Genomic DNA, 59,978 nt, shown 5'->3' with positions numbered 1-59,978 from the left:
TACAAGAAAGTTATAACCAAGATTTTAAACATAGTAAAATCCATATGCACCCATTTCTAACAAAATGGCCATGCTTGCATATTTATTATTAATAAGGCTTTTTGTATCATTGTATAAAATGTTAACATTTATTCATTATAATTAATGGATTTAGAATAACATTTACATATATCATATATATAACAAAGGACGTTAAACACATTGTTAAAGGTTTACTTGAAATCAGTTTTCAAGCATACAGCTTACAGATTTGGACATTCTACTGTCTATTCCATGATATTGTTTATGCCTTATAAAAAGGTTATCATCAACATTTTCGCAGTGTTTGCAGCTAATTTCAAATCTAGTTTCTAAAGATATATTTCTGAAATATTTGCATGACATAAACATTTTAACCTGCTTCCGAGATGCTACCTCAATACATTCTTTCAAATACTTATTCAAGTGATAGGTTTCTGCCTCAATGATGTATTCAACCAACTGCCTTGTTGTTAAAGCATTCCCTTTGGTGCATACTGAGTTTGCGAGAAAGTTTTCAATATCCCCTAAAAACTTCTTTGTCTGATATTCGTCTGTTAGTTTTAAAAGATTATGAACGTGCTCTTCTGAAATGAAAATTGACTGATATTTTAAAAGACCTTGTTTGCTGATAATGTATGAACAGTGTTTTTGTGTAAAATATATACTGTTTTTTATAGAACATGTGAAATTAATGTCGATGTTTTAAAAAAGTAAACATTCAATTTTAAAAACAGATCACTAAAATGCTATTGAATAAATATGTTGTCAATCCTCATAGAAAATTATGGTCTAAAACAAAAACAACAACGATGTACCTTCTATCTATTGATAAACCAAACAAAATGACAATGAAATTGTTTTGACATTACAATACATTAACACGCACTTCTTACCATTCAGATCATCATTGAATCCTGAGTTAATGTGCCTTAAAAATCGGATAAATATTCCTGGGCTTTTGTTAGGTAGCGGACTCGATTCTTTTCATTCAGCAGTAAACATTGCTTTAAAAACTGGAGATGTATTTGTGAGATGTCGCTTTTGTGTGTAGATCTTTAACTTTCCAAACTTGAATATGACATCGTGTTCTTTAAACGGAACCAGTAATTCTTCTTCGCTTGAAGTCAATGTGAAATGTTCTTCGCTTGAAGACAATATCAAACCTTTTTCGGACTTTTCATCAGACCCAAAATTTGAAATCAACACCGAATCAAAATTGGTTATCATGATGAAGAAATTAAAACTGGAAGAGAAAGGCAAATGTTGATTATAATTTTTGGTTAGTTAAAGGTTTTAAAGGGGGCAATCTAAGATAGTTATCATACAAAATTAATAGTACGTGATTCATATAAAAATGAAACAACGACAAAACAAAACAAAACAAACAAATAATCACACATACATCAAAGCAAACCATATTTTTATTTCTAATGAAAGTTAGTTGAGTCATCTTATGGTTAATGACCTTTCATAGATACCTCATAGGCCATGATTTATACATATGCACTATCTTCCTTTAAAAGAACAATTTAGTTCGTTTCATTTCTTTGACTCCAGCAGATTTAACAGTAATTTGTTGTGTAAATGTCAATGCTCTAAAACATTTGAACAATCTATGAAAAAAAACATGTGATTTATAGATCCACGAATTACCTAAACAATTTTGTAGATAAACAGCTACCTAAAATGGTCTAAAGTCACTGTCGCACATCCTGTTGTCGTCAGATTAACTTTAATTTTTAATGGAAGCAAGGATATTTACTCCACATTTCCTTTTGTTTCTTTGTGCGTGTTATTTTTTTGGCACAAGTATTTTAATGTGTGTCGTTTCTTGTCTAGTTGATATCCTTGGATTGTTTCCTTGTTAATTATTATTATAATCCATCGTATTTTGTTCTCTTGGTTTACCTTTTGATTTAAAGACCATGCAAATGTGAAAAATGACATCTTGAAATTCCTTAAATTATTAACATATAAACTTTCATGTTCCTAGATTTTGACTTTTTAATCTAAATATCAAAGCATCTTACCAATACAAGAACCTGGAGCGAATATTGAAGTTGATAGCGCTTCAAAATGTAATAAATTAAAACAAATATAAGATATTTACCTGAACAAGGTACAAAATATAAAATATTTTACAAACTACTCTGAATTCAGTTTGTTGAAAAAGGAAATGAATGTTGAAATGAGATCTCTGACCCCTCCCGAATCGATTGCAACTATTGCCAACTCTGTACGACCTAAAATGGCGAATAAGGAAATTAATGTTGAAAAAGGAAATGAATGTTGAAATGGCCCTTGGTCCCTCCCGAGCCCCCTCTTACAATCGCTCCTTAAAATATGCTTGATGGTTTGTTAGAATATAAAAATAAATCATTTGAGAAAAACACCTTTGATAATTTACAATTTTGTATTGGAACGTTGAAAAAGGAACAAGGAGACAACTTGAGCTCCGTTATATGTGTTATATTTTTCACATTTGTGAAGATGCCATTTCTCCCTTGATATTGATGTTCACGTACATCTAATATCCAAAAGGTAGTGCACAGTGTAACTCATCGTATTGTGTGGTAATTTTTGTTGAAAGGCATGAGAAATAAGGGAAACAGCCACTTCTATCGGCATCAGTGGATTTGAATAAATATTTACATCTCAACAATTCGGTCATTTTAGGCAGGTTTTTTTTTTTTTTTTTTTTTTGCATTTATAGTTGATATAAAATTAGTAATCATTTTTCAGCAGTAAAAAGGGTCACGTGCTTTAATTTGAGTATTGCAGTTTGCACACCTGGTTAATTTTTTTTAGCAGCATGTCTGTCAACAAGGGACGTTTCAGCCAGTAACACAATAATTCGTACATATTATTATTACATTTAAGACTATAATATATTTCCTTACCAAAAAAAGGAAGTTAAAAAAATATTCAGGTGTCATCAATCCTACCCCAACCTCAATAAAAATAGTCAAGCTATTGAAAAATAAGTTTTTCAATTATTACTGTGATTTGATAATTGTTATATCTACGAACTTTTAACCAGGGTTATGATACGTTTATTCACGAATTTCATGTCAAAACCTCTCACAAAAAGAAAATATAGCAGTCGTTCCAGTTACATTGATGGACAATTTATTATTTTCGTATATATGTAAGCACAATACTATTTTTGCAGTATCATATTTTGCGACATTTGAGTTAGTTGTTATATTCAATTATGCAGTGGTTCGAATATTCTATACTTCTTTACACGGGCACATGGTCAATTCAAGAAATCGTCTCAAACTGAAATGAATTTCTGTGTCTTCATCAGTTACATATAAGCACACAAGAGGAAATGTGGCATTATAAATAACGTTTTACTGAAAGATTAGTATAAGATGAGTACATATTGAAAATTTGTTACCTTTTGTATTTTTTCGTTGTGATATTATACTTACGATAATCATCTGCACTCAAACCAAATAAACATTGATAGTTTGATTTAAATTTGTAGAAGTTTCTCAAACGAACTTAAGTCAAAATGATAAAATTAACATGACACATCAACAAACAGATCAGGAAAATGGCAAGTATTGATTTCATGCTTAATTTGAACTTCAATTAGTTTTTTGGTACAAGGTCTTTTTTTCTTCTGTTAAGTTGAAAAAGGGTGATGCGATATGTTTACGTTCTTTAATGGTAGAAAAAAAAAAGCATTGGTTTGAATTAAGTGGCAAAAAAAGCATTGGTTAAAATTAAGTGGCAAAAAAAGCATTGGTTTGAATTAAGTGGCATGATAAAGGTCAAAAGGGAATTAAAGAGTGCCAAGATCTGAAACTGTACCATTTTCCCTTTGTCCAATGTTGAAATACAATAAAATTATATTTTAAATAGGAGCTTATGTTTTTGACTCAATCTTGCTCTGTATTGCATTTTACGGCTTAGTTTATTTAGAAGTAACATCAAATTACCTTCATGAAATAGGTTGTTCACATCAACTGTCATTAAACATTAATAACTGTTAATATATTTTGACTGGTATAATAGTCGACGCCAAGGAGGAGAGTTTTATCGACGCCAAGGAGGAGAGTTTTAAGAGTAAAAAACATGGACAGGCACTAGTCATTTATTAGTTCAATAATGTGGTTTAAAGGAAATCAAGGATATTCGTATTAGAACGTAAGATAAAAAAACACAATCAAGGGACAAAAATTGATACTACAAACAAAACAACACACACATAGAAAACATGAACAACTGACAAAAATTGATACTACAAACAAAACAACACACACATAGAAAACATGAACAACTCTGACTACACTAAAAACATGTGCACCGGTAAGGTCACCATCTTCTAGGTAGTTTATGACATGTTTTAAACAAATCATATTCACTTTTAGTTGCATATTTATTCTTATCACCATCTAACCATAATATTTTGAAAGTAATTCAAACCAAACTTCTCATTTATATATCATATTCTTTCCATTCATGTCATTTATTAATTATACTCAAAGTCCAACCTTGTATAATTGTAGCAATTTAAAGTGAGAAATTCGCAAATTTGTAATTTTTATAATTTGCAGAAATTACGAGTTTGCAAACGGGTCAATACTCATTCTTAGAAGATAAATAAGTTAAAGAACACGTGGTCTTTAAAATACACGTTGAAATTGAAGTGCTACACAAGATAAAACAAAACAAGATAAATTATCATACATATGAAGAAAGAATATCCGTATGTTTATGACTATTAAGAAAATATACAAATACAAATGGCTGTATTATAGTCATTGTTCATTGAAACAATTTCTTTGAAGATCAAGACTATTCTGACAAGTGACTTAAAGAACTTCATTGTCCTCTAGATGTGAACAAATTATTATACGGTTTGTCAAAAGTGCATAAGAAAATATAAATTGCGAAAACGGGTTTATACAAGTACAACGATAAATTGTTTGCTGACAGATCAAGGTTTAAGTAGCATCATTACTATCTATATGGAACATATCGAATTCAAAAGGGTATTTCTCTTTTGGTGATGACGTTGAATTTTGTTCCTTGAAAATCTTAAGGATTTTTATTTTAACTATCTTTAAGAATTTTTTTATTTGCTTTTCTTGATGCTAATTGCATTGGTATATGTGTTGTAATAGTAAAAGTTATGTGACAAAATGATTAATTCATGTTATTTAACGGTCATCTATATACTGCTTTTTTTCTCAGGTTTCTTATAATATATTGTAGTCTTGAAATATTACAATACAGCATGTTCTTATATGCAGAAAATACTAAGAGTTTTTTTATTATTCTTCGTGGTGTTTAGGTTGCAAACCGATTGAACACTGTGTTACCCAGAAAAATAACCAACGGAAGTCCGGCATTAAATCAGGAACGTGGTTTGTGTCCTTTAACAATCAGCAAAATAGTACGGAAGACCAGAGGTGGTTAATTACAGATATTTTGCTACCATTATTGATGCGTTATATTGTTTGCGTTATTTTTATTTATTTTTTTTTATTTTGTTGTCTTCATATTTTTTTCTTATATCGTTTATATAGACACTTTAAAGACAGCTGTTAATATTAGCAATAGTTACAACATATAAACGTTATTTTCACAATTCTTGTAACCTATCTTTAGCCTAGTATCTTCCGAAACGTCCTCAAATCTTGCACAAGATGTCAACTTTTGTAAATGTTTCCTTGATGCCACCTCAATGCATCCCATTAAGTAGTTGGGGAGATTGTAATTCTCTGCTTCTATAATGTCGTCAACCAATTCTAGGGCAGATAATGAGTTGCCTGTTTTCAGAATAACGTTCCATAAGAAGTGGTCAATTTTCTTTAATAAGTCGCTAGTTTGGTATTCATGCGCCAAGGGTAGTACATCATGAACGGTTTCTTCTACAATGGTAAAATGCATTTTGTCATACAACACTTATTATTTGCATGCATTCAGTAATCCAACTTACATAGACTTTAAGTTTATAACTGTCGTTTAAACCATGTACATGTTTCTTAATTGTTCTAATGCAGAGATTTGAAATGAACAAAAATCAAATTTACAAAAGATTTTAGATATAGACTTGTCGTTTAATACATGTTTCTGTATTTTCTATATTATTCTAATGCATTGTTTTCAATTGAAAAAAAAGTCACTTACATAAAATTTTAGATATAGACCTGTCTTTTAATACATGTACATGTTTCTATATTTTCTATATTTTTCTAATAAAGAGATTTTAATTGAAAAAAATATGACTTACATAAAATTTTAGATATAGACCTGTCGTATATATGTTTCTATATTTTCTAATGCAGAGACTAAGTGTAATGGTTTCAGTTAAGTTGACTTTGTATGAGAGCTTCTTCGTCGTTCCTTTAAGACCAATGGCCTTGGGCTGACATTTTCATCCCGATGGGTTGTTGTCTCTGACATGTACACTATACCTATTCTCATTATTATTTGGTTCGTGTATATTCAAGTATGTAGAATATCAACAGTCTTAATTGGAAGCATTAAACACATTGAGACAATTATAAATTATGGCAAGTTTTAAAATTGGCACAAGGCTGAAAGTAAAATACCAATATCTTTGTCGAAAAATATTTTAACTAAGTTCAGTTCTTACAAAAAAGAACTTTAACTGTCTGCTTGAGTAATACCTGACAGTTCATCGTTAAAGCCTGGACATACGAGCCTTAGAAACCGGACAAATACTCCAGCTTTCTTTCCGGGTAGCTCGATTTCACTTGAGTTTGCCTCTTGAAATGAAGACGTGAACATTGCTTGAAATACTGGCGAAGCATCCATGAGCCACTGTTTACGTGTATTAATTTTCACTTTGTCGAAAACGAAACTAATATCACTCTCCAGAAATGGGGTTGCTAGTTTCTTTTCTTCTCCAAGAAGATCATTAATGCTGTTTCCTTGTTCTTCAACATTACTTGATACAAATATAGAACTTTTCAACCTGTCGCAATATGTTTCTTCCTTGTGCATGATAATTTTAATCCTGTTTCATGTAAATCCTGTTTTATATCCTTATCTATATTGACTATATTTCTTATAATCTCATTTTGAAATTCACAGTGTATAACTTATAAAATTCATGCTAGTGGAAATTGATACACTGCTAAAAAGATTGACTAGAACCAAAATTGGCATTAAACAGAATAATATATAAACAAAGACAATCGTTATGGTCAATTAGTTAGTCCTTTTAAATAAATTTTAGTTTTTAAATATGTTTTATTGCCTTAACACAATGACAACATATATACATGACAGTGGCTTAGTCATAACTTCGTACAACTTTATTATTTTATTTGGATATAGACACATATAGTCCATGCATATTGTTAGCACCTCAAAATATTATTTGATGTTAAAAGTTGCTGTTGTAGATTATTGATACTGTATATACAAACAATGAGCCTAGACATTAAGTCTATCTTTTTCTTTTCATAAGTAAAGGGCTTCTGGGGCTTAGGCTACGTCCTCTTACTCCTCCCACCCATAATATAAAAACAACACTGTCATTAAATGTTCAGTGAGCGTCTCCTTCCTTTGACTTGATTCGATTACATGTACTATCTGTTCTTTTTTATTTTTTTAAATGATAGATAATAGATAAAAGAAAGAAAATTGAGAATTGAACTTAATGAAGTTTCTGTCTCATACTGTTAATTATATGTATTTATGTCCTTTGCTGAGCAGTTTTTGATTATTTGCCTTAATATATGATGTAAGGAATGATGTTCAGACTTTGCTACATTGATTAAAATTTTAAATTGAGTTGTGCCCTGATATCCCTTTTTAACGTTACATTCATTCGAACAGGGATTCAATCCACGGCCAGCAAGCCTACACCCGTATTAATCGTTGCTTTTGCGACAGTAATACACGAAATCAACACATTTTCAATCGATTAAATATGCTTCTAGTAATAATTAAAAGCTATGACTTAAATTGTGTTACTTTAGATAGTGTCCGACTTCAATGGGGGGAAATACACAAATAATTAAGAATATCTCTGTTTTCACAGTTCAAGGTTCAAAATATTTTTTTAAAGATGATAGGGATCGAAAATTATTATTAGATTCACAGATCGGATCATATATTTGTTCTATTATTTTCAAATTAAGTGCATACTAATCAAGAAATAGAGTTATCTTTCTTATAACAATATTTGGAACGAGAACAACTACGTATAATGTCTCAAATATATCTTATGTTAAAATTGGATTAATACTCCTGACATATATCGTTGAATACACAGTACTTTTGTAAAGGCTGCCTACACAAGTTTTGTTCATTAACAAAAGTGTATTCATAACCAAATAAGGACACGGCATGTTGATAATGTCAACGGAATATCCAACCGCTTGCACAGTGTTGTCAGCAACAAAACCAAACTATGCAACTGTCAAGCGGAGACCGCGGTCATCGAAGTGTACACAGGGTGCGCATATATAAACAGTTGATATATAGTAAGGCAGTTTCTTTATTTATCCTCATGTATCTAGTAATGGATAATGTGCATGTCGAATTTTTAAAAACTTTGTTGACAGTCGTCGCTCTGCGTCCCCTTTAACTGCGCTGGATTATACGGCATTACGTTTTTTTTCAAATTAAATTTCAAAACGCTGTAAGACGTCTCTGCAGTAGCAATTGTGTTATTTTATATATATCTTTAACTGTATACTTGGGGTAGAAAAAAAATATATCACGAAAAGTTTGGCGAATAAAGAAAAACAGCCAAATTTCTCAGAAAAAAATACATAGCGCCCTGAAATAAAAGTTAATTGATATGCGAGAAAAAAAACTCTACAACACGCTGTCCAGCAGTCTCCTTCTCCCCTAAATTCATCCAACGAGATGAGAAACAAATAATAGACACAGTTCTGATAATGTCAAAAGACGTTTGGAATAATCGATTCTACCAATGTAGAGCTTCGTCAGCTTATTCAGTGCATAAAATTTTGACAAGTCTTGTGCTCTCGGTGACGACTTTTAAACGGTCGCATTCATAAAAAATAAAGAGCTGTGAACTGTTCTATTATACATACACTGTTGAGTCTGAATTGTTCAGACGTGTAGTATTTTAGTTAATGTGTGTTATTTATGATGGTTTTATCTCTATTTTCTTGGTGAACATCCTGTTCCTCAGTCTAATGATAAGCTTCATTTTACTCACAGGGGCTTGCTCTGCTATATACTAGCCGGGCTGCATATTTCAAAGTGGAAGCAAGCCCCAGTGTTATACTTGTGATACTTTCATCTTATACTCTTCTTAAAGTAATGTAAAAAATATTCACAGTTCCCTAAAAATACAGTGATCAAACTTATGAATATTCTTTAAGCTTAGAAAATATAATTATAAAGAATATAGACAGTCATTAATTCAACAAGTAGACCCCTTACATGAACAAGAAAATTCTATGCAATTTATTGGAATATCAATTGTTAATGAGCTTCAAGGGAGAAAAGTGATAGTTGTGCTGTGCCCGATCAACCTTAATATCACACTTTGAAAATTTATCTAACTTGAAGATGCACTGCTCAGTGAAAAATTATAAGACCTGGAAAAATGTAAGTTATTCAACAAACTAGATTTGGATATTACAGAAGTATCTTAAACTATCTCAAGTCTTAAATGTAACAAATCTACTGGTCTGGATAATGTCAGAAAGGACAAGTTAAAACATGGTCAAACTTTTTCAGAAAATATTTAATCTTTGTCTCTCCCCAGGAAGATGGATTCAAAACAACTATCCGTGAAGACATTGACCAAAACAATTACAGGTGAATAACCATAACAAGTGTAACAGGTAAAAGTATTTAATAGAATTTTGAGTCTAATTAAGATTACATTTATATCTTCAGGAAAACAATATTATACACGAATCCCAAATACAAGAAAAGTTGGAACAGCAGATCATATGTTAATAATTAACTGTCTTATACACAAATATTGTAGCTCTACAGAAAGCAGACTATATGCATACTTTGTCGACTTAAAGCATTTGATACTGATAGACATAGAGGACTCAAAATTAAATTACATAAAATGGGGCTTTGATCATTATTTTACAACAAACATATATATGATATTAGCAAATCTTGTGTAAGAATTCAGAATCAGGTTAGTGATGCACATGTAGGGGCTAAACATGGAGATAATTGAAATCCTAATCTATTTAAGATTTTTATAAATGATTTGCCACACTACTTGTCTGACACACCAGACTCAGTTACAGTTAATGGGGAGGGTTTACATGCTGAGATATCGTATTATTGTTAATATCAGCTAAAGGCTTCCAAAATAAATTTGATAAAATTGATTTGTATTGCAAGGTGTCTCAATGTAAACACACTAAGACAAAACAAAAATGCTATATTTAACGAAGCCGGTAGACTCATTAAACATGTTTTTTTTAAATATCGAAATGAGAATCTGAAATGTGTATCCATGCACATGTAACTAACTTGGAATATACTTTAGTTCTTCAGGGTCTTATTTCTTCCTACACTCAAAGTGAATCAAATAAAAATCCTTTCAAATTAAAGAAAGACGTTTTTTTTTTCCCTCAACTCAAATATTAAAACTGTATCCATGTTTTTGACTATACAGTGATAGACCCATACTGTTGTATAGAAGTGATATTTGGGGCATATATAATCCATTTAGCACTCGATATTAAATGTAGAATCCTTCGATCTCTTGACAAAATTTTCCCTGGATTATTTTGTGAAAAACTTCATTTGAAATTTTGCTACTTTATTCTTGATTTACATAAAAAAAAAAAAAGAAACCAATATTACCGTTTTATCAGGAATGTTATTTTAATTGATATCGTTTAATTAAAAAACTTTGAAACTAACTTTCCTCTGCTTAAAGATGCATAAAATGAATAAAAAAGTTATTACATCTTTAAAAAAAAAAACGTCATGGTTTGGATCAACATAGTTTTTGTTTAAAAAATTCTAACTCTTACTGGGAAAATATCTGTTTTCATTTTAATGAAGCAATGTCCAAATATTAAAACATGCAGTATAAATTCTGTCTAAAACCATTGTATACTGTAGAATGGCATAAACAAGTAAGTCTGATGGACATGTCAGAGAACATGCATAATAACTCAAATATGGAAACAAAATGATTTAATGATATTTTTGAGAAAAAAATCCTGATTCTAAGTGCCTGAGGAAGCCCTAATAGACCGTTTACAAATGTTGAAGAGGAACTTCCCACATCCGAGTCAAATGGCATATCAGAAATCTTTATCGAGTATCCACGCTTCATTTAACCTTCAATAGACCATCCGTCAGTACATTGAGAGAAACAATGCCGTCATTGTGGTTTCATCAGACAATACGAAAGCTTTTGACACGGTTTGGCACGACGCACTATTATATAAACTTTACATATTGTTGGTAAAATGTGGCTTCTTATAGACGAAATGTATAGGAACATGTACAGTTGTATATTATTCAACAACTAACTCTCCTGATTGTTTAGTGTACAATGTGGTGTGCGATAATGTGGTATCCTATCTGCCTTGTTTTACTTAGTCTACATTAATGATCTCCTGTGCGCGATTGACAGTTCTAAACTTGGATGAGTTCTCATGGACATTCGTGTTAGAAGCTCCGTACAAGAAGATAACATTGCTTTTATGTCAATGTCCAAAAAAGCAATGCAATCAATGATAAACATTTGTCAAACATACAGTAAAACATGGGCTTTTCGCTCTTCACCACTCAAAAGTAATGTCCTCGTTTACTCCAAGACACGGACTTCACTATTTTCTCTCTGACTTTATCCAACGATCCTATACCAATTGTGAAATCTGCAATGCATGTCGGAGTTCTACTCGACTCTAGGTTCAGATCAATGGACCAAACAGCAACAGCATGTAGACTACTACGTTCAACCGCTATATCTGAATTCTGGATGCCATCCATCTATGTTTAATCCGTTGACATGTTCTGCTATCAAACTTCATATGTGTTGCAGTAAAGCCCTTTACGGATGTAAACTTTGGAATATACTGTCTCAAACCGAACTATTAATGCTAGAAAGATATCACCGTTTTATCTGTAAAATTCTACAAGGTCTCCCCCCCCCCCACGTACTCGTTCAGACAAATGTACTTGTCTTTTAGGGTGGTATACCTTGGAAAGTATATGGAAAAGTGCAAACTTTTATTATTTGGTATAATTTGTAAACTTCAACCTACCGAAGCGAATCATGATTACTAGACTTATGGAATACAAACATATTTGTGTGTCTGAACAACTTGGATTCATCCCTGACTTCTACCGAATCGCCCTGAAATACGGGTTAGTAACCTATGTAGTAGACTTTGCAACTCTGGCACTTTCTGATGTCATGTGATTACGTCAGCAGGGAAAGTGACGGTTTATTGAGGGACATCATCGATATCAAAAATATCCATTTTAGTATATTCTTAGGTAATCTTTCTTCGCTTGATTTGCATGCACAATACTTTCATGCAACACCTCATTTAAACTCGAAAGTAATGAACTGGGGTCCTGATAATATATATGACCTATATATATATAACGAGCCCCCGTGTTTCATCGGAAACTGGGTAATATTACATAAATTCAATGCTAACCGATCATTTCATTTTTTGATGTAAACTCCCCGTTTTCAGAAAAGCAAAAAAAAAAAAAAAACGCACACACATAAACATGTGTATGATATATATATTTTTTTAAAAGAGTTTCATTGTAGCGATCTTTAGGTCGCTTATGATATTGACCTGGGAACCAGATGAAACAACTGGCAATAAATATTCATTGATATGGGGCCCTGCTAATGTATATGACCTATATAGTCTTGTAACGAGCCCCTGTACCTGAATCGGAAACTGGGTAATATTACATAAATTAAATTTTAACCGATTATTTCATATCAACTTCCCGTTCTCATACAAGCAAGAAACAAACGTAGAACACACGTGTGTGATATTTAAGAGGTACATTTTTATCTCTTATGAATCTATAACTATTGTTATGTATTAGTTTTTGCAATTTTAGAAAGTACTGTTATCAGTATTATTAAGTCAAATTAATTTCACAAACCAGACTAACTTTATTTTTGGACTTAGTATTGTTGCTGCAAAAAGGATGACGGAGACAAAACATATCATACCGTACAAAAAATTAAACCTACATTACTTTACACTATTACTACATGTATGACGCTCTAGCGGTAAACACGACACAGATCTGCAGCATTACGTGAAGTATATATAAATATATAATTATGCAAATCATATGTGAATATAAAATACTGAAATTACGAGTGCAAGAAGTCACTATTATTAGCGACTTAATAAGATCAGATCAGAAAAAATAATTTATTTTAAAAAAAAGAGCTATTTGGTGGAGTATAGAATTGACATTATCAATAAAGACTTATGGATACAATGTGATAGATGCAGAGACCTAGACCTATATTGAAAGAGATGAGAAACTTGTTAATTATCCGTCCGTGCGAGACTCGTGAGAGTAGTCAAGGCTATTAAAAAAAACCTTTGCTATCTTGTTAAATAGCCAGTTTATCAATAAAATTATCACGCGGCGGAGAACGAGATTCCCTGACTTTTCCACTTATTTATTTAACTACTTTTTCTCTCTTTTGATGAAATGGTCTGAAATAAATTTTAGTAGATGCCCAGAAGACGTGAAAATGGGAAACTGGAGATAATTTTTACTAAATTGTCTTTAAAAACAAACACAAAAAAACTGTGATAGGTTAATGTGCAAATATGAATTTAATTTTGAATTATTTTCATCTTCGTAAAAATCAGGCGGTACTTGTTTGTTTGTTTTTGGTAGAAAGAAAAAAGTGGGATATGAACTGAAGCTATATAAGGTTCACATGCTAAGGTTTCGTCGAATGGAGCTGAATAACATGTCTTATGATATATGTAGATGTTAAATAATTACGTTTATGGGGTGGGAGAGAGCCAGTGTATTATTACATATTATATTGCTTATATACTAGAGAAAATATGGAATAGCCTATCTAATAGTTGTTTTTGACCATTCTTCTTTTACAATACATATGATTATTTCTGTTAAGATAAATCATTTCACGTGAAATGTGGTATGACTTTACTAAAAATTTATTTTTGGCCTTTGTGCATATCCTTCAATCAATGAAAATATCACGTGACAGCCCAGACTTCCTGAAGAAAATAGCTGAAATTCTCGGAAGAAAAATGTGATTTTTTAGAAATAATTATCGTCCAGGAGGCAGAATGTCTTCAAGTGATGACACTCCGATACTTATTGAATCTGACAGTATGTATTAACTCTGAATTTATGTCTGTTATATTGGTATATTTGGGATCGAGAAGGTCGACCTATGTATGTCATGATTCTCATTATTTTGGTAAATACATAGCTGATAGGGGTGAGTGCGCAGAAAGTTTTTTGGCAACCTATCTTGTGTATCCCCCAAATTTGTTTGATTCTGAGATGCTTTAGTCAACATTTGACAAATTTGGTTTATTATTTTATCTCCTTTCTCAAAATAATTATCGAAATTTGATACCTTCAAGCAGACAGCGAGCCATGTTATGACCACTTGAGTGATTTTCACTTTACATGGGGCTTGTGTATCGAATAAAAAGAAACTTATTACTTATTTGTTTGTGAAAATATGTGCAAATAAGTGAAAGAGTTGTCCAGATCTCTAAAATAGCCATTCCATTTCAATTACAAAATTATATAACATATAAACTGCTAAGTGTGTAAGGAGTTGTATTACTGTCTATTGTGCTTTTTTAAGGGAATGCTTAGCTCTTCCATGATAAAGTTTGTAGTACATGTACATATATGTACCTGTTAAGTATTGATACAATGTGTATAAACAAAATCAAACATTGTGTTACTAAACAGTCTTCTTGATTGTCATTTGTTTCCAACTGGATAAAGATCTTTACAGAAGGTTCCAATTTTTAAGTGTATATATATGTGTACTTCTTGATGATTGTTTTACATAAACTTCTTTGGTAGTCCCTAGGGACTGCTTGCATTAGAATATTGATAAGGTTTTTTTTAATACTTCAATCTTGACATTTGGCAAGGCTCTGTATGGCACTTTTAACATCAAACCAGGGATACTTACTTTTTCCGACACAGTCGGTATAGTTTCACTTTTTACTGTTTGACCTTAAAGATGCTCTTCCATGGAAACGCAAGTCACCTGATCAAAATTCTGTTTCCAGATTTGCCAAACACTGATAACTTGGTGGGGTTCAAAAAAGGAAATTGAAATTGCGTGCCATGCATTATTTCCTGATGAAAATTATAAGTAAAAAGAGCAAATTTTACTGAGTCAGCTATCTTTTATCAAAGATAGTATTTGTTTTCACGTGTGCCTTGGTAGAAATTACATGTACAGTCATTTTACTTAAAATTAAAACTACATCAGAATCATCATTTGTTTAGGAACAAGATTTGTGTCATGTTATGGTCAGTATTATAGAGATAAATGCTTGTCTACTAAATTTGAATACAATGTAAGGCAACACGATATTTAGTATGACTTGTCCAATTGTTCATTAGAAGAAACAAAGAGTCAAGATGTATAAACAAATGAACAGTTTGGCCATTTTGGGAGCAAGTAAATGTATGAAATACTACATGTACAAAAATAGTTTGTACTTGACAATTGTCTGCTGAGCAGCTTTTTTTTCCTGTCTGGAATGATTGTCTTGTAATGAGTTATTGTGATTATTGTTTTCATTGAACACTTCGACAATCCTCTTGCAGATTTAGTGACATTTCAAGCCGACCTTGCGAGTTGTTTTAAAAAATTATAAAAGAAAATACAATGTAATAATTTTCTGACCTGCCAACCCTATTTTATTTAAAGAGGTGGCCAGAGGAACTACACATATATATTTTATTTGGCATTATTAAACATGTTAGATTTTGATAAAACTTAAGTTTATTAGAAAAGCTACATCTGCATGACTTAAAAAGCTTTGATGATTTAAAGTATAATCCTTAACCCCCTCATTTTATTATATTGAACCTTCTTAGGAAGGTAAAGCACCTTTTTGAAGATGTATGATGTGCATCTGTACAAATATTTCTGCGCATCAAGCCAGTCGAGATATTTGTCATTCTTGGGAGGAAAGCTAATCTAACTTCATTCCATTTTATACATGTACATTCACTATTTTTACATAAAGTGCATTTCCTTCCAAAATGCTTACTGGATTTGTTGAAAGTTAAATAAAAAGTGCTCATACATGTACATGTATGTAAGATAATAAAATTGTAAATGTATGTGTGATACCTACAAAGGGAGAAAATACACTTTGAGTGTTTATATACAAAATTTCTCCCAAAACTAAGCACTATATTTTAATGAAACTTGTAAGAAAGAAGTCAATCAGAGATGTTCTTTTTGGTTGCATGCTCATGGTAAATACGAATATATGGTTATACATTAAAGGCAAATAACATACAAGCTCTTCAGTTTAAAACCCATCTGTCCATAGATTCAACCTAAATACATGTATGTGAAAGTAACTCTATACTATTATTTAGGTTTATACAGTAATTTGTGCATTATTTACTCGTGAAACATGTACATGTGAACACATCTTTTCATATACAGATGTACATGGTGTTATCATCATACTAATGAATGGATAATTTTCATAGGAGTGATTTCCTTTCACGAGTAGATTTAAATACATACACTGTGTTCCATTTCTTTCCCTAAGGATTATTTCTCTGGCTCTGTTGTTTAACATTTGAGCATGTGTCTTAGGTTACAATTCAAAGTTTGGTGGCTCTGATACTTATCATCTGAAGGTCTATCTTGACTTACTGACTTAATCCACTTGGTCCACTAGGGACATAGTGTGTCTTTCCACTTTCTTCTATCCATGGCTATTGTTTTTGCCTCTTTCCAGGTCTTGTTTATCTTCTGTAATTCTGCTGTAAGTCCCCTACGCCAAGTGCTTTTGGGTCTTCCTCTCCCCCTATGACCTTGAGGGTTCCAATCAATGCCTGCTTGGTAACGTTTTTGTCACTTTTTCGTAGTGACCTATCCATTTCCATTTACTACTTCTTATTTGGTGTTCTATAGGTTGTTTGTTTGTCCTGTTCCAAAGGTCTTTATTGGATATTTTCTCTGGCCTCCGAATGCCAAGGATGTTTCTGAGACAACGATTAACAAAGGTTTGGATTGTGCTGATTGATGCTACAGTCTCCCTCCAAGTTTCTGAACCATAGTAGTAGGACTGACTTAACATTGGAGTTGGAGGTCTTAATTTTTGTGCTGATTCTCAATGCTGGACTTCTCCAAACAGACCAAAGCATTTGGAAGGTTTGCTGTGCTTTACGTTTTCTGGCAGGAATGTCCTCATCTGTAGTGCTTACTACACTACCCAAGTATATGAAGTTGTTCACATCCTCAATGTTTTTACTGTTGATTATGAACTGTTCAGGCTGGTTGGCATTTATTCTCATTGATTTGGTCTTCTGTGGATTAATATAGAGACCTGTCCTTTTAGCTGTAGTTGCTGCACAGCAGCAAGTTAAGAACAAAGAAACTACAGCTGAAAGGTGTATCTTAGGTTACAATTAAAGGTTTGGTCCCAGGTGGCTGGGCTCTGTTGCTTAACATCTGAAGGTGTGTCTTAGGTTACAATTCAAGGTTTGGTCCCTGGTTGATATTTAACATTTTTTTCGACGCAGTTGGTATTGAGTTTGCTTTGACATCACGTGACATCTATGATGCTTAACCATGGCAACCTAACCGATGTAGCTTACAACCTCGCATTTCATTGGACAACTGTGGTAGCAACCGTGAAATTTAAGGCTCCATTAGGGGCATTGGTATCCAGAATCAGAATATTTTTGATCACTTTTCTATATTGAATAATCTTTCATAAATTGAATACATGTAATTGGAAATAGTTTACTTGTTGGACCAGTAAAGTAATTGAAGTATGAAACATTGTACAATGATCACACAGTTCACCAAATAAAATCTTAATCAAATTTGGGTATTAACAAGGTGAGAATATGTGTCCGCTATCTTTTTTTAAAGATAGTACTTCTTTTGTGATTTTTTTTATGAAGTGCAACATTTTGAATTTGGGACTTCCAACTTTATAACTTGATAGCTATTCTGATCTGTATTTATCAACTTAATATCCATGTACATGTACAAGTATCTTCATAGGAGGGTCTGTTTAGTCAAGTAAACAAAAACTATCAAAGGTAATTTATTAAGAAATTTAGTGGAAGAGGGATTGATTACCTGAATGGTATGTGGAAGAAGTGTTTGAATCCAAACATCCCTGTATAAGTTATATCTGGAAATTTTACAGGTTCATGTGTAATATGAGAATATAAGTTTTCATGTCAAACTAACCTCTCTATCCCTTACTGTGTACAGTAATACATGTACATGTAACTCACCAACTAATTACATTTGTATTATAAACAATATTTTATAATAAGTTAAAAACCAGAAATATAAATTGTGATTGATGGCAGGCCTTCTATTGGGGATCTCCTTCAGACATTTTTTTTTTCTATTTGATCATTCTTGGTTGAAATATATGGAAGTATGACCACAAATTAAGAATACCTCTTGACATGCTGAATAGTTAATCTAACTTAAGTTTTTTGTGACTTAAAATTTTGGAGTGACACAAAAATGTACATAAAGTACATGTAACTGTGTACACATACATGGTATACATGTATATTGATATCAAGGTGATGTCAAATTTAAGTGCAAAGAAAAAGTTGCTACTGATATTGGATGTTAATTGTGGCCCCTTCAATCTGTTTTTAAATTACAAATTAGGCCAGTAATAATCATTTCATCGACATTGAAAATAAATTGAGTAAATTGATAAAAAATAATGTGCAAATGTAAAAACAAATCTTAAAATAGAAAGTGTAGAAAAAAGTTAGTTTATAATAAATGAAATTTCTATGAGATTATAACTTCATTAGCTCACCTGGCCTAAAAGGCCATGTGAACTTTTATCATTACTTGGTGCCTGTCATCGTTGTTGTCCGTCGTTAACTTTTCTTTAAAATTCTTCTTCTCTGAAACAATTGAACAGAATTTGATAAAACTTGGTGACAATCATCTTTGGCATGTCTACTCCCAAAATTTATCCGTTGTAGTCTCTCAACAAAAACTACATGGCTGCTGTTACTCAAAATAGAACATAGAGTATCACCATATATATTGTTTATATCTCAAAAACCATAACAAATAGAAGAAATCTAAGGCTCTTTGGCTTGAAGAGATCTATCTTCTTTAACCATCTCAAGATAATTGAGTGATTAATTTTGTTAATTTTTGGAGTTATTGCCCTTTTTTGCTAATTTTGCCTTTTTGGGAGTTTTTGTCTGTTTTTTTTTTTTTAGAAAATGAAAGCAGATTGATGATTAATGTTAAATGATAAAATGTTCAGTATTTCAAGATCTATTTTGGTACAATTTCCAAAAAAATCTGTTCACCTTCCTTGGAGTTATGGCCTTGAAAGTGTTGTTTTTGACATTTTTATCAGTTTTTGTCCATTAATTAGAAAACAAAAGCAGATTGATGATTAATGTTACATGATAAAATGTTCAGTATTTTAAGATCTATTTTTGATGCAAATTTCAGAAAAATCTGTTCACCCTTCTTGGAGTTATGGCCCTTTAATGCGTCATTTTTTTATGTTTTTATCAGTTTTTGCCTAGGATTTAGAAAACAAAAGCAGATTGATGATAACGAAATGTAAATTGTTAAATGTTCTGTATTTCAATATTTATTTTTGGTACAAATTTCAGAAAAATCTGTTGACACTTCTTGAAATTATGACCCTTGAAATGCTGGACTTCTCCAAACAGGCCAAAACATTTGGAAGGTTTGCTGTGCTTTACGTTTTCTGGCAGGAATGTCCTCATTTGTAGTGCTTACTACACTACCCAAATATATGAAGTTGTTTACATCCTCAATGTTTTTACTGTTGATTATGAACTGTTCAGGCTGGTTGGCATTTATTCTCATTGATTTGGTCTTCTGTGGATTAATATAGAGACCTGTTCTTTTAGCTGTATTTGCTGCACAGCAGCAAGTTAAGAACAAAGAAACTACAGCTGAAAGGTGTATCTTAGGTTACAATTAAAGGTTTGGTCCCAGGTGGCTGGGCTCTGTTGCTTAACATCTGAAGGTGTGTCTTAGGTTACAATTCAAGGTTTGGTCCCTGGTTGATATTTAACATTTTTTTCGACGCAGTTGGTATTGAGTTTGCTTTGACATCACGTGACATCTATGATGCTTAACCATGGCAACTTAACCGATGTAGCTTACAACCTCGCATTTCATTGGACAACTGTGGTAGCAACCGTGAAATTTAAGGCTCCATTAGGGGCATTGGTATCCAGAATCAGAATATTTTTGATCACTTTTCTATATTGAATAATCTTTCATAAATTGAATACATGTAATTGGAAATAGTTTACTTGTTGGACCAGTAAAGTAATTGAAGTATGAAACATTGTACAATGATCACACAGTTCACCAAATAAAATCTTAATCAAATTTGGGTATTAACAAGGTGAGAATATGTGTCCGCTATCTTTTTTTAAAGATAGTACTTCTTTTGTGATTTTTTTTATGAAGTGCAACATTTTGAATTTGGGACTTCCAACTTTATAACTTGATAGCTATTCTGATCTGTATTTATCAACTTAATATCCATATACATGTACAAGTATCTTCATAGGAGGGTCTATTTAGTCAAGTAAACAAAAACTATCAAAGGTAATTTATTAAGAAATTTAGTGGAAGAGGGATTGATTACCTGAATGGTATGTGGAAGAAGTGTTTGAATCCAAACATCCCTGTATAAGTTATATCTGGAAATTTTACAGGTTCATGTGTAATATGAGAATATAAGTTTTCATGTCAAACTAACCTCTCTATCCCTTACTGTGTACAGTAATACATGTACATGTAACTCACCAACTAATTACATTTGTATTATAAACAATATTTTCTAATAAGTTAAAAACCAGAAATATAAATTGTGATTGATGGCAGGCCTTCTATTGGGGATCTCCTTTAGACATTTTTTTTCAATTTGATCATTCTTGGTTGAAATATATGGAAGTATGACCACAAATTAAGAATACCTCTTGACATGCTGAATAGTTAATCTAACTTAAGTTTTTTGTGACTTAAAATTTTGGAGTGACACAAAAATGTACATAAAGTACATGTAACTGTTTACACATACATGGTATACATGTATATTGATATCAAGGTGATGTCAAATTTAAGTGCAAAGAAAAAGTTGCTACTGATATTGGATGTTAATTGTGGCCCCTTCAATCTGTTTTTAAATTACAAATTAGGCCAGTAATAATCATTTCATTGACATTGAAAATAAATTGAGTAAATTGATAAAAAATAATGTGCAAATGTAAAAACAAATCTTAAAATAGAAAGTGTAGAAAAAAAGTTAGTTCATAATAGATGAAATTTCTATGAGATTATAACTTCATTAGCTCACCTGGCCTAAAAGGCCATGTGAACTTTTATCATTACTTGGTGTCTGTCATCGTTGTTGTCCGTCGTTAACTTTTCTTTAAAATTCTTCTTCTCTGAAACAATTGAACAGAATTTGATAAAACTTGGTGACAATCATCTTTGGCATGTCTGCTCCCAAAATTTATCCGTTGTAGTCTCTCAACAAAAACTACATGGCTGCTGTTACTCAAAATAGAACATAGAGTATCACCATATATATTGTTTATATCTCAAAAACCATAACAAATAGAAGAAATCTAAGGCTCTTTGGCTTGAAGAGATCTATCTTCTTTAACCATCTCAAGATAATTGAGTGATTAATTTTGTTAATTTTTAGAGTTATGGCCCTTTTTTGCTAATTTTGCCTTTTTGGGAGTTTTTGTCTGTTTTTTTTTTTTTTTAGAAAATGAAAGCAGATTGATGATAAATGTTAAATGATAAAATGTTCAGTATTTCAAGTTCTATTTTGGTACAATTTCCAAAAAAATCTGTTCACCTTCCTTGGAGTTATGGCCTTGAAAGTGTTGTTTTTGACATTTTTATCAGTTTTTGTCCATTAATTAGAAAACAAAAGCAGATTGATGATTAATGTTACATAATAAAATGTTCAGTATTTTAAGATCTATTTTTGATGCAAATTTCAGAAAAATCTGTTCACCCTTCTTGGAGTTATGGCCCTTTAATGCGTCATTTTTTTATGTTTTTATCAGTTTTTGCCTAGGATTTAGAAAACAAAAGCAGATTGATGATAACGAAATGTAAATTGTTAAATGTTCTGTATTTCAATATTTATTTTTGGTACGAATTACAGAAAAATCTGTTGACACTTCTTGAAATTATGACCCTTGAAAGTGTCATTTTGACATTTTCCTTGTGTTTGCCTATTGTTAACAAAACAATAGCACATTGATGATTAATATAAGATTTATATATAAAAGTATGTCGAGATCTGTATTGTGTATGATGGTGCTAATTTGGAAAAAAAAACTGTTGATTGCATTTTTTAATGATTTTTTGCACTTCTTGCTTAGATTTTTATCAATGGATGTACAAAAGTGTAATTGTATAAGCATGATAAGTTAACAAATTTAGGTGTGTAACCAAAGATTTTTAGAGGTTTTTGCCTATTATTTGCTTATATTCGGCATTACTACATGAAAACAAAAATTTTCCGTCTAAAAGAAGGGTCCTACTCCCAGACCCCCTCTAAATAAGCACTGAAACAGTATTAGTATGACAAAATCCTCACATTTTGCTTTAATTACTGTCTGGCTGTCTTATTGGCATCATCAGTTATTTCAGGAGAAAAATCAGTCATGAAGTCAAATGTAAAATGAAAAAATAAATATAGTAGAAGCAAGTGAAAATGTGTATTGTTTTAACATACCCTGATATTCAAAATAGTTTAATACATGAGCCAATAATTCACAAAGAATTAATATTTCCAATAAAGGACAGTTAAAAGTGAACTACTGCATAAGCACTATTTTTAGTACACTAGGAAGTAATAAAGGTGTACTCAGTAAATACACAATATACATGTAGGATGTACTGTGAAGGGAAAGCTAAACATGAACAGAACTACTGGTAAAGTCTAACATTGTATAAAGCTGATTACTCATCTAATAATTGTCAGAGAGTATAATCTACTCTATACCTTGTACATGTACATGTTCCAACAAAAAGGGAGGGTACATATATATATGTTTTTTTGTGTTTGTTTCACGAAATTTTAATATAGTTAATTGATTGGAAAGAGTGAATAACTCAAATATGGTCATGAGTGCTGAATGCTAAGAACTGTTCTTGGCACTCGCGTTGGCCAAATGATTATCCTATTTTATTTTTGTTTTTTCTCAATAATTTATTGCTTTTGTTAAATAAATTTTAAATATTGTGATTATCATACTGATAAAATTTCAAACCTGCAATGATATCAAATAAAGCTAATGTCACAAGAAAAGGGTGCTGTAAGGTTTTGGCAGTAGAAAGACTGAGAGTGAAATTTCATAATTTATTTCTCACATGTGAATTATTGAAATTTATTACATGTAGGGAACATTTGATAAGTTAGTTCTCTACATGTTCATGTTAGAATTTTATTATCAGTTGTATGATTGCACTCGTAACTTATCTAATTACAGATGACAGTGATGTTGAGATTCTCCATGAAGAAAAGAATGCAGATCTCGACATCATATTTGTGTCGGAAACCATCCACGTCAAAGATGAAGACAAGGATTTGCCAGAGAAGACCAAGACAGACTGTAGCCAGGATGTAGGGTTTAACCGTAGTCTGAGTATATCGTCTAATCTAGACGTATCATTACAGCTGAATGATACCAGCTCACTTCCTGTTGCTGGGTCTTCTGGTTGTACTCCGTGTTGTGACCTACTCCGATCCACAGCGGCACTCGGATCCGCAGCGGCACCTGATAGCCAAGATAATGTTCCTCTAAATCTTTCTACCTCCAATGCTAAATATGATGACATTTCAGATAGTTCTGGGGAGGAAACAACTGATACAGATGAAAGTTCAAGTGACTGTGATTCAGTGTCAACACCTGGTTATACAAGATCACCTGTATTAGCCATGCCAGTGTTATTCCAATGTGACAATCAGTTAGCAGACTCTATAAAGTCTGTAAAACCAATGTCTTTCAGTACCCATGATGTCTCCTTAGTGACAAACAGTCCTCAAGTTCAAAGTGCAACTTGTGTTAGTCCCAAAAATGATGCAGCAATTAAAAACTTACAATCTGTTCAAAACAGAGCTACTTGTAAAAACTCTTGTTTGCAATCTCAGTCTTCCAACAATATGGCTGTTTCCCCATCAGCTGATCAGGGAAGCAGTAGCACAATAGGACAGTTATCAAGTTCACAGTTTATTGATAATAATCAAGGACTTTTGAAACGAGGTACAGTTCAAACTCATCAGCACTTGTCCAATAATACCTCATGTCTTTCAAATCAAAATTCCAACACAGTAGGGACCAGTTCGCAAGTGTTGGCTCTTGATGTTGGGGCCAGCTCTTCATCTGCCAATGTTACCAATGGTCCATCAACATCATCACAGAGCAAATCTTTAGAAGAAGTTTTTGATGAACTTGTTCAGGATCTTGATTTTCTCAGTGGACCTGTCAAACATCAGTCTCTTTCCAAATCATCTTCAGTGTCAGGTGATCAATGTTCAAGTGGTATGAAGGCAACAGGTATCAAACGCACCCTCTCAGATCAAAACTTCAAATCAAAGCATGATGATAAGACATTACCACCTAAGAAACAGACAAGATATTTACATCATCAGGGCAGTGTTGATAGCTCTGAAACTTCTTCGTGGAGGAGTGAAAAATGCAGTCAGTGTATGAGGTTATTATTAGGAGTCAAACTGTCACGGTGTGTACAAGGTCATCCTTCTTGTACAAACTGTTTGGAAGAAAAGGTCAAGATTGTGTTGACAGGTAAAATTAAGGTGAGTTATGTTTATAACTTAATACATGTACATGATTTTTTGTTGATAGGTATTCAACGCAGAAAAAGTTTGTTAATTTGTAAAAATTGGCACATGGAACATATGTATTCAAGTAATTTTTTCCTCATGTTTTATGCTATCTTTGAGCAGGGTAATTTTATATCTCTTGTTCTGTTTTGACAAAGATGATTTGTACTTATACATTTGTACAGTGTACATGTGTATTATTACCTATTTTTGTAATACTGTAAAATTTCACATTTGTTATCATTGTTTTCTATTGACTTATGGATTTCATGCAATAACTTGATTATTAGTACTGGACCTTGATAAAATGTTCCATACAGTTTAGGAGGAAGGTTCTTACCGATTGGGGAAATGGTAGGTCTTATCTGAGATAACAAAGCATTTTATAAAATAAAGCTTAATGTACAATATAAATGAACCCCAATAAATTTGTTTGAATATTATAATATTGTACTACATGTACAAATACAGTGAGCTACATGTACATATATATCACAAAAATAAGACTGGGTGGGATTTTAGAACTGTTTGAGAATTAGGGTCTGAAACTATAAGCATTTACATAATTAGTATAAGTACACGTGTACTGGATATCTCTGACATTGTACCACATGGTTCCATACACTGTACCTGAAAAGGAAAGAAGAGATTGATTTTTTTGGGGTTTACAACCCGAATTGTGATAAAGCTTGTTTAAATGTAACTTTATTACTAATGTGACTGAGCTTCTGAGAAAGTAGTCTACTACATTGTAATTACTTTATAGTGTTGGGAAATGTGGGGAAGAAGTCCTTTTAGTCAATTAGGATAAAATATTTGTGTACACTTCTATCATAAGTATGTGTAAGTGCACATGTACAGGTAGAAAATAAACTGAGGATATAACAATTCAAGTAGCTTAATATGACAAATGAAAGCAATTTAGAAGACTGTGACACTAGAGAAATGCATTTTAATGCACATTCCAAAAATACATAGTGTACAGTTATTTTATATAAGTGTCATGTAATGAATATTATACATGTAATAGAGCTGTAATGAAACCTAAGCAAATCATAATTTTCTTTTTAATTTGAATTTCAATGAGTTGATAGTATTCTGTGTTTTCATAGTATCTTTCCTCTGTCATTGACGTATGCTGAAATTTTTACCAATTATGACAGAGGACACATACATGTACATGTAGTGTGAAAAATACCTGTGTTGTTCATACATGTACTATAAAATACTGACACTTTTATTAGTCTAAGTTCTTTGATTTCAAAATCTCGAAAAATAACAGTTTGGTAGCAGACAGAATCCTTTACAATGTCAAACTACATTGTATATGCTGACATTACACTAACACTTAGTATTTTTTATCTATTTCTGTAGGAATCTCTGCATTGTTTGAAGCTTGGCTGTGATAGTTACTTCCCTTTGAGTAAGTAAAGATAGTAAAATCTAACTAAAATTAACCTTGAACCTGTGTAAACAATCATGTTCTGCAGTCTGAATATACATTACAAGTCCATATCAAGTTAAAATCTTTTTGATATGGAATATAGGAATCACTGTGTCTGTCCATCCGTCGTCTGTCCACATTTCTTGTAAGCACAACTACTCCTAAACCACTCAAAGGATTTTGATGAAATTTAATAAGAAGGTAGAGTATCATACATGTATGTAGATGTGCATGAAAGAATAATCACTGTCAGAGGACTCCAAAGAGAGATAATTCAAATAAAGGATTTTACATGTTAAAATTTTGTAAGCGCAACTCCTCATAAACTGCTCAAGGGATTTTTATGAAATTTATATGAGTGTTTGACACCAAATGTAGATGTACATGAAGAAATATAATTACTGTGAGAGAAATCCAAAGATAGATTACCCGAATAAAGGTTTTAACATGTTGAAACATCTTAAGTGTAACTCCTAATAAACCGCCCAAGGGATTTTGATGTAATTTTATAGGAAGGTTGGGATCATATGTAAATGTGTATTAAGGCATATGATTACTGTCAGAGAACTCCAAAGGGAGAAAATCCAAATTAAGGGTTTTACATCTTAAAACCTTGTGAATCCAACTCCTTCTAGAAAGCAAAATGGATTTTAATGTAATTTTATAGGAAGGTTGGGTATCATACAATGTATGTAGATGTATATAAAGAAATATAATTACAGTTAGAGGATTTCAAAGGGAGATAATCCAAATTAAGGATTTTACATTTAAAACATTGTGAGTGCAACTACTTCTAAACTGTTCAAGGGATTTTTTTTTATGAAATAGAGTTAATGAACATGCTCAGTATACATTGCCATGAGGTAGGGCTTCGATAAGACAAAATAATTTTCCTTTTGGAAGTATTTATTGAGTATGCTCTACACATGTTCATCAGCTATCCCACAGTTAGCACAAAGAGTCTATTTTATAGGAAGGTTGGGTATTTTAACTTAATTTGCAAACAGAAACATGATACTGTCAGATGACTCAAATGGACTTAATCCAATTTTAGGGTTGATCATGTTAAAACCTTGTAAGTGGAAAACCTAGACTGCTCTAGGGATTCTAATGAAATTTTATAGCAAGGTTAGGCATCCTATGTAGATGTGCATGAAGGAATATAATAACTGTTGAAAGACTCCACAGGGAGATAATCCAGCATGTGTTTTACATTTTTAAAAGCTCATCTGAATGGATGGGTATTCTCTTTGTGACCTTGCTCACACTATTTTTTTTTAATTAAAAAGTGACGAAAAAGTCTGAAATAGGTTTATATACATACAGTTATAATCTATTATGATAGGACCCTAGCAACTATCAGTGGGAGTCTAATAGTCATCAGCTTTTCCGTCTTTACAAATTTAATGCTCTGTATTCAGCAATTAAGCTTGCTATGGTTATTTACCACTAAAAGATATGTTGTGCACATGTTGTGAGAAAAAAAGGAAAAGTCAAAAGATAAAAGAAAATTTAGTATAACCTGTGTACCTTGATGTCCAAGAGATCACTTTTTGTGTATTTTGTTATTAAGTGAGGCAACAATGTCATCCTCATTAGTTTTCTTCAAAACCTCAATTTTTTTTTAAATGCAAAAGGTCCTTGTTCAATATGAACAAAGGAAATTGTTTAACTAGTTTTGTCATTCAAATAAACATTTTAACTATCTGATCATATAGGGCCTTTGTCATGTCTTTACTTCGTCTTTTTCCTATTCAAATTACATTGTAAGTTTCAATTTAAAATTTGACTAGAAACAACAATAAATTTAGTTCATTATTTCAGCTTATGCATACATTAAATACTGATTATGTTCCTTAATTGTGTAGATAACATTTCTATGTGTAAATCATTTCAATAATTCACAATGTGAAATAAATTTGGTAATTTCACTCTGGGACTATCTGCTGTCAAAATGTCACAAAATGAAAATCAATCCACTGGTCACAAAACTTTAAATCATGTTGAAAATAACAATAAACTATGGAGAAAATCCATATAATAAATGGAATAATTCATTGCTTATCATGAATAACCAAAATGTGATAATTGGTGCCAAGATCACTTGAAGATTAATTCATGTGTGGAACAAATAGAGTGCACTGATCATTCTTTCCAATTAAGTAACAGTCTTTATAAAAAATAGACAGGAGGTGATTCATACATGTAAAAAACCCACCAAATTTGCTTTCATTTCCTATTCAGAATCAGTTACAGACCACATAATCAATCTTGGTTTTTCATTTGGGTATTGCACTTTTGAGATAAAATTTATATGAACTATACATGAAATTAGCTCTTTGCAAGAGTTATTGTTCTTGATTTGCTTTGATTTTGTTGATTTTAGTATGAGATGAATGTATGATTTTCTCAAAAATGCTGATCTGATTACAGAATGTTTCCTAAAAATATAGCATCAGAAAACCAAAAGAGATCATTTCTTTAGTATACCATAGGCCTTAAAACATTTGTTTGTTTGGTGAGTTTTTCTACACCATGAATCACCTGTACCATAGGCCTTAAAACATTTGTTTGTTTGGTGAGTTTTTCTACACCATGAATCACCTGTACCATAGGCCTTAAAAACATTTGTTTGTTTGGTGAGTTTTTCTACACCATGAATCACCTGTACAATAGGCAGTGTATGAATTTTTAATGGACTTGTACTTACCAGTAATGTAACCTTGCCTACTATTCTGTTTATAATAATCAAAACCAAGGAGTTTTTCAGTGATATGGCTCATTCCAGTACGACGTATTTACATGTTGTTTTTTTTTTTGTTTGCACAACAGTGGATCATTACAAATTATATACCAGGCAATCTAGACTTAGATTTCCTAAAAGTTAGTGGAAATCAAACCAAATGTCCTTGTTAAAGTCTATTCTAAAAGTTTGCAGTTATATGTGACATTTTAAATAGCTTAGAAAAAAAATATCATGCAAGTGTAAATTTACATGTAAAGTTTCAACAGTTTATAAATGTTTAGAATTAACTGTATCTGTGATCACCAAATTATATTTTCTCTAGTCTCATTGATCGGATTTAAGGGAACCATTGACTATATCTATGCTAAAGATGTCCCTGGAAAAACAATTTTTTACAGAGAATGTTAATGATTTGCCCATTGAATTCTGGATATCATTTTACAAGGATTGAATGTTACATTTTTGATGTTTCATTGGGGTGTAAAAGCTTTGATAGTAGCCCATTTTCAAGGAAATGCTTCACATTCTACATGTGTCGACCCTTTTACATGCCCACAAAACATCAAAAATGATACATTCTATTCTTATAATTACATTTCATTTGTTTCTATTATTTTCTATTTATGATATTTTTGATATTAATAGAAAATAGGCAATACATGGTGATTAATAAAAGTAGTCAACTTAATTGCGGGCAAGGCCTATATCAATAGTTATAAGATGTGTTTCATCAACTCATGAAACATCACAATGTAAAGCTGATTATCTAATGAGATTAATGATATACACACTAAGTGTAATTATAAGGAAATGACCAAGATAAAATTTGAATTTCAATCAATGTGTACTAGTTTTGGTTGTGGATATGTTTTCTTGCTCAGTCTATGGATTAATCAAACATTCATGACACTAGACATAGGTTTGTGTTGAATTGTATGGCATTCAAACAAAATAAAGTAATAAGAGTTTGAAGTAACTAATCAAAAACCACTCTTCTTTAGTTTTATTCATCTTCCAAAAGTAAAGTTGAACTTTATAACACTTTGAGATCCTGTTGTAGATTTCAAGAAATGACATAAGGATAAAATTTGTTGTAAGTTTTGACGTCCTAATAGTATATTGTATTGTAATGTCATAACTTTCAATCAATTTTACACTTACAACATTTGTGAATTGACTAAGTCTGGAGCACTATGGTAACATTTAGAATAATAGAATTTTTAATTTGTAGGTGAACTGAACCAATCATTGCCTAAAATGGTTGTTGATATTCTTGAAACCAAGTTAGATGAAGATCATGTAGATTATATCCATAATATGCTGCTTAAGAATGCCTCCTCTGATGCTACTGCTCCTAACATGTCTACAGAAGATGTACCAGTTATCACAGAGAGTAAAGTCACCATTAGAAGGGAGTCTACACAAGAACCACACAGAAATCTTCCAGAAAACTGGACTGAAATGGACAGGAAAAAGGTTTTAGTTCATTTCATTTTTGAAATATATTTTAACATCTCAAACCTTAAAAGTAAATCAAGTTATTTTGTTGTGAAATTTATTTTCAACTTTTATAAAATGGAGATCCTAATTTTAGTAGTTTGATGAAATGGGTTGGTCATCCATAGATAATGGGCTTCTGTTATTCAATGACTTTGACGAACATGTAACTTCACTGAACTCACACATTAATGATAAAAATTCATGAAAAAAAATTTTTGTAGACCATTAGTGTTTCTTATGTACATGTAGATAAAAGCTCTTGCATTACTGTATTAATAACCAATAACATGACTAATCATGGTCCAAAGGTTCAAACCAAAAATCAGGAACAATGTGTCAAGGAAAAGGACTAAATGTCTAGGATCCAAATAAATGAAATGTCAAAGGTTCAATGTCAGACTTATTTGCTTATTTCACATGATAAAAAGTACTTGTACTCTGCCAAATTTATAGTACTAGTAGTTATGGGGACCATTTTAAACATTTCTGAACCATAAAAGATCTCATGGATGTATCTTGTTTGAAACTACTTGATCTTTTTACAGGTCTTTGAATTATATACAGTGGAACCTGGCTCACCAGAGTACATATCAGTGGCAATGAAATTCCATGATTCCATGCAGTTTCCTTCTGTTGATATTGTCAAATTATCAAGGATACAGAATCCAATTCTGTGGCAGTATTTTACTGTGTAAGTTAAGTACTTGAATTAATTATCAATTGATGCCAGGTAGCTGTTACATGTTCAAATAAATTTTTGAAGAAAACTTTTGATGTCAAAACAAAACAATGTGTATCAAACCTTTGAGTGTGTCAGTACTATGTGATTAGTAGAAATGCTGTGTGAAAACTTTACTTCCGTGTTTCTCATAATATTGTGTTCAGTAAGTAGACCTCTACATACAATTGAAAGCTGCCATAAATATAAACCCTCATGTGTAGGTACTCTCATATAGTAATATCAGGAAGATATGAGAATCTGTGATATACTGTGAAAGTACTTTGATTCATGGGTACCAATTTTTCATGGTTATGGGGAAAACGGTCAGTTCATGGATTCTGGAATTCATGGATTTGACAACTCTGTCATACAAACAAATGGAATTTTTTTTTTCGTTAGGAGCCAAAGTTTGTGGTTAACCAAACCCACGAAATCCACAAAAATTAGTACCCCAAGAATAATAGTACTTTCACAGCACTTGTATGTTGCTGCAAATTCAGAAGTTATGTGTTGCCTCAATTATGGACTTTTTGTCATTTAAGTAGCAGTCTTTATAAAATTCAGACACTGCCTATGGTGGTTCATGGTGTAGAAAACAAAATGATGCTTTTTTGCTCTACATATTCAATATTTTCATGTTACAGTCCTTTCTGTGTTCAGAACTGTATTTTTGAGAAAACCATAGGCAACTCCCACTAAAATCAACCAAATCAAGAATGATAATTCTTGCAAAAGTTCCAATTTCGTACACAATCAATTTGTATACATGTATTATTTTTATCTCAGGAGTTCAACAACCGATTGAAATCCTAAGACTGGTTTTGTGATCAGTTAATGTTTCTGAAGGAGAAATAAATGTGAATTCCATGAGTTATTGACGTACAGAATAGCCTCTAATCTGATTTTTATGCAGACTGCTACTTAAGAACAAAATGTAAATTCAATTAGTGCAGTAATAAGAAAAATCTGATTTCATCAAACCAAAATATTAGAAATATTTCTAGTACAATCCTGTTGCATTTTTTAGTTGGTACAACATCCTTTCACAGAAAAAAAGTAATTATATCGTTGTTATGAAATATCGTTTGTGGTCTCCTGTGGGAATTTATAGTTTTTTTCATGTGATACTATTTTTTGGTGTTGCTGTTTTCTGTATATTTATTTTCAATCTTCCCTTTACTGCTGTTTGGTTTGCTGTTGAAAACTTCGTCTGCCAACATTTTTGTGCTCTAGAACGTAAGTATTTTCCTTCCGTTCACTGGAATGTTTGCTAGTGAAATTATCTTTTATATCATAATAATTAACCTACAAAATAAACAAATGTGGCTGTCCTTATGGTTAATTTCACATGGTTAATATTGATTTTTTTCATAGAAAACGGTCTGAAATGATACAGGAAAATGAAGGCATAGATGTTGAAGAGAGGAAACTGTTCCATGGTACTCAGACAACTGTTGTTGAACCTATTTGTAAAAAAGGATTTGATTGGCGGGTTTGTGGAAAGAATGGAACAGTTTATGGACAAGGTAATTTATTTAAAGATACGAAAAAGGAAGCAATATATGAATGTTTCTTTTGAACAGTTACAACATCAAAAGGGTAGTGTTCATGTATGCATAAACAATTCATAATCAATAACAAAGTAAATATAAAATTAGACCCTAGTATTTTAACATTAAAAAACAAATAAATATAGTATTGATCTGCTTCAGATGTTTTTAGCTTTATAGGCTACAAATGAGTTCTATTTTTTGTTTACTCTGGAAGTACTATTGTTCCTTGGGTACCAATTTTCGTGGTTTTTGTGGTAGGCCAAATAACAAAATTTTGTTCCCAACGAAAAGGAGATTTCCTTTGATGTGTATTATGATTTCCTTTGATGTGTATAATGAAAACAACAAAGCCATGAATTCAAGAATCTCTTCCCTTATCAACGATAATTGGTATCAATGCATTAAAGTACTTTCACAGCATTTTACAAAATTATACCAGATTGAATGGTACCATTAAAGATCTGGTGGTTAATGTTGTTTTATTTAAATCCAGAACAATACAACCCCAATAAAGCCAAAAAATATAATAAGATTATAAAAGTCTACCCTTGCAGGAACCAAAACTTTGTTGATTGATTTTAGTGCCAAGCACATACAGTCCATTTAATGTAAATATTTCCTCCCTTTAGTGGAAGATCTTACAAAGTTTAAATTCAGATATAATTGTGATTTTATACCACCCACTCCCAAAGTAGGGGTATATAGTACTTGGAATGTCTGTACTTACTACCTTCTGTTATTTTCAATTTGTGTTAAATATTGGTCTCAGTCTTGTATTCTTTGCCCCATATGCTTCTATAGTATACCTTAAATTTTCATGATTTTTTTAAAATATGGACAAGGAGTTTCAATCCAACTTTTGACCATGTTTTTCAATCAAGGAAATGTCAAAAATAATTTGTAGGTCCATTTTAGAAAAAAAAGGCAGAACTTTGGTACACCAGGACAGGTCAAACTAAAAATAGACTTTTTTCTACTTTCACTTTTATTTTGAGTTCATAAAATAGACCCCTTTTCTGAAGCATTATTTTTCATGAAAATACTGTTTTTCCTCAAGAACAAGTTTTTTGTGTCACTGCTTGATATATACCCTGTACTTTTGATGAAAAATGATAGTCATTTGCCAAGAAACGAAAACAGGAAAAGGCAAAAAGGAAGCCCACTATATTTTTTAGCCTCTGTGTTTTGATGTACACCCGCTCAGGAATATGTTATACAAGACTGATACCTATTGTGTTACTTTGAAGTATTTAGTTGTTTGACAATCAGAGTTACCTTTCTTGTCACATTCAAATTTCAATAGTTCCATTTCAAATTATTAGTATAATGTATATTGTCCTTGGATTACTATGAAACTTCATGATCCCACTTTCAAATATGCACTCAGGCTAGTATATGGAAAAAGATGATCTTTTGATTTGGTGGGTGCTTCACTATTCAGTTTCTTCAAATAAAATCAAACATATTCTGAGTATTATTTACTGCTTTGCAATCACTCAACAAAGGATGAATCCAATCAATAAACTAAGGTTTTGCCGTCAATTGCTAATTAAATCAAAACAAGGATTTGTATTTTCAAACTCCACATTTCTACAACTGATTGGAGAAAAGTGAAGCAACTGTAACCTCGACTTCATAAGGTTTTCTTGTGGCTTAACATGTGATGAACAATGACCCAAAGAGTGTGAAATTATGTTTTTTCATGTGTTCTCATAAAATACTGGTGGGTTTTTTTTTGCAGATCAAACAAACTGTATATTGTATGTGTTTGTATTTTAGGTTCTTACTTTGCTGTCAATGCAAGTTATTCTCACCAGTATACAGATAGTGTATGTAGAAGAAATCGTCCACCAAATCCAAGACTATTTGGACCCCCTCCTGCCCATACAGGAAGGGCTTTCCTTAAGCAACCATTTGCTTCAGCATTTAATAAACATCAGTCAAATCCTAAGTATAAACTGGGTCCTGGACAATCTCCAGCATTTGTCATAAGTAGTGGTAGTTCATTTTCATTTTTTCAAAACAGTCCAAGTACCGGTAATACAAATATGAAAGGATCTGGAACAGTCATTCAGCATGGGAACCCTGTTCCTGGTATCATTCAGCAAAACCCAGGTCATAGTTTTGTCAATCAACAAGGTATAACAGGCCAGAACCTTACAGTCACTCAACAAGCACCAGGTCAGAACATCAGTACTAACCAACAAGTGATTGGTCAAAATCAGCCAGCATCAAATACACCTTTTCTTCAAACTTTTATTTTAAATGCCCAGCCAATTGGACAACAACCAGTTGGACAACCACCAGTGGGTCAACAACCAGTTGGACAACCACCAGTGGGTCAACCACCAGTTGGACAACCACCAGTGGGTCAACCACTGATATTCAATCCTCAAGCTCAACCAAACTATATTGCTCCTGAGCTACAGAACCCACCAAAGCCATTACACAAAATGATTCTAAGCCGTGTGTTGGTTGGTAAATGGACTGGTGGTCAGGCAAGTCTACGGAAACCTCCACCGTTATTTCCTGATGAGGATCTGAGCGGGAGATGTTATGATTCTTGTGTCGATAACATTCATGATCCAAAGATTTTTGTGATATTTGACAGTGCCCAGGCTTATCCAGAATATCTGATTGAGTACCATAGCACATAGTGCTCAGTGTTGACATATTGATCAGTTGTTTATTTGTTAATATTATATGCATGCATGTAAATGTAATTTGTATGAAAGTACAATGTACCTTGCTTATTGCTATAATCTAATATATTTGCCATAAATACATCCCTGCATCATAGAATATACTTATGAGAGAGTTTGGTCATTTAATTTCGAGGTTGAACACCATGAAACCTGACTAAACCTAACCCTGGTAACCTATGAAAATCAGTGGGATTTAGGACAGTTTTCATGATATATAATTTTGTGTCCAAACTCTCACAATAGTATATTCCATGATTCATGAGTGTATTTTTATGTTATTTACCGACTTGCAAAATTAATTAAAACAAATTTCTTGTGAAAATAAGTACAAATGTAGGTGTACAGTAATATGGTCAGTTCTGATGTAACATTGTGATGAGTGAAGAGAAATCCTACTCAGAATGTGTGATTTGTCGTACTTCAGTTTCATAAAACATGTTAAAATCTAGTTTCTAGCCAGAAATATTTTATTGGAATGCATAGCATTTAAAATTTTATTAGAGAAACTCTTATTATGGAGTAAATATGTAGGATGAATATGTTATATGTTCTGTTCATATTATATTCACATCTGCCATGTTTAGATTTACATGTTGTTTTTTTTTTTTTCACATTTGAGATGCTTCAGTTGGTCCCTCCAAAAGTATGAAAATAGACTGAAGAAATCACAAATACAAAAACCAGCAAAGTTATTAAGTTTCATTGCTAAATATAAATTGATGTAATGCAATAAAAAAAAGTTAGGGGAATTGAGTAATTGAAGAATTACAAATGTACACAGTTTGTGACTGACACATGAAATGTATTCATTCTGTGATTTTTTTTCTCTGCATTGAGTGTACAAAAGTTTGTGTAGATTTGATGAAGCATGAAGTTATAGATACATGTATAGACAATTATTAATTAGTTTGTGTACATTTTACCATTATATTCATTTTCTTTGAAATGTACCGATTGATTGTGATTCAGATAATTTCATATTTATATATTGGTAATTTTTTAACCCTTTCTGACAGTGTAAAGTAAAAAGTATATTATTAGATAAAAATGACACAACTGCAAAAAAAAATGAAAAGAATTAAATTGAAGTAGAAATATTTCCATTCATAGATAATTTAACTGGCTTTGTTACATGCATGTTAAATCTGAACTTTACATTTAAATATCACTCATTGAATACCAGTAGAAGATAGAGGGGTCATAGAGAATGATATCACAAAGATAAATAAAATTACTTGCAGTAATTGGTGTCTCTGATTTCAATGTCAAACAGAGCTGGTGTTTGCTTCTGTCTCTCATTTTCAAAGATAATTTTGTGATAAAATATTTAATTGGGAAAGCCAACTGGTTGTGAACATTATATCCATTCATTACATTTTAGTTTGTGATTAAAGTTTAGAAATCTCACATGGCCAAATTTTGATGAATATTCTGGTTTTTAACATGATGTACATGTATGCTCTTCCTAGTGCTTCATACTACATTCACTTTATCAACGATGGACTTCTGGTCACTGTAGTGATTCAGAAAATAAATTTTATTAATAATGCACTATTAGCTAGGCAGGATTAATGCATAATAAAATAGAATGCTTTATTAGATCTATTCTGAAAAACAAATATAAGGGGTTAGAAAGCACTTTTATTATGTATGATGACAGTATACATACTATCTCTATTTCTGTTTTAAATTTACTTTAATTTCTGTAAGAATCTTTTAACAGAAAGTGACAACATATATAAATATAAAGTGTTTCTCACCCCTGTGATAAAACTTTTTTTTGAATGGCCATTGTTTATTTGCTTTCAGTTTTAACACTGTATCAAAATATCAAAAATCAGTCAACAAGACAATGTACAAATGTACATATATAATTGTGCCATATTTTACTTTGTAAAAAACTGCTTTTTGATACTTATCAAATTGTTAGTTGAATTGATAGGTATTTTAAATTACATTGATATACTCTCCCAGTAATGCACTGTTTTAGGAGTTACATGTACCTTGGCATTTTCATATTGAAAAAAGGGGGCATGTACTAATTTTGTATATTGTTGTACATCATTTTTGTTTGTACAGTATATCATTTTGACATTCACAAATAGTATATATTCATTGACAACTACTGTAAAAACCTTGTATTTGTGGCTTTCAATTTGCTTGGTATGTCAGTTTTTCATGAGTTTGAATTTTTGTTATGTTGGTGAAATAATAGTAAATAAGTTTTTGTTGGCCATTTTCGACCCCATTGATTTTTTTTAAATGGATTTACTCAGCTAGACCACCCCCCCCAAAAAAAAAAAAAAAAAAAAAAAAAAACTGGTATCTCACCAAGGAAAGTTCTACCACAATAATAAGTTTTGCTAATACATTTAATAGGTTGCATATTAGGCACACTTGATTGATAAACAGGTTTTGTTGCTCTTCTCATCGTAAGTTTCACAAAATGACAGTGAATTTTTTGACGGGTAATTGGTCGGGTTTCACTTGTGCAAATCAGCATATAAATGGTGAATGTATGGTGGGTGTGCATGGAAAATATTTTTGTATCATTTATCTTACCAATTTTAAATCACATCCACTAAATATTTGGTAGGCACCTTAAGTATGGGGTCCCATATGTTGGGATTCGATTTCTGTCTGTCACACTTCTTCCTGTTTTCCAACTTCACGGCAACCCAGCCATTTCTGTCTTTGACCCATTTTTTTTTATTAAAGACATAGAAGGTACATATTTACTGGTAAAATTCTACTAATTTTAGTTTAGTTATGCTGTATTGATGTCAGATAAATTTTTATTTGATAACTTTTTTTTTTTAAATCACTTTGATTCATGGGCACCTATTTTTTCATGGTTTACAAGAAAAAAAAACAGATTGTAGACTATTGATTTTTTTTTTTTTTTGATAATTTCATTTAAAAGAATGAAAATCTTTTTTTTTTTCTTTGGAACCAAATTTTGTGCTTGCCAAACCCGTGAAAATCATGTAAATTGATTCCCAACAACCTATGTTACTTACACAGTATTTTTGTCTTGTTATATGGTCTTATTCAAACAGAACTTCCAGTTTATTCATTACAATAGAAAAAATAAAAACAATATTTTTATTATCAATTATCAATTTCATGATAATGCATGACAAAATCATGTTCTTGACATATGATACAGAGAAACTTGTCTAAACAGAACCCCTGTATGGACTTTGTACATCTGTGGTCCTTTTCACAAAAAATCGTAAGTGTAAAATTAGTCGTAAGTTATGACATCATAGTAAATAAAAGTATTGTGACGTCATAACTTATGACTAATTTTACTCTTAAATTTTTTGTGAAAAGGGCTACTGTTTGGTTTCCACAAGTGTTATGTTTCATGTTTAAATTGGTATACATATGTAAATCAACATTTATAAATATTTGGTCTAGCATTCGTTTTGATATGTTGAGGTGTCAATTTATTAAGGTTTTACTGTACTGTAAAATTGAACTTATATCTTAAATTGCAAAAATATGTCAGTTTTTTTTTTTTTCTATTCATTTGAACTTATAGAATGACAAGGAAGAAAATTATATTATACAAAGATACGTACATGTCTATGGTATTGTTTGTATTGAGAAAAATGATAAGAGCTACCATTTATACTGTTAATAATGGCTTTATTGTGACAAAATCACACTTGGTCTCAGCAGTTTCAATGACAAAAATGGCTTTTTGGTCAAATTTTATGTTAAATATATATCTATGTATGGTCATTACAAAGTGACAAGATTTGAATTTTTATTTTGTTAAGTTTTTATCTAGTCATCTAATTTAATATTGCTTTCAGTATTATTTAGTGTTTTATGGAGATTTTGGAACACTTAATTACCCAAAAAAGTTAGATAATTCTAGGGGATTATTATTTGCTGAAAAAAAAAAATGTTTCGTTATTTTTATTTTTTTTTTTATTTTATGTTTACCTGAAATTGGTGCAAAGCTGTGAAATAATTTGCCTAATAACTCTACTTTTTAGCAGTATGTTTTCAGTTACTTGGGTTCAATTTGTAATTTTAAAATAACTACAAAGAAACTCACCACATAAAAACCTTACTTGAAGGGAGTAATACACGTGTGATGATTGTTGATGGGTTAAGCATGTGTTAAAATCAATTCAAATCAACCTCTATTACCGAAAAACTTAAAGGATTTCTTTCATCATTCATTTATAACATAGAGTCAACCCTTGTCTGTGGCATAAAGTCGTGGTTACATAAGACAGGTTGTCTTTATACACATAAATTTACATAAAATGCACTACAAACATTGTAGTCTTTTAGAAGATAGATTATTGCTGAATACAGACTAAGACTGGTTTGACTGTATTTAATGTGACCTTCACGGGATCTGATAAATAACCAGATTGTCAGTAAATACAATTAGGTTGTGTACATTTATATATTGACAATTTTCTCTGTCAAGTGATATAACAAGAAGCTAAATAACAAATATTCTAATTCTCTTTTATTGCCGTTTCCACACCATAGGCCTTTTATGGGTTTTGTAAAAATATGATACCTTATGTAGCAGTCCTTATAAATATAAAAAAAAACAACAAATTCACTTTTATTTCTAAGTTTGAAACATCTGCAGACCACTTACTTAACCTTTAACAATTTGTCATTCTGTTAATTGCACTTTATATTAAATTGTCACTTTGCAAGAATTATCGTTCTTGATGGATTAATTGATGAGGTAGATAAATGTATGATTTTTTACTAAGTACAGATCTGTATTCAGTGAGAACTAAAGTCTATAATATATACATGTATTTTCAATTGAATTATTTAAGTACACCAAATTGACTTAAGTCATCTGGTTGTACTGTGAGAATGTACATGTATAAGTACAAATATGACAAATTTTACTTTGCAACAATTTAGTGAAACTTACTGCAAATACTCTAACTTCAACTTGCTCAAATTCTGTTATGTATTAATTTTGGTGGTGTACTCATTTTTTGCTATTTTTGCAATGTTCAAATAAACATGGAAAGCACTACCTGCAAAACTGTGTATTTAACTTTGATATGCAAGTTTTTTCATTTATCTTTAGAAATCAGTACCTTCAAATGTGATCACCTGAAAGATCGAATATGTTCACCTGAAAGATCGAGTATGTTCACCTGAAAGATTTTATGAAATTAAACAACCACAAAAAACATTTCCTGTCTGTAATCCAGGCCAAAGTGAACATGTTTCTTCCCCTGTAATAAACAATACTTAAAGCATTGTAGTCCTGCCGTTTGTATTTGCTTCTTGAATAAATATTGTTATATAATATAAACATTGTATATTTTGGGGCTTGTTCCATTGTTAACTCAAGATACCTGCAAATACCTTTATGGGAGCAAACCTCCATAATATAACTTGAGTCCAATCCTCTTGCTTGTATTTTTGAGCAATTAAATATGTTTAAACTAAACCTTTAAAACTTTGCCACTAACAAGAGTTTTGTTATTCTCTTATTTAAAAGAAGCTTACTTACCAACATTCATATGAGCTGTGTTATAACTTTATTATGTTCTGCAAAACCTTCTTTTCCTATAACACATTCATGACAACCATTTGGTGCAAGACAAGTCCTTGTATGAATTGCTTAATTAACCTGTCTTAAACATTTACAAACCAAAGTCTGAAATGTACTCAGCTTGACTAGTTTCTGTACTTGACCCAGTTGTTCAGGATTTGACTACTGTGGTTGTATCAAGCTGCATACTTTTGTCATATTTGATAGCAGTTCATATGACAAGAGTGTTTATTAATGTAATGTGTTAGTTGTGATAGTAGATATCTGCAATTTTCAATGACAACATTACCTTAAGTCAACTGTGACATCATCAATAAATAGAATAATGCCAGTTTTGTAGGTCTTTACAGAAAATTATGTCTTCCTTTATGAAGCTTACTGTGATAATTTCAAAACTGTCATTATTTTGTATATCCAAGGAATACTTTTTTATATCAACAAAAGCTTGTTACAAGGCTTTGAATAGTTTTGTCTAATCCATTAAAATAAGATCTTTGATATGGAAATCCATTATTACAGATTCTACTTCTATTTTGGCCTGACAATCCTCAGCAATATAATTGGCTATACAAAGGCCATTATTTGATAGTGCTTATGGAAGGAGTGTCAGATCTTCCATTTGGTGAGAGACATCTAAGATCTTCTTTTAATTAGACTAAGATTTGTGTCTTTGTTAGTGAATATATTTGTTTTGTTTATTAGTGATACATTCTACATGTCCCTACATTGATATTCTTTGCTGTATAAATTTTTACAAGTTGTGATCAAAATTTTGTATTGCCTAATTTCTACAATAATTGTAATAGAATGCCTAATTTCTACAATCATTGTAATAAATATCATCCAATCAGAATGAGTTATATTTTTGTCTTCCTTATTCTGATGGAATTACAGCTCTACTATGTATTGCTTCATAATATTATCTCCCCTTTCCTGGGTGTGAACATTTTGCAAAGCATGAGCACTTCTATAAAGTTAATAATCTGTGAGACCATTCCTGGTCAGCTCTTCTAATTACTATAAAAGACAGGGTTAACTAGTACTGAGTCCAGCACAAGTGTGTTAAAGAACAAGAAGCAATGCTGATGGTTCAAACAGAGAGAAATCCTTAGACAATTCTAAAAATAAAAGGACAATATGCTTTGAACTAGCTCTACAAAACAAATGAACTGAATAAGTACACACAGAAAAACAGACAGCACACCAATAATCTGGTAAAACCTTTGAAGTATCGAAGGCACCTCAGTCTAAATTGAGATTGACAGCTAATGGCAGCTACAGAATGTTGATTGATAATTATCCAAAAAGATTAAATAAATAATTAAAGATTAAAAATCTATAAAAATCATGAGGTGAAATCCAAAAATCTATAAAAATTATGAGGTAAAATCCAAAAATCTTAAGAGAAACATGCTCTGTTAAAATTTAACACAATCAAAATCCAAAAGTGTTTTAAACTTGCATATAAATTCCATACTTGCTCAAACTGTTTGTGGTATTACCTCTGCAGTTGCACTTTGCAGACCATTTTATATAACAAAACACATAGTCTGCAAACATCCATACATGTAGAATGGCTGTTCTTCAGGGAGCTTACTTAATTTTTTACTCTATCATTTGTGAGTTTGCTCCCTTTGTCTGTATATTACAATTTGATGGAATATTCTATGTCACTGACAGGTAAGCCTCCAGCAAAAATAATACTCTATGGAAGAGTGGGTGGCACAACAGAAACTTTTTATAACCCTATGGTTCTTTCAAAGTAAAGATCATAGATGCAAAAATAAGGAGATATAAATTGTAAAATATTTTCATTATTTTAATGAATAAAAAAGAGAAACCTGAAGAAACCTTTTCACCCAAAATATAGGAAAATATTGTGTTCAGGATACATTATTTCAAGTGGTTCAGATTTTTTTTCAAAAAAGTGTGCAAGTAAGGCAAATATATATTTTGTGGCAAAATATACTTGTAAACTCTGATGATTTTGTGTTCAGGTCCTCCCTTTGTTGGATGGATTGCATACATAGAAAATATTTTTATTTTTCTACACATATTTTTGGTTGCGGATTGTGTACTCAATGACTAAAAACTCATTTATTTTACTTTGAATGTATTGCCCCATAAAACTGAGATTTGGAGGACCTCCACAATATGCAAAAGCAGAAGTTGGAATGAAATAACTGTTTCTTTTACCAGTGTTTTTTTTTTTAATTTTATAATTACCAAAAAAGGGATGTGCATGAAAAATCACATTTTTGTATAAGTAAAAAATGCATTATGAAGTGTGCAAAGTATTAAAACTTTCCAGAACATTTCAGATTATAATGGTATGATAATGAATTGGATTTACATTCTTGTGTTTGTGTATGTGCATCCCAGATCTTGACCTTTGGAAGAACCTTAACTTGCCTTAATCTTTCATTTTTGTGTGAACTTCCCTGAAGGCTGAGGGTTGATTTCTCTATGTGAACTTAATGAATGATTCCTGACAAAAGTTTTACCATGGTAACATTGTGTTCAGGTTATTAAAATTCTGTTTGGTAAAGTTTGCTTAGATTTTGTATGAGACTTTGGAAATTCTTCATTCCTTCATTTTTTTTTATGAGAGTGAAAAGTATATAATTAAATGATTGCAGTGATTTATGGAATGCTCCCTGTGTAATAAATTTTGATAATTCATATGTGATGTAAATTCTGTAATTTCATTCTCAGACTTTCTCCCACAAAAAAGTCACAGCATAAATATCAATCTGTCAGACATAAAGTTAAAAAATATGTGGAAAATTATTGAGAAATCTATATGACAAATAATATTATCTATTGTTTATCATGAATCATAAAAATATAATAACTCTTGCCAAGAATGTTTGAGGATTTCACTCGTTAAATCTAGCATTCTTTGGCAGTCATGATCATATTTTGGTTATTCAATAAATCATCATAGAACTACATCTTGTTATTTAATCTTTTTGGAATAAAGGCAAATGAATGAGGAAAGATTAATTACAAAATTTTACAATTTTTATTTCCAAATTAATGTTATATCACAGTGTGTACAGTTATGATTGTTTATCAAGCATTCATAATAAAATTATGATAAGACAAAATTATTCTCTGGTTATCAAGTTGTTTTATATTTAATTAAAAAGTTTAAAGTGTAACTAATTACTTGTTAGTGCGAAATAATTTCCAAACATCTTCTAAAAAAATTTCCAACAATTTGCCTTTCTTTGCAATCTCTTTCAATACACAAACTTTGTTTTCAGCTTACGAAGATAAAGTTACTTTTTAACTACACTGAATTGAGAACCAGAGAAGAAAAAAATTAGTGGCCTTTAAATTCATTATAAGATAAGTTCAAGTAACCGATATTCTAGAAAATATTAACATGATCTAGCTGTCCATATCATCAGTCTGACTAGGTTCAGTGTTTAAAAATATAGAAAATCTAAAAATATGAACAAGTAAAATGCAATTAAAGCCAAGACAAATAAAATAAAAATCACAAAACATTACAAAAAAGACGTCATAATATAAAAATTAAGATAACGGATCTGATTGCACAAATTTTCATTTATAAATCACAGAAATGATATGATACAATTCTATAAAAAATGTTTTCAGATACAGCCATTAATTACAAGTTCTGAGGTAAAAAAAGAATTGACAATCATTACAAAACAGGAAGTTTAATTTGTTCTCACTTAAGGATGTCCCTTTAGATAATCCTTGCAAATTATCTTAATTATTATCTTTCCACAATATTCCAATATACCAACAAGGCCATTATAAAGCAATCATGAATAACTCTGTTTAATACCGAGATTAGAACATAAATATAAAAATCCTAAAAACAGAATAAAAATTTGATTACAAATCAATATTGGGTCTAAAAGTGTATATAACATGAAAACCAGCATGTGTTAGAAATTTACAAAAATAGATTATGCATAACATAATTGTCTTGGAAACAAGATACCAACAACTGCTGAAAATTACTTTTTGTAATTAAAAATAGTTTTGTAATAAATTTACACTGTTATACATGACAGGTCTTCGAGATATGCCTTTATAAGAATGCTATTTGAAGTGTAGAAAAGAAAAAAGTATTTAAAGAATGCTATTTGAAATGTAGAAAAGAAAAAAGTATTTAAATATTGAGCCAAATCTTTAACTTATCAAAAACAGTACACATGTTAAAATCAAATCAATCAACCAATTACTAACACAACATCTTTCACTAACAATACTAAAGGAATGTGAACATTTATGAAAACAAAACTTTTCTGTTTCCACCAAGGGCAGATCCAAATAATTTTATAAGAGAGATTCCATCCCCTGGAACCCTTCCCACTGAATCCTCTACTGATTTCAACTTGTATTGATTACAGGCCATTTAAAAAAAAAAATTCTCTTTTTCATAAACATATTAAATTTTCAAGGAAGTTTTTTATGATATTAATACAACTAACAGATGGGGGGAATCTATTTCTTTTTCTCAATGTTAGATAGTTGTGTCTAAAAATATACAACACAACTTCATACAATTTGTCTTTCTTTTGTAAAACAAAGAAAATGGTAATTACAGAAGAACACATACATCTATATTACTTCAAAGAAAATTTTTTGGGCAGGAATGTAGTAGAAACTAAATACAATATTGCATGTAATGAAAAACATGTTTCTATGAACAAAACCACCCCAAAATACAGGTAACTGACGAAACTGCAAATGATTGTGGTATTGCATATACATTTATATTTCATCTACATGTACATGATCTAAGGATTTCAATCTGAAACCATCTACCTGTATACTGTTTGAGACTTAAAAATCCTGGTGAAATTATACAGAATATAAAAGATATGTCCTTTGCATGGATTGATGTACCTTCCAAAAAACAAAACAAAGATCTATTAACTTACATACATCCACTATTATCCCCTTTTATTCATGCTGAGAGTGCCCCACTGAACTGCTGAGAATAAAATGCTCTTATAAATATAAAAGAAGACCTTTTTGGTAATGATTGAATTTACCTTCTGATCTACAGAGCAAAAAAAAACAAAACAAAAAAAACAACAACAAAAAATTAATACAACAAATTTAAGTGACCACCACATATGAATCAGACTCACCATTCATACCAACGAAAATTAGACAGTGTATTTGTTTCTTATGTTATTGTAATGTACACATCCCACTTGAATTTGAAAATCCTAATTGTTACAATCTAAAGTTTGCATTCTGCTAGTCAACTCTGGAGTCTTTTCTGTAAATCCTCTGCTACAGCATCCAAAAACTCAAAAGTGTTCAGATAGTCTGGCCGGGTCACACTGTAAAAGTTGCACTGTGATTTAGCAATAGTTGTTAACATACATGCATGACATGTTTACCCAACACCCTTAAACATTCTGTAATTTTGAATGTAATGTTTCACATCGGCCTACATGTATAATATTCTGAACTAAGTTATTCTCAACACAATATGTACATGCATGACATTTTCTACACATTCTCAATTCAAAATATGTAACTAGCAAAGAAAATCTGTTCAAAATACTGAGAACTTGTAATGGTTTACACCTCTGTGTTAGGAATAATTAAAGTCCATCTAATACAAATGCCAAAATTTCTTAATCTTACAAGAAATATACATTCACATTAAAATTAATTCAATGAAAAATAAAATAAAAAGCATTAAAAGCACACCAATTTAATTTCAATCTGGTTACAAATGCACCATACTGTCATGCAATGAAAAGTGAAAACCCTTATTGAGTTAAAATTAATAATGTAATTAATATACCAGTACATAGTTTTAGGATAGCTTACTTCTTGCACTAAATCTCTTTATCTTACAAGTATACTGCAATATATTTGCTCATGTAAATATATAAACCATAATACTAGAAATAATTCTTAAGTGCAAGATTTATTCTCATCTAAAGGTATATTAAGCTACTTTTACACTATCTCATAAACATGGGCAATTTGTCCCCTATGATTTATTTTTTCACTCTGAAATTTAGACTTACTTAGCCATGCCTTTAATACAGATAGCCAAATCCTTAGTCATTTTTCCTGCCTCTATAACACCAACACATGCTTGCTCTAGACTCTTGGCAAACTTCATCAGCTCTGGGTTGTTATCAAGTTTACCACGATGTTCTAAACCTCTTGTCCAGGCAAATATGGAGGCTGAAATGGATATATTAATGAAACTACAGTAAAAATATTGAATACTACATCTATAAAAAGAAATTATAGAATCACTTTGCAATTTCAAACTAATGTTTGTCAAAATTAATTTGGTACATGTTTTACTGATACTTTATATTCAATTAATCAACATATATAACAACAGCAGATTTCTAGGTTCCCAACGTTAAGGCATAAAATTTATTCCAGTGACCCTCGCCAGAATATAGCTGAAATATTGCTGCTCGGGCGTTAAACCCCAACTAACAAACATAATTCCAGTGACCCTAATGTTTGACCTAGATTAGACTATATTCTTATGCTAGTTATATAAAAGTATGTGTAAATACATATATAAACCATAAAGATAAAAATTTCTGTATAGATTCTTCGATTTGTATTGTTGGTAACAATTTTCATCATTCTTTAAATAATTTTAGGTTATTCCCTGACACTCCGAGTTAATGCATTTTAAATTGAAATTTAACATTTGACCCAGATATACAAATTGATTTGGCAGAATCATAAAGACCATATAAACTGGAAGTCTGGTACCATTTGTTTCCATCAAAACAAGGTAAAAATAATTATGGTCTGATATTAAAGGACATAGAAAGCCTAATTACACTGAAACTTCCTTCACAAAGTCTAGGGATAAAAATGTACCAAAAATTACTAAAAGACTAACAAGCCTCAAAGGGAAGTTATGAACAAATGTTTCCTTATTGACAACTTCCAGAGATTTTGTTTCTGTATTCTACCTACCAACAGAATTTGTGGAGGTTTCCTTGTTTTGCTGATGGAATCTGTAATGTCTGGTGACAGTTCCATGGGCTGCTTCCGATTCTATTGTTTTACCATCTGGACAAATCAGAACACTAGTCATCATACCCAGTGAACCAAAACCTAGAAAAATATTAAAATACCTAATAATGCTTGAGTGTGTAATTTGTAAAATGTGAGTTTTTGAAATTCAAATGGAAGATTCAAAGCTTTATCAGCTAAGAGATATGTTCATAAGACCCTTTTCAATAAAGAACCTTTAACCATGTCAACAAACTGAACCTTCAGCATCACTATTGCTAAAAATACACAATTTTTTTCTTCAAAAAAACAAACAACATCAAGAAAATGCCATGTTTTTACCTGTAGTTGTCTTTTGGTAGAATACTAATATGCAAAAATTTAAACTGAACCAAAGAGAAACAAGTAATAGATTTTATGTACTAGATTTACAGAGAATGGAAATACTTATGTGAACAAGAATTTCATAAGCTATTTCACATGTGAACGGGATTTAACAATGCATTAAACACATTTAGAGCCTGGGTACTGTATGGTGATTAAATAACCTACCCTGAGCAACAGAATCAGATTGCACATCACCATCATAGTTTTTACAGGCCCAAACAAAGCCACCATCTGATTTCATGGCGTAGGCAACCATATCATCTATCAACCTGTGTTCATACCAAATATTCTTCTCTTCAAACTGCTTCTTATATTGTCTGCAAAGTAATAATAGTAGAAATTTGATAATATACAATATCATATAATTAGATTTAAATACAAGTTTTTAGTATATGAATTATAAGTGATTGTTAAAACCCATTACTGCTAACCCTATATCACACCTGTAGATCTTTATCACAAAACCTACATGTATATCACACACTTAGACCTACATCACATACCTTATACTTCACAATAACTTCGAACACACTTGAAGTATGCTTAAAATATATCATACATAATTAACATGACATGCCAAAACGTGTTCCTCATCCCATGGGCTGGTGGCCCATAGGGTGATATAGGGCCTCAGGTTGATATGGCATGTGATACAGATTTTGGCTTGCAATATTCAGTATACACGATGCATGTATTCTTTAACATACAACAGCTGTAATATTATGGTCATCAAAGATAAACATAAACTTTGATTTAATAGAAAATAGAATGGATATAGTGAAATGTAACAAATGCACCAGTGTATAACCTAAATACAAATTATTAAATACCTTCAAAGATCAAATTTTCACATTTCCAGATGAGACCACAGCATTCTCCCACTCTCAGTGAATTAATTTGCATATGATTTGTAACCTATCCATTTAAATTTACTTGGGGAGGGGGACACAGCTAGTAAAAGACCCCCCCCCCCCAACCAATATAAACAAAAATTGGTCAATACCCACCCCCAACATATTATAGATTCTTTTGATACCCTCCAACCACCAGAAAAAAATAAAATATATAAAAAATGATCAATCTGTTGAAGAACGCACGTGTAGTACTAAATTTTGGCAAATCAGAGCATCAAATTCTCCTAACCACTGGGTGTATTGAATATTATAGATGAAATTTCACCCCTACCAACATATTAAAAATATTTTGTACCCCCACCAAGAGAAAAATCGGCATCCCCCTTGCCATGTAGACTTTAATGGAACAGCCCTAATGGAGTCATTTCATACTTTCCATGCTTTTTACAATAATAGATTCTCTCTTAGCTAGAACTTTCTTACATGTATCTTTCAATATTACAGGTATTCACCTTTTCTTTATAATAATTTAAAAATGATCTGCCTAAAATTGCTAAATACAACACCAAATATTTGCTTATAGCTTACTTGTCATAGATTTCCTGGAAGATATCTTTAAACCTCCCATCATACTTCTTCAAAATTGTGTTCTTTGTGCTAAAAAAAAACCATTAAGCACTATTCAATCAAGAATTTAAATCATGAATGACAACAAATTATTAATTTAAACTACATGTATCAAATTACATAATAATAATAACAATATTAAGATGAATCAATAAATTCCAGCACCAGTGAAAATTATATCCATTGAATGCTTAATCATTTACTGGGCCTGAATTTTTTATATTGTGAAAGCAGAACATTTGCATTTCCAAGAATTGCCAATGAAATTAAAACAAAAACAAAAACTAAATACAATTTTAATGTAAATAATATTTTCTAAATGACTACTAACCCCCATAAAATTAGTTTTTGATGAGAACTTTTAACATCATAGCAATGTTTTACAGTAGCCTTTTGTAAAGTTAATTCCATTATTAGATGGCACTGATGTTACTTACATACATGCATGGCACTGCCCTGTTAATTACACATGTATTCCATAAAACATACCTTAGATAAAGTGGCCAGCCTTTCTGTAAAGCGTAATTAAAAGAACTGTGGGCAAAATCTGTAATGCTCTGAAAAACAATGCATCAAATACATATTATATGTCAGCAGGAGAAGACAAATTTCCTATAAATCTAAATACATGTAGTTAACATATTGAAAAATACACTAATTCAATTACTGTTGAAACCCAACAGACTTTATATTTAACCCTAGACCAATATAAAAACAGGACTAAAAATCAAATATCTCAATACAAGGTAAAATTGTGCTAATAAAAAAAACTTCAATAATTTCAGATTTTAAATTAAATCTCATTGAAGTTGGTACGAAATGAGCAATTAATACAAAGTTTTATGAAATAAAGTAATTGTCCAAACACAAGAAACTGTCTGTTAAAGGCCCTTATCTCCAAATAGTTAGTTAACATAGTAACTCCAACAATCAATCTAGACCTGCACTTTGTAGTATGGAACCTTGTGATACAGTTCCTTGAGAGATCCATACACCCATACAATTGTTTTCTAGAAACCAAAATCAAAGAACAACACCACTGCAAATATTTTACAACCATACTAAACTCACACAAATGGCCAACAAACATATCAGTAATATCCACAAATTAAGTTGATGATACCTACCTTGTCAGTATTGTACATTCCAAGGGCTACTCCACCTCCATCTTGAAAATCAAATACAGTAAAAGTCATATCCTGACCACCACCAGAGGGAGTAAACTTCATTTCTAGTTTACCTGCACCAGGAACCACAAAATCTGTTGCCTTGTACTAAAAAACGTAATAACATATAAGTAGCTCTACTATCAGTAGAAAGCTGTAATTCACCAAGCAATTTTGTTACTCTTTTATTGCAGCCAAATATTGGCTGTTTCCCATGGAGTCTATTCCCAAAATACTGAATAATATTTTTACCAGAGGGAATTCACTTTTTTCACTTCTGGGGAATGTTTTTATGGCAAGTAGTAACCTCATGAATATTAGTAGTATGAAATGGTATTTGTCAGTTCGGTATCGGTTTTCAGTTCTGGATCGGTATATGACTCATTCCTGTTCCCAGTAAAATATTTTCTCAATATGTTGAAAATACGGCAAAAAAAATCCAAAAATAAAGGGTTGGGACTTCTTTAAAAACAAGAAATCTTTCTTTTCCATGTACCTTATTCCATACTTTAAAGTCTGACTGAAAACAAAAGTTATCATTACATTAAGTGCATTGCTGTTATCGCTATCACTACAATCAAAATGAAATATTTATTCACAACTTGTGCACTATTGTATAAAAAAAATTTTCCATTCAAAAAAATATTGATCTTTGAAAAACTTAAGTCCCACAAGCCTTTATAGAGATATGCCAGAATATCATCTTAAATCATATGCATGTACATACAGGTATGTTGGGTCATATCATGTTTTAAAAATTTATACTATCTGATTTACCTGGTCACCATAAGCATGACGTCCTATGACAATACTCTTCTTCCATCCAGGCACTAATCTGGGGATGTTCTCACAGATAATGGCCTCCCTAAAGACGGTCCCCCCCAAAATGTTACGAATCGTACCATTTGGTGACTTCCACATTTTCTTCAAGTTGAATTCTATAACAGATATTAGAATAAGCAACAATTGACAAAGGTTAATACAAATGTATATTTTTAGTATGTTGCAATCACAAAATTGAAATCATGCTGATTAATCTAAAAAAAAAAAATACACATACATTATGTGAAGACTCCTTTTCATTAGGAACTTAATTTATAACTTAAAAAAAATGTTTCACATTAGCAACATACATATCTGTAAATCTCAAAATTTTTTGGGGAGAAAAATGGGTCAGGACAGGATGAGGAACAAGGATATTTTTTATTTTGGTCTAATGTTTTATATTTTTTCCTTTATATTTTATGTACTACACACATTATTTGAGAATCATTCATAAGGAAAAGACTTCCACAAATCAAATGGGTAGATTTTGCATATCATTTAAATTTTGAAATTAAAAGAAAACAAACTCCCTTTCCCAAATATCAACATAATTTTTTTTAATAAAGGGTAATAGCTACAAAAAAAATGAATACTAAGCAAAGATTGATTGACTGATTATTGTACAGTGTCCAGGGGCAGGTATTATATGCATGTCAGAACAACTGATCATCATACACATTCTGCCCCTGCTTGAACAAGTCTGACATATGATTTATGCTATAACATTGAAGCAACAGACCACAGGAAGAAGTATTACCTGACTCAGATGCATTATTCTGAATCTGAGCCTACCAGTCCTGACTCAATCTCCTATATAAAGTGTGCTTAGCAGAGAAGCAGTCACTAACAAGCATAGAAAACACACCTTAAACTAAGTAAAGAGCAATCCATGATCCATTAAAAACTGGGACCTTCTAACAGGAAGACATGCATTTCAATGTTCCCTAATCTTACCCTCAACTCTTTTCTCATCTGGAGTAATGGTGGCACACTTAACACCCACATTATATTTCTGAATGGCATGAGCAGCATCAACTGTCACTGTAAATAAATATCCAAACATGTATATATAGATATAAAATAAACAAGGCAGTTTTTTAATACATTTTGTATTCTGAGCTAATGGAACTAGCAAATTTGTGCATTAATAAGTAATAACAAGCTGTTATTTTTTTTTAAAATCAAAACAAAACTTGCAGTTTATACACATACAGTATCAACATAATGACTGTTATAAGTAACGTTTGTGACATGGTGCATGTTTCTTTCAGCTGGTTAGGGGTGCAATACCAGGAGATCCAACATCATGTCACATCATATCATGATCTAATTTAATAATATTGGTGCGATTCCCTACAGCTTTATATTTAAACAAATAAAAAAACACTTCAAATTTACCATAACTGAATGCTTCTATTAGACTACCCTACATACCTTTTTTTGTGTATATCCAAAACATTCTATTGCAATTTTTGTCTAAGCAGTTAAGACTAGAGTTTGTTTCCCCTCAACTAATTGTACATGCAAGATATTTTGGGGAAAAAAAACAATTTTCTGACATAAATACATGTACCTTATTTTTTTTCCTTTGTGGTAGCAGAAAACTAGACTAATGTTTTTTTTTTGTTTGTTTGTTTTTTTGGTTTTAAGGATGTGTTGTATTTTACACTGCAATGCAATAGGAACACGGCAAACAATGTCCAGCAGTAGCACATTGTGATGTAACTACTCCTTATCCACATGTCATGAAACCAGATATTGGGATTAAAAGGGCAATGGTTTGCAGTCCTAAGCCATTTGTCACAAAACATTCTAAATGAAGAAGTTTTAATAAAAAAATACTTGTTCACAAAACTTGTCAATGCTGACCCTTTCTCACCTCTTATTCAAATTACTATAATATGCATCAAACTGTATGTACAATATTATACCAAATTCACAATTCAACAGTCCTACTAATGGTATCCTCAGGATAATCAGCAAAGCACATGTTAACCAACTTGTGTATGGGATTTCATAAGACATCAAAATGACTACCACAAAGGACCAGACAAAATTCTTGGATTTCCAGACCAGACAGCACCATTTCCCAAAACCAAATGATTTTTTACCAGATTTTAAGTGGGTCAAGCTTTCTTGAAAAAGAAACATGTACATTGTACATGTAGCATTTGTTCTACTGTAAAAGTATTAATTTTCACAGTGTACTACTTTTCTCTATAATCAGTTAACATAAAGGGTGAAAAAAAAGACCTGCAAAATTGATTTTAAATACTATATAAGGTTTATCATTTTTTTCAATCTGCAAAAATTGATATCCGTGAATATGTTCACTTGACTCATTCTGCGAAAAAATTAATATGTTTACAGTATATATATATATATATATATATATATATATATATATATATATATATATATATATTTAATTTCAGTGAAGGAATAGTATTACACACTACATGTACCTTGATCATCTGTAGCATCTCGGTTCTGTATACTTAAATCATAACTATGAAGTTCAAGATCAACAAATGGCAAAATAAGCTTCTCCTTAATCAAATCCCAAATAATTCTGCCAAAAAAAATACATATAAGTTCTATAAATCAATATGTTCAAAAACTATGTGCAATAACAAGTACATGTTGATACTTTTTACAGGGAACAAGGCTTTTCCTTCAGGTTCATGTATCCATCAAACTTCATAGAAATGCCATGAATCAGGGTCTATCCCGTAAGAATTTTAAAAAAATTAACATGAAAGTAATTTTAAACCCATTTTACTAGATCCCAAGAAGACATTGGTTCAACACTCTAGTTGCCTGGTATAGATGTTGTTTACAGATTTTGACAGAGCTATAATCAGTATTCCAAGGAAATGAAGTGAAAATTATGAATTCTCTATGATTTGGTCATCTCATTATCTGTAACAAGGATAGATACATGTATTTGCAAAATCACAATATCATACTATGGACGTGATACAAAAAAATTGCCATTGCAATTGGTTTTTGTGTGGTTGAGTACCATTTTCTATAAAACCTGATTGGTTGAAAGTGACATTATGAGTTGCTCCCACACCACTGGTGAAGTCATAGCCGGAACAATCGCAATATGTTCCACCATGACAGATACCAAATATCAAGTGGCCAAAATATTTCAAAGGAAGCATAAAGAAAAAAAAGGATTTATAACTAGTAAAACTTTCAACTTTGACTTGTTATGAAACCTGTAAATATAGAAGTTAGAACAAATATCAAAATTATAAAATCCTATTGACTTTTATAAACAGATCGTCAGATGGACCTTGTGATTCATACCATACATGTATGTACAGTGAAATGTACGATGTAATACACTGCAAGTGTTAGCATTTTAGTCTTATCAAAACTAAGTTGTTAATTTTACCAACTGTTTAAAATATATTTAACAACAGGCTTCGGACAGTAGAAGTTCTTAATATTGAACTTAAAAAAAAAATGCTCATCAGCTGATAGCATAACTCACCGCGTCATTTCGTCCCCATTCATTTCCACCACAGGACCTCCTGCAACAAAAAAGTAAAGCAACATAATAAATTGTTCTAAACACAATCCGAAAATACTTATATGAAATGTTCTTTGTCACAGTTTACCTTTGATTTTCCCCATTTTCTTCAGCTGTAATTTACAGTAGACCGGCTTCGATAACGTGAGCAGACAGGATGTAACCTTTGATCTGTGATTTGATTGGTTGTAAACACTTCCGATTTGAGGCCCTAGCAGGGATACCAGATCAAGAGTCATGAGAAGAAAAAAAAATAGACAAGGGGGCAGACTATCAATTACTGTAGACTTATATGGTTTTCTTTTAATTCTCAAAATCCATTGTTTTCATTTTACGATATTGATGTAAATGTATCCTTTTTTTCAAGGGATATTAGAATAATAAACCTACCTTATACAACGGGAGATAACGCAAAATTACTGACAGCTTTAATATAATGGTTCTCTTTCAAAAACTCATAAATATTTTGCGCAAGCTAAAAAAAGGATAATCAACCAAAAAAAAACTGAACATATTAATTATAAGCTACATATAATATACATATGTATGCCTATAGCTATGTCCTTTCTAAACAAAACAGAAATCTTTCATGATTTGTGGTCGATTTTCAAAAACTTAAGTAGCAGTCTTTATAAAAATCAGAAAAGATGTGATTCATGCATGTCAAAACCCCACAAAACTCAGTTTTATTTCTTATTCAGAAACAGTTATAGGTCACATTATCAGTCTTAGTTTTTCATTTTGAGGATTACGCTTTTTATATAGATTGTACATGAATTTTTTGCAAGAGTTATCGTTCTTGATTTGGTTGATTTTTTAGTGGGAAGTTAAAGTGTAGTTTTATCAAAAGTGCAGATCTAAATACAGAAAGGAATATTGTCACTGAAAAATATAGCATATATAAACCAAAAAGTATCATATGACCCATGGGTTTTTCTACGCCATGAATCATTTTACCATGGGCAGTGTCTGAATTTTATATGGACTCATATCCAATATTTTACATCATAGATACAAATGAAAATGAAATAATTTTGTTAGAGAATGCACTCTTTTTAATAATAATATATGTTCAGAAATATCCTCAGCATATAAAAACTTTAAAGATTAGAATGAACTTCTCAAATTTTATGTTTCGGAAAGTTTTTGTCAAATATTTTGGAGACGAGAAGGCGATCAAAGACATTTACCAAGAGATGTTGAAAATTATGAATTTTTCAGCTTTGATTTTTTATTACAAAACACATTTGTACTTTCATACTGTATTGAAGTTAACCCATTACTATATGCCAGGTTTTTTTTAATTCTGGGTGGCCGTACGCCTGCTAAGGGAACAAAAAAATTAAACTGAAAGAAGGTTGTATTTAGGTTGAATTTTACTTAAATTATATATAGCCATCAAGTATAGTTACACCCATCGAAATTGGCTATAGCTAAGTAGCTAGATCGAAAATCCTCTGACCATGCAACCCTCCTCTTTTTTATTTTGATATTGATATGTCAAAAACCTGTCATATCAATATCCAAATAGGAAATAAGGAGGATTGAAGGGTCAGAGAAAATTCGGACTAATAATTAGTGATTCAGGTTACAGACCACCAATTCAACCAATGAGCACTTGGAACGTACGCAAAAATAGTCCTACGCAGAAATTACCCCTGTTCCTCATAGTGCTGTGAAAAAAGTTCTCATCTTATTTAAAAAATTTAAACAGTTTCTGAAAGGAAAAACATTTCTGTACATTTTATAGGTGCATTTTGCTTCTTGTGATGTGAAGCCTAATCTCCATAATGATTTTTAAATATACCCCTATCTTGTGAAAACACTGGGATTTCCCATGCTATTTATAGACCCTTCACATCCGGTGACCAGTACTGCACTGCAAGTCTGCTAACCCCACATGCCATTCTGAGGATTGTGAGCTGACATATGTAGAATCATGCTGATATATAGTCCACTGCAGGTTAAAGTTAAGGTAAAGTCCAGAGAAGCCATTGAATATTGTGAAATTAGCATAGAAGCCTATGGGAAGTGGAATTAGTGGTTTTTAGCCTTCAAGCATATCAGCAGCATGCTCATAGAAGGATGGGCAGGTGGTGAGGATACGGGGCGGAATCGGTGGTTAAAGGGTTGAGGAACGGTGGAAGAGGGGACAGGAAACGGTGGTTGAAGGGATGGCGAATAAGGATTGAAAAATGCGGGAAGCGGGAATATATGGTTGGGAACAGCAACCGGAGGTAAAATGAAAGGGGGTCAGGAGGGATAAGCGGAGGTCTAGGAGAAGGAAAGCGGGGATGAAGTACCCCTGTTCACCTCCTCATAGAATAGTCCGAATTTCCTGTGACCCTGCAACCACCTTCTATTTTTATTGGGATATTATTGTCATGTCTGGTTGGCAATATCTAATTACAAAAGGCTCTGAAGAGCCTGAATCGCTCATGCACCTGTTTATTTTTGTTGTTTTTTTAGCTTTAAAAGGTTGAATACATGCAAAAGCGAAAAATTTGTCAAGCACCTTTGACCAAATTTGCACAGATGATATTTGACATGATACTGAACGTTTTTGTTATAAAAAATTAATCATAATTCTACTAATGTTAACCAAATAACAAGCTAAAAGAACAACAAATCGTTAAAAAATGCAATCAACAGATTTTTTTCCAAATTTGCACCTATCATTGACTTACATACTCGACAGCACTTGCTGTCACAAGTATATATTAACAATGATCGAAAACAATGGCGTGTTCTTAGTTGGAGACTTTAACTCGAGAATCGGAAATTTAAGCGACATCTTATCAGAGGTTGATGACATACCGAAACCAAAACCAATTGACAATAGTATAAACCAGCACGGTCATGACTTCATTGATTTTCTAAACGAGACAAAGTTATGTATCCTAAATGGCCGATTATCAGATCATGATAACTATACGTCAATTTCTGAAAAAGGAAAGACGGTGGTAGACTCTAATTGCATACCCTAGGACATATTTACAAGTATTAAGTACAAACTACCCTAGAAATTGTCGACGAACATCAGTTGCATAATCTAATTGAAGATAAATCCAAGGTTTCAGACCACTCTTTTATATTTTGCGAATTCAGTATTGGACACTGTGTAGACATAGATACCGACAGTAAATATAAAAAGAGGCCCCCAGGAGCCAGAATTGCACACCTAGATGAATTTTGTCTTTCAAGGGCAGTAAATTTAAGAAGAATTTCTATCATAGTTTTCAAGATATTAGCTGAAAACTATAACACAAACCTGCCATTTTGACAACTTTTATAGTCCTAATAATATGGATCATTTCATCTATTGGAAGAATTTGGCTAAACCTAATGGTTTTGGAGATATATCCGAAAAGCTACTGTCTAACCCCTATTTTTAGTAACGGCAGTCATGTTTTTCGACAGATCATAAATCCCCACATCAGTTCTATACAGGATACCCTAAGGAACATGTAAACCCAGTTTGGTTCCAATTGGTCAAGTAGTTTCAGAGGAGAAGAGTTTTGAAAAATTGTTGACGACGACGACGACGGACGCCAAGTGATAGCAATAGCTGACATGGCCTTCGGCCAGGTGAGCACTGAAGGAACCAAGACCGCGCTTCAAGCTTGATCGGATCCCATTGGAATTCATGAACAGTGATATATGTAGATCAGCAAAATTGCTAAATGTAATCGATCAAAATCGAATGTTGTCGAGAATCTCAGGATGATATAGACCGGATTTACGATAACTTGTGTTCTGTTATTACGTGAAATGAACCAAAAGATTCCTAAAGCCAGAACTAGTCGAAGTAAGCAACTAAAAATTAAAAGACCATACTGGAATGAAACTTAGCTCTGGAAAGTAATCTGTCAGAAAGAGTCGAAACATTATAGAGCAGCATTGAGACGTGATTATTGTGAATCAAGCGATACTTTCAACGAAACTTTACGACGAAGTGAACGAAAATTTCGAACAGTGCCAACTGAGATCGAGTCTATCTCAACAACAAATCCAAATGATTTATGGGATAGAATCCGAAAACTAGGACCCCGTGTCGGAAAACAAATACCAATAGAGGTTGTTACCGAAAATGGCGGCGTAACGAGAGAGCAACACGAAGTACTTGATCGATGGAAACAAGATTTTGAACGTCTTTATAATGGAAGTAAAAGTGATGAATTGGAAACTGAACACTACGATAGATCAATGATCCATAA

General features: G+C 31.6%; 3 protein-coding genes across 4 annotated transcripts; 1 reads left to right on the top strand and 2 right to left on the bottom strand.

The window, feature by feature from the left end:
* Window positions 1-4,112: 4,112 nt before the first annotated feature.
* LOC148609599 (BTB and MATH domain-containing protein 38-like) lies at window positions 4,113-7,174 on the bottom strand. The gene is made up of 2 exons (XM_088541793.1): window positions 6,672-7,174; window positions 4,113-5,909 (listed from the first exon to the last, which is right to left on the bottom strand). The coding sequence occupies exons 1-2, from the start codon at window positions 7,006-7,008 to the stop codon at window positions 5,599-5,601; spliced, it is 648 nt and encodes a 215-aa protein (XP_088397919.1). The 5' UTR covers window positions 7,009-7,174; the 3' UTR covers window positions 4,113-5,598.
* A 7,023-nt stretch (window positions 7,175-14,197) lies between these two features.
* On the top strand, window positions 14,198-36,865 carry LOC148609598 (uncharacterized). Of its 2 annotated transcripts, none has more exons than XM_088540495.1 (7): window positions 14,198-14,349; window positions 23,764-25,091; window positions 26,493-26,541; window positions 30,540-30,784; window positions 31,354-31,499; window positions 32,904-33,055; window positions 34,862-36,865. In XM_088540495.1, the coding sequence occupies exons 1-7, from the start codon at window positions 14,307-14,309 to the stop codon at window positions 35,737-35,739; spliced, it is 2,841 nt and encodes a 946-aa protein (XP_088396621.1). In that variant the 5' UTR covers window positions 14,198-14,306; the 3' UTR covers window positions 35,740-36,865. The 2 variants fall into 2 exon arrangements, with proteins under 2 accessions (XP_088396621.1, XP_088396622.1); XM_088540496.1 differs by lacking the exon at window positions 14,198-14,349 and adding an exon at window positions 23,121-23,206.
* A 7,491-nt stretch (window positions 36,866-44,356) lies between these two features.
* LOC148609597 (isocitrate dehydrogenase [NADP] cytoplasmic-like) lies at window positions 44,357-55,922 on the bottom strand. Its single transcript, XM_088540504.1, has 12 exons — window positions 55,850-55,922; window positions 55,723-55,762; window positions 54,683-54,789; window positions 53,172-53,258; window positions 52,170-52,330; window positions 51,354-51,500; window positions 50,716-50,783; window positions 50,188-50,256; window positions 48,911-49,062; window positions 48,320-48,460; window positions 47,392-47,554; window positions 44,357-46,689 (listed from the first exon to the last, which is right to left on the bottom strand). Exons 1-12 carry the CDS (start codon window positions 55,863-55,865, stop codon window positions 46,608-46,610), a joined length of 1,233 nt encoding a protein of 410 aa, XP_088396630.1. The 5' UTR covers window positions 55,866-55,922; the 3' UTR covers window positions 44,357-46,607.
* Between the last annotated feature and the right edge of the window lie 4,056 nt (window positions 55,923-59,978).

This window comes from Perna viridis, chromosome 8 (assembly GCF_037379345.1).
Source record: "Perna viridis isolate PV_CMFRI_1.1 ecotype Kerala chromosome 8, ASM3737934v1, whole genome shotgun sequence".
Classification (NCBI taxonomy): Eukaryota; Metazoa; Mollusca; class Bivalvia; order Mytilida; family Mytilidae; genus Perna; species Perna viridis.
This window is presented reverse-complemented; position numbering and strand designations above follow the sequence as displayed.

Bases quoted from the DNA above. Each gene is read 5' to 3' on its own strand.
- LOC148609599 (XM_088541793.1), bottom strand. From the start codon at position 7,008: ATGCACAAGGAAGAAACATATTGCGACAGGTTGAAAAGTTCTATATTT. The intron at 5,910-6,671 runs GTATTACTCAAG...TTACCATTGTAG, and splicing joins CTTTAACGATGAACTGTCAG to AAGAAACCGTTCATGATGTA.
- LOC148609598 (XM_088540495.1), top strand. From the start codon at position 14,307: ATGTCTTCAAGTGATGACACTCCGATACTTATTGAATCTGACA. The intron at 30,785-31,353 runs GTTTTAGTTCAT...ATCTTTTTACAG, and splicing joins CTGAAATGGACAGGAAAAAG to GTCTTTGAATTATATACAGT. The intron at 33,056-34,861 runs GTAATTTATTTA...TTTGTATTTTAG, and splicing joins TGGAACAGTTTATGGACAAG to GTTCTTACTTTGCTGTCAAT.
- LOC148609597 (XM_088540504.1), bottom strand. The intron at 51,501-52,169 runs GTAAATCAGATA...TACGTTTTTTAG, and splicing joins GTCATGCTTATGGTGACCAG to TACAAGGCAACAGATTTTGT. The intron at 49,063-50,187 runs GTAAGCTATAAG...ATTACTTTGCAG, and splicing joins TTCCAGGAAATCTATGACAA to ACAATATAAGAAGCAGTTTG.